General features: G+C 37.6%; 1 protein-coding gene and 1 pseudogene across 2 annotated transcripts; both read left to right on the plus strand.

The window, feature by feature from the left end:
- Window positions 1-29,869: 29,869 nt before the first annotated feature.
- On the plus strand, window positions 29,870-31,680 carry LOC107793266 (sugar transport protein 12-like). Its single transcript, XM_075232817.1, has one exon. The coding sequence runs from the start codon at window positions 29,971-29,973 to the stop codon at window positions 31,549-31,551; it is 1,581 nt and encodes a 526-aa protein (XP_075088918.1). The 5' UTR covers window positions 29,870-29,970; the 3' UTR covers window positions 31,552-31,680.
- Window positions 31,681-32,392: 712 nt separating this feature from the next.
- On the plus strand, window positions 32,393-34,167 carry LOC107801234 (zeatin O-glucosyltransferase-like; annotated as a pseudogene). Its single transcript, XR_012700051.1, has one exon. The product of XR_012700051.1 is annotated as a zeatin O-glucosyltransferase-like (transcript).
- The last annotated feature ends 37,922 nt before the right edge of the window (window positions 34,168-72,089 follow it).

The raw sequence follows: 72,089 nt of genomic DNA on the forward strand, positions 1-72,089 counted from the left end.
GCTTTGGAGGTTGACTACATATCCTTGGCTATAAAGGAATCAGGTCGGTGTAGTTCTGGAAGGATGATGGAGTGATGAGTTCGAGAGTCAAGTGAGGTTCTGTCGAGGCTCCAGTTCGCGGTCCTGTTATTACATCAAAATCAAATGAAAAAGACTAACTAAACCTATTAGCTACGAGTTACAAGATTCCTATCTATAAATCTTCTGAAGCTTGATCTTGGGTCTTGGCTGGTTCTTCCTGCAGACTCTGATCTGAATCTTGATGCTCGTTAGCTGCGAACGCTGGTTCATTTTTCTTCAGCTCTTCGGATCAAGGCGGGACATGCAAAGCTTGTGAGTTCAATCATATCTTGGGCAGTCCGCATCTTTTCTCCGCTTCTGCACTTAGAGTTCAACTTCTTTTCTTGTTTTTTTTTCTTTTATTTGGGTTGAGACTTCTCCTTTTGGTCATCTCAAACCTTGTGCCTCACGATAAAAACCTATTCAGGCACCAAAGCAAACAAACAAACGAAATTTTTCTGTCCCAATTTTCACTAGGAATATTTCGTGAGTTATTGTAATAAAATCTAAACTATTTCTTTATGGAAAGCAATTAAAGTCGGGATTGGGTATCCTTGAGAAAAAGAGATTAGGGAGTGAAGACCCTATATCTAAAATGCAATCAAATGGGGATTGGAGGCCCTAAGTTGGGAAGATTACCAGGTTATGCTAGAAAAATGACCGGGTTATGCCGGAAAGGTCCTCAGGTTATGCTGGGAAAGTCATCGGGTTATGCCGGAAAAGAAAAAAAAGGTCCTCGTGTTATGCCGGGGAAGGTCCTCGGGTTATGCCGGGGAGGTCCACGGGTTATGCCAAGAAAGTCATCAGGTTATACCGGAAAAGAAAAAGGTCATCGGGTTATGGGGGGTCCACGGGTTATGCCGGAAAAGATGGGTTATGCCCGAAAAGAAAAAGGTCCTCGCGTTATGCTGGGGGAGTGGGGGGTCCACGGGTTATGCCAGGAATGTCATCGTATTATGCCGGAAAAGGTCCTCGTATTATGCCGGGGAGGTCCACGGGTTATGCCGGAAAAGTCATCGAGTTATGCCGGAAAAGAAAAAGGTCCTCGGGTTTTGCCGGAGAGGTCCACGGGTTATGCCGAGAAAGTCATCGGGTTATGCCTGAAAAGAAAAAGGTCCTTGGGTTATGCCGGATAAGTCATCGGGTTATGCTGGAAAAGAAAAGGGTCCTCGGGCTATGCCGGGGAGGTCCACGGGTTACGCCGGAAAAGTCATTGGGTTATACCGGAAAAGAAAAAGGTCCTCTGGTTATGCCGAGGAGGTCCACGAGTTATGTTGGGAAAGCCATCGGGTTATGCCGGAAAAGAAAAAGGTCCTCGGGTTATGCTGGGGAGGTCCACGGGTTATGCCGGGAAAGTCATCAAGTTATGCCGGAAAAGAAAAAGGTCATCGGGTTATGCCGGGGAGGTCCACGGATTATGCTGGGAAAGTCATTGGGTTATGCCAGAAAAGAAAAAGGTCCTCGGGTTATGCTGGGGAGGTCAACGGGTTATGTCAGGGATCAACTAGAGAGTGGAACCTTATAATGGAAAAGACTACCAGGTTATGCTGGCAGCGACTAGGGAATGGGATCCTACGTTGGGAAAACACAACTAGAGATTGGGGACCCTAGGATACCATGATTTTGAATTTTTCTTCTTCTTTTCTTTTTTCTTTCTTCTTCTATTTTTTTAACTTCATTTTTCATTTTATTTAGGAGAATGAATGAAGAGTTTAAACGGACATCCCTTTTCGGGTCAACTTTTGCTGCGGAACCGTTTTGGTTTCTGCGTGCCTTGCTTTTAATGCACCTGCTTCTTGCAAAGTTGTTTTGGACTGCACCTGTTTCATGTTTTCAAATCAAAGAATAATTTGTTAGTTTGAAACGGTGGTTGGTTTTGTGACCTTGATTGTATTGATCACTTGATCTCGGCCCAACTCTTTTGATGAAAATCTCCATTACTTGTTGGCTTTTAGTAGATCGGTTTCTTTTCTAAACCCAGGGATCTTGACTTTCCAAAATTCTGCGTGACGGTTAACCCGTGTGTGGCTTTGGTCTTTTCATCTTATTTTGCCTTTATGGGCACTTCACTTTGGATTTCTTTCCTTTTTCAGAAGCTTTTCAATTTCAAACATCAGCAGCCATGGCCGGTCGAGGTTGACTTGATGCCCCCGACGAGGCTGGGTGCCTTTTTGCATATTAGCTTGTATCAAATGAGAACCCTGTAAATCAGTCTTACCATCATTATTTTGTCTTAGTTTCGGAACAGAGTTAGACCAAAGGGATTCAAAGAAAAAAAATAATGGAATGGAGAATGAGTTTAAACAAGATGTGTCCTTTTTGGGGAAAGGAAAGAAGGACTTATCTGGAGTACATGCGGACTTCAATGTACATGACATGCCTTTTGGGCGGGATGCCTGATCCGTGTAAACTATCTGACTATCAGAAATTCATCACAACTTTTTCCTTAAAATTGAGAAACATTGCCAGGACTCTGTCGACGTCGATGGTTGTAAGGATCCTTTTTCGATCAAGGATGCCCTTTGCGGGTTTTCACGAGCTGACCTCTCTCATTTCTCTTCTCACCATCGCCTTATAGTGCTCTTTGCGAGTTTTCACTAACAAGACTCTCTCATTTCAATTTCTCTGCTTACTGTCGCCTCACGGTGCCCGTGTGGTTTTCACCAATAAGACTCTCATTTCATTTCTCTGCTTACCATCGCCTTATGGTGCCCATGTGGGTTTTCACCAATAAGACTCTCATTTTATTTCTCTCATTTTGTTGTATCAGATCCAAGTAACTCTATCCTCCCATTTTGAACCTCTTTGCCGATTGATCAGAAGGACTAGAACAAGGTTTTGGGGTAAAAAGGATTTGGATTAAGTTACAACTTTGGAACCTTTCGGGTGAAACCATCGCCGAACCATTATAACATCTGCCCCAGTTTCACTTTTGGGGGAATTTGAATTTTTATTTTGGTGTGACTGAATCCCAGAGAGAGACTGCCTACGTATCTTTTCGGAATCAAGTCGAACATAGTTCGGGAAACTTTGTTTTTGATTTCTTTTGTTTTTCTTTTTTATTTTGTTTTCCCTTTCTTTTTCCTTTCCCTTTCCTCACTTCTTTTTTTTTCATTTTTCATTTCATTTCTTTGTCTTTTCTTCCCTTTTTGTATCTTTGTTTTCTTCTCTTTTTTTTCATTTTCTTTTTCATTTTTTATTTCATTTCTTTTTATTTTTAATAACACTTTTAGGTTCCAAAGAGGGTAATCAAAGAAAAATAACCGTCTCAAAGGGTTTGCAAAGGGTCGATAATGTTTGGATAATGAGAATAAAAGTTTTCTTCATCCCAATCGGAGAACATTAATACTATAAAGGATCCAATATAGTACCTCTGACTGCATTTATATTGATAGTTGTTTCAGGGACGTTTCCTTTGATGTTTCCCAAATACAACGCTCTCTTTTGGCAGTACTCTTGTTGCAATGTATGGACCTTTCCAAATTGGAGCCAATTTCCTTCAGCTGTTCCAACTCTTCGTTTTATTTCCTTAAACTTTATCTTCATTGCGATCTAATCCTTGATTCATTATTTCATAGTCTGGCAGCGTTTTAGGATATGGGCATGAAGTCCGCAAGCACGTCATGTCATTGAAATCTGCATTTAACAGAACTGAAAAGAGAATAAGAAAAGTGAAATTAAGAAAAGAGACATTCTTGGACAATAAAATATTAATTTTATTTGATTTTTGATTTTTTGATTTTGATTGATTTTTTATTATTATTTTTTTCAATTTTTGAAGATAGAAGGGTTTACATCGGAAAGTAAGACAATAAAGTAAAACATCTGGATCACGCCCTGAGATAATCCGGACGCAGAAAGGATAGCAAGACTGGTTACTAAGACTCCCGTCTGATGGGGAACTTTCATGCTTGGCGACCATTTTTTGGCTTTTCTTCTGGCTGGGCAATGGCTGCAATGGCCTTCAATGCCGGATCAAATTCTTCATCTTCATAAATCATTCCGACTATTAGCCCGCTGTTGTGGGCAGGCAACAGATTGTTCATCACATCAGGAGCTTCTTCATCCCGAAAAACAATTCTTTCAGCTTCAATCAAATCTTCAACTGCCCTTTTGAGGGTCCAACAGTCCTCTGTACTGTGTCTCACTGCTCCAGAGTGGTATTCATATCTAGCATTAACTTGGTGCGACGGGGACTCGGGGTTTCGCCGGTTCGGGGGCCACTGGCTACAATAGATTTATAGCCCGTTTGGCCAAGCTGCCAAAATCAGCTTATTTTGAGAAGTGCTTTTCTCAAAAGTACTTTTGGTGAGAAGCAGTTTGTGTTTGGCTAATTAGTTTGAAAAGCACTTCTGAGCATCAATTAGTGTTTGGCCAAGCTTTAAAAAACTGCTTCTAAGTGTATTTTTCTCAAAAGTACTTCTCAAAAAAGTGCTTTTGGAGAAAAACTACTTTTTTCTACTTCTCCAAAACTGCTTTTGCTTCTCCTCAAAAGCACTTTTTTCCTTGCAAAAGCTTCGCCAAACACCTCAATTTTTGGCCAAAAGTGCTTTTGGCCAAAAATAAGTTTGGTCAAACAGGCTATTAGCCTGTTTAGCTTTTGGAACAAGCTTGAATACGATTCACCAATAGGGGTGAATTGATTCTTTCTGAAAGTCTCTCTTGGGCGAGGATTGTATTGTGGATCATTTGGTTGAGGATTATCTGGAGTTTAGGATGGGCATTTCTGGGAGGTGGAGCTCGATTTTGTCGATAATGTTGTGGCCGCGGGTAAGGTTGCGCGTTCATCACCGCATAGAGAGGCGGTGCCACGGTATAAGTAGCATTTTGAAGGGAATAATAGTGTTGAGGGACATCATGAAACATATATGATTGACTGAATGAACTGTGGGCCCCTCTCGAGCTTGAAACCATCATGGATCCCTCTTCACTCCCATTTCTGTTCATCAAACCATCTGAACCATTCTGAGCAATCTGTGATGTGGCTTTAAAAGCATCATGACTCAAGAGTCGACTTGTTTTTAAACCGTTTTTAACCATTTCTCCAATTTTGATAGCCTCAGCGAATGGCTTACCCATAGCGGACATCATGTTCTGGAAGTAGTCTGCCTCTTAGGCCTGTAGAAAGACCGTGACCATTTCAATTTTGTCCATTGGAGGCTTTACCCTGGCAGCTTGTTCATGCCATTTGATAGCATATTCGTGGAAGCTTTCCGCCATTTTCTTTTTCCAATTGGACAAAGAATTTCTGTCGGGGGCGATGTCCATATTATACTGGAACTGGCGGACAAAATCTCGGGTCATATCGCCCCACACATGCCAATGAGTAATTTCTTGATTTGTATACCACTCAGAAGCAATTCCGATGAGGTTTTCCCCAAAATAGGCTATTAGCAGCTCCTCTTTTCCACCGGCACCCCTCAGCTGGTTACAATATCGTTTCAGATGAGCGACCAGGTCTCCGTGCCTGTCGTACTTTTCAAATTTTGGCATCTTGAAGCCAGCCAACAAGTGGACATGGGGAAACATACAGAGGTCAGAGTATGAGACACTCTTTTGTCCACTCAGACCTTGCATGTTTTTCAGGCTTTGTTCTAGACTCTTCATCTTCCGAGCCATTTCCTCTTGCTCGGGATTTTTAACAACCTTTTCTTGCTCCACCGAGAGATCAAATTGCGGAGGTTGAGTGAAAGAGTATGGGGTCACATATGATATTTCCGGCTGAAGCTGTGGACCCTAAAAGGTGAACATTGGAGGCTCAACATACGGCCGTGGTAAAGTTGGTTGTGCTCTGGTGCAAACTGGTGCTGTAGAGAACAATATTGGAGGTGCCTAGGAAACTAGTACCTGGGGGCGAACCACAGAAGGCATGCCAGGAACATTGGACAGCATTGGAGGGTGCCCACATGGGATGATCGGGTTGGGCACAGGGGTGTTGGTAACCTCACCTGACCTGGAGATCAACTCAGGGAATCCAGGGATTGCACTTGGCGGTTCTCTACCATTAGACCAAGCATCCCACATTTCTAATATGCGGAGACGCAACATCTTATTCTCTTCAACAACTGCTGATTCTAGCTGCAGAATAGCCGATGGCAGGCTATCCTCAGGACTGGTGATTGGTATATTGCGTGCGAAAGCCATCTATGCCTTTGGATCTTTTGAAGGAGGGGAGACTAGACTACCAACAAAACCAACCACCAAAACCTGGCTAGTTTGAACATCCAACAACCTTGTTAGTTTTGAGACACTTAACAGATAGGAAATCGCACGTTTGGATGCAATGCACCTAACAGTTAAACACTTCTACCATGTGTTTGAACAGTTGCATATTTGATCTCAGCCTTAACTAACCCTTTCAGTATGTACCTCTTTTCTTTTATTTCTGCCTCTCCTTAATCACTCTTGATTTTTTCATCTCGTTTTTGCCGCTCTTTTATTATTGGCACTCTGTTTTTCTCTTTTGTTTGTCACTTTTTTTATTTCTTGTCGCTCCTTTTTCTTTCTTTCTTTCTTTCTTTTTCACTCTTTTCTTTTTCTCTTTTTTTCACTCAGATTTTCTTTTTCTCTTTTTTTCAGTTTACTTTTTCACTCAGTTTGTTTTATGGCTATGATCGAATCCGATGGGGATTGTCTGCGTATTATGATGCCGCACGAATCAGATCTTGCGTAGTTCGGGAAGATTGGGAATGGAATAAATAAACTAACTCTTTTTTTTATAATACTCAGACCATGAAAGCTTTGAGGCAAAAGAAAAACATTTTTTCAGTTCTTTATTTTGTCTTTGTTTTTTGAATTTTCGAAATAAATGCTTTAAAAGAAGAAAGGAAATATTTTTTGGATTTTTGATTTTGACTCTTTTTTTTATTATTTTTTTAAAGAAAGACTGCTAAAAATTCTTTTTCTTTTGATTTGAACTTTGGGAATTTCAAAAGTAAAAGGAAGATATTTTTATTTGAACTTTCATTTGTTTTCTCTTATTCTAAAGAAGAAAGAATTTTTTTTTTTTTGAATTTTGGATGTTGCCTCTTACTTTTCAAAAGAGGGACTTTTAAGAAAAAAAAATTTAAATTTTAAATTTACAAAAGTACTTCTAAAGAAAAACAAAATATTTTTGGACTTAAATTTTTTAATTTTTATGACATTTACAAAAGAAAAACTTTTCAAGAAAGGAAAAGAATACTTCAAAATAAAGGAAACCCGCATTTTTAATTTTGATTTTTTGATTTTTTTTTATTTTTTTTTCGTATGAAAGACTTCAGAAAGAAGAAAATTATTTTTTTGAGTTTAAAAATCTTTTTTTTTTTTGAATTTTCTAAGGCCATGCTTCTAAAGAAGTAATTAAAAAAATATTTTTGGATTTTTTAAAAATTGGGGGCCTACGTATCTCATATCCGGCGAGAATCAGACCCGCGTAATTCGGTCAGTTTTGACGGAACAAGGGAAATGTGGCACTTGAAAATTTTGGCTAATTTTGAAATGACTTTTCTTTTTCTTTTTTCTTCAGATTTTCGGCAGAGTTTCCGAATTTTCAAATACCTACCTCTCTCTTCTTTTTTTTATTTTCTCTTTTTTTTTCTTTTTTGATTTTCTTTCTCTATTCTAGAAGACGGTCAACATGCAAGCCGAATCAAACAAATGCGCAAGTAGTACGTAAAATGCATCAGGATGGTCTTTTGATTTCGGGTACACCTGTCCTAGACGGACCCAACCCCTGTGTTGAGTCCCCAAAGTCAAATGCGCGTGATGCAAACAAGCGTTCCTACTAGGGATCCGGCATGAGGCTATGTTATACTAGGTTTAAAAACCTGGGTGTATTGTTCTAGACCTGGCTTACCCGAGCAGACAGCTCGAGCCGGGGAGGGGGGCAGCGTACCGGGAATACAGAAGCTTCACCGGCTTTGCAACTTGTCTGAACCTCATTCTAAAATTGGGATATGACTCAAACAGAAAAGAAGTTACACGAAGTGCACACTTCCCAGATGATTTAGATGACTTGGAGAGAAGAGGGTTTCGTAACAATTTATACATAGTCCAATCAATATCAAAGCGGTAAAAAACGACATTTAGCACATAGGCTCAACATGTAAAAATCAGATAAAAACAAGCCAACTATAACAGTTATTCTAAGCTCGAATTCTTGAACCCTGAACCAAAAGTTCAGGGTTATGATCCCTAGGAGAGTCGCCAAAGCTGTCACACTTCCTTTTTTACCATCCCAGGGGGATATAAGAGAGTTTTTTCAATTAAAGTGACATTAATCGAAATGGAATTATTTTATTTGATTTTATAGAGTCACCACTTGGAAAAATTTATTTGGTGTCCCAAGTCACCAGTTTACTTTTAAAATCGCAAATCGAGGAAATTTGACTTTATTTAAAGTTTGCGAACCAAAAATTCTAGATAAGGAATTCTGTTAACCCGGGAGAAGGTGTTAGGCATTCCCGGGCTCCGTGGTTCGAACACGGTCGCTTAAACTATTAAAATTGGCCTAATTATCTGATTTATTACATGTTTTAAACCTATTGTGCATTTTATTCCTTTTACCGCTTTTAATTAATTATTTAACCATTTTTAGGATTTATGGAATTATTTCTTGAACAAGTTACAATTGTCGTACACTTGTTTGTTTTGGAACACACCGCGGACCACGCTACATGAAATGCACCCATGATTCATGACATGTTTATTTTATTAATATTCGAAGTTGTTATGATCGGGTTACATGAAATGCACACCCGAATTTAGGAATTAGATATCATGACCATGCCACGGGAACCGTACCCATGGCCACAATAATTTATTTAATCGCGCCTAAAGCAAGCTACGATGTTCAAGAACTATTTTTCCTATTTGTGAAATTATTGTGAAGGTTCATGGTTATGGAATGAACGTGGAGAAAGAGTAATACTTTAGCTAATAAGACTTGATTCAGTTATACACAAATCCATATCCAAGAATAAGATAAAAACTACAATTAATTCTTAGAGCTATGTGATGCAACCCATTTTAACCTTGCTCCAGGCGTGACTATCCTTAAGTCTCAAATATTGTGTAGAAACAAACTAATATCACTAATCCAAATAACCATATCCACTTCAATAGAGAAAAAAGAAATGATCCTCAAACAGAAACGTAAAAATGCCCAAGCTTATCCTAAGCATACTCAATTGTAGTGTTCAACATTTAAAAATTTAACAAATCCAGAAAAAGGAGCAATCATGAATTCCATATTATCAAACGAAATGTAATTTACACATTGTTTACCAATAAATATCAAAGCAGCATGATTAAGGTATAACCCAAAAGAATCCAAGCAACACCTCAACGTTCTTAACAAATATGAAAACAAAATTCAAAAGGGTTTCAACAAGTAACTTCAACATAATAAAAGCAAACAAGGAATTTAACCATTAGCAAAGTAGATTATAAGGCAAAAATCGGACCTCTTGTACAAATGAACGGGGGTTGGAACTACAAGCTTAGCAATTTGGTAATTCTGGATCGGAGCTTTCGTCGATAACTACGAACAGAGCAGACAGTTGGACACCTCAACGGCAACCTCGAACGAAAAACTTTTCCGGCCACCTCGTCCAGCAAAATCTATGTATGTCTATCTCTTTTTATTTTCAAAAAATGGAGATCTATCCCAATGTGAAGAGGGGAAGCACTGGAATTTTAAGAATGAAGGAGGCGCTGGAATTTTTAGGATTAGATTCTCTGCTCTTTTCCTTTCCTTTCTTGTGTGTCTCTCTTTTCTCTATGTAAGCGTGTGTGAGTGTTTGGGGTGTAGGGTCTAGGTGTATTCCTTGATTTTAGGAGTTAGCATTATTTTATAGGGATAGGAATTAGGTTAGGTCAAATGGAGAATGGGTATGAGCTCAATATTTTGGGCTTGAAGGGATTTGGGTTATGAATTTGGGCTAATTAACTTTCGGATATGAAGACTAAATCAAAATCTTTTTTTCATTTTTCTTTTTCTTTGATTTTAAAATCTAATAAAATCCTAAATCAATCTAATTTGTAAGAAAATTAAAATTGTTTATCTATTAAAACAACTAATTAACTTAAAACTAAATAAAAACAACTACTTTCTAAAGACTAAAAGCTAAATATGTAAAAATGATCATTTTTGTGATTTTTCTTAATAAAATTAATTCCTACATGCAAATTGGACCTAAGATGACATGAAATTAAAACGTGACATTTTTTATCATTTTTCTATGATTTTAAAATATTAAAAATGCATGAAATGCAACTAAATAAAGAAAAACTTCTAAAATCCCTTAAAAATTATTTTTGATTTATTTTTAGGAGTTATTTTCATGTAGGACAAAAATTAGATGCTCACAATATGCTAAGTTTTCGAAGTGTGAGTTTTGGTTGAGTTCGGTTGCATTCTTGCGTCATGTTGTATCAGCAGAGGGTATTCACATGGATCCTAAGAAGATTGCAGCAGTCAAGTATTGGTCTAGACCCACATCAGCTATATAGATCTGGAGCTTCTTGGGTTAGGCGGGCTATAACCGTCAGTTTGTGGAGGAGTTTTCATCTATTGCAGCCCCGATGACCAGGTTGACCCAGAAGGGCGCCTAGTTCAGGTGGTCGGACGAGTGTGAGGCGAGCTTTTAGAAGCTCAAGATAGTTTTGACTAGGATGCCAGTGTTGGTTTTGCCCACAGGTTCAGGGCCATATACAGTATATTGTGATGCATCACGTATTGGACTTGGTATGGTGTTGATGCAGAATGGCAAGGTTATTGCATATGCTTCGCGATAGTTGAAGATCCACAAGAAGAATTATCCAGTTCATAATTTGGAGTTAGCATCCATTATTCACGCGCTGAAGATTTGGAGGCATTATTTATATGGCGTGTCGTATGAGGTGTTCACGGACCACAAGAGTTTGCAATACTTATTCAAGCAGAATGAACTAAATTTGAGGCAGGGGAGGTGGTTGGAGCTGTTGAAAGACTATGATATCACCATCTTATACCATCCGGGGAAGGCCAATGTAGTGGCTAATGCTTTTAGTAGGAAGTCAACCAGTATGGAAAGCCTTGTGTATATTCCGGTCGGTGAGAGGCTGCTTGCTTTGGATGTTCAGGCTTTAGCCAACCAGTTCGTAAGGTTGGATGTTTCTCAGCCCAGCCGTATTCTAACTTGCATAGTCGATCGTTCTTCATTATTTGAGAGTTTCCGAGATCGGCAGTATGATTACCCTCATTTGCTTGTCCTTAGGGACACAATGTGGCACGGAGGTGCCAAATATGCTACAATTGAAGATGATGGAGTTTTGAGGATGCAAGGTCGTATTTGTGTTCCTAATATGGATGGGCTTCATGAGTTGATTCTTGAGGAGGCCTATAGTTCCCGGTATTCTATTCATCGGGGCGCCGCTAAGATGTATCAAGATTTGCGGTAGCATTATTGGTGGAGGAGGATGAAGAAGGACATTGTTGTCTATGTAGCTCGGTGTTTGAATTGTCAGTAGGTAAAATACGAGCATCAGAGACCTGGTGGTTTATTTTAGAAGATTGAGATTCCTGAGTAGAAGTGGGAGCAGATCACTATAGACTTTGTTGTTGGACTCCCACGGACTCAGAGGAAGTTCGATGCAGTATGGGTAATTGTTGATAAGCTGACCAAGTCAGCGCATTTCATTCCTATGGCAGTTTCCTATTCCTCAGAGCAGTTGGCTGAGATCTATATCCGGGAGATTGTTCGTCTTCATGGTGTGCCCCTGTCTATCATTTCTGATCCGGGTATGCAATTTATCTCGCATTTCTGAAGGGCAGTACAGCGCGAGTTGGGTATGCGGGTCGAGTTGAGCACATCATTTCATCCTCAGACGGATGGACAGTCCGAGCATACTATTTAGATTTTGGAGGATATGCTCTAAGCATGTGTTATTGACTTTGGAGGTTTTTGGGATCAGTTCTTGCCATTAGCAGAGTTTGCCTACAACAACAGCTACCAGTCGAGCATTCAGATGGCTCCCTATGAGGCATTATATGGTAGGCGGTGTCATTTTCCGGTTGGGTGGTTTGAGTCTGGAGAGGCTTGGTTGTTGTGTACAAATTTAGTTCAGGATGCCTTGGACAAGGTTAAGATCATTCAGGATAGGCTCTGTACAGCTCAGTCCAGGCAAAAGAGTTATGCCGATCGTAAGGTTCGTGATGTGGCATTCGTGGTCAGAGAGTGGGTGTTGCTCCGGGTGTAGCCCATGAAAGGCGTGATGAGATTTTGGAAGAAGGGCAAGCTAAGCCCGAGGTTTATTGGTCCTTTTGAGATTCTTGATCGAATGAGAGAGGTGGCTTAAAGACTTGCATTGTCGCCGAGTGTATCAATTGTGCACCTAATGTTTCATGTGTCCATACTTCGGAAGTATCACGGCGATCCATCCCACGTGTTAGACTTCAGCACTGTCCAGTTAGACAAGGATCTGACCTATGAGGAGGAGACGATGGCCATTCTGGATCGGCAGGTTCATCAGTTGAGATCGAAGAAGTTCCTTTCTGTTCATGTTCAGTAGAGAGGTCAGTCTGCCAAGGCAGCTATCTAGGAGTCCGAGTCCGATATGCGGAGCCGATATCCCCATCTTTTCCCCGACTCAGGTACTTCTTTTCTATGTTCGTTCGAGGACGAACGGTTGTTTTAGAGGCGGAGGATATGATGACCCAAAAGGTCATCACTTGATTTACAAGTCAATTTTGTGTTCTAAGGCCTTAAACCCTTCTTTTATCTTATCTCGATTTGTGTGCGGGGTCCGGGAGTATATCCGGAATCCTTTTATGTGAAAATTTGATAAAAATGCTAATTTTGCCTTTAAAATTAAATTTAGGTTGTCTTCGACCAATGTTTTGGGTAAACGGATCCGAACCCGTAATTTGACGGCCCCGGATAATCCATAGAAAAATATGGGACTTGGGCGTATGCCCAGAATTGAATTCCGAGGTGCCAAGCCCGAGAAATGAATTTTTGAAGAAAAATGTTTAACTGAAATTATAAGAGTTTTTGGAAATTTAAATGTGTTTGAATTTGATGGTATCGGGCCTGTATTTTGGTTTCAAAGGCCGGTAAAGGTCTTACATGGTATTTAAGTTGTGCCTGTACAATTTGGTAAGAAATGGACTTCATATGACGTGAATCGGACCCTCGGTTGTGAAATTTGAAACTTAAGAGTTCTTGAGATTTTTCTTTGATTTTGATGCTAAACTTGAAGTTCAAGGTGTTATTTTGGTGGTTTGATCGCACGAGTAAGTCTATAAGATATTTTTAGGGTTGTGTGCATGTTTGGTTTGGAGCCCCGAGGGCTCGGGTGAGTTTCGGATAGGCCATGGGATGTTTTTACACTTAGGAAAGTTGCAGGTTTTGCTGCTTCTGGTGCACAGACATTTTGTGCTTCGCGGTAGCGAAGCCATTCTCGCTATCGCGAAAGGGAAACAGGGCTGGGGAGGATTTTACCCTATGCGAACGCGAGACTCAGGTCGCGAATGCAGAGTATTTGGGGGTTTGCTCTACGCGAAGGCAACCGGTCAATCGCAAACGCGTAGCTTTAGGATGGGCTGGTCAGGTAACCTAGGGAGAACTACGCGAATGCGACCCCTTTATCGCGAACGTGAAGGCAGGGCTGGGCTAAGCCTTCGCGAATGCGAAGATTCTCCCGCGATCGTGTAAGTCCACAACTGGTAGCTCTTCGCGAACGTGACAGTGCTCACGCGACGAACAATGTCGCCCAGAACTTAAAACAATAGCAAAATTGGGAATTAGCCCACATTTTCATATTTTCAAAACTAGAGAGCATTAAGGCGATTTTCAAAAAGCAAGTTCTTCCCCAAAGTATTGGTATATGATTATAAACCTTTTTCTTTCGATTTCCCTTTGCATTTCATCAATCTTCATCCAAAAATCTAGGGTTTTTATGGTAGAAATTGGGAATTTGTGTAGAGTTGGGACCTTTTGAATAATTGGGATTTAGACCTCGTTTTGGGGTCGGATTTCGAAACTAATACATATTCGGGCTCGTGGGTGAATGGATGATCGGGTTTTGGTCCGAACCTCGAGTTTTGACCAAGCGGGCCTGGGATCAATTTTTAACTTTTTGGGAAAAATGATAGAAAACCTATAATTAAGCATTGGATATGAAATGCTTTAGCATTTATTAATGTTGTTAAATTATTTTGGGTTAGATACAAGTAAATTGGAGGGAAATTCTAAAGAAAAAGGGGTGTTTTAGGCTTGAGTTGGTCGTGGAAGTTCGAGGTAAGTGTTTGGTCTAACCTTAGCTTGAGGGAATAGGTATTGCGCCTTATTTGCTATGTGCTAGTGTAGTGTATGACGTATAGGTGTGGTGACGAGTATTTATACATTGGTGTCAAGCATTGGCTCCCGTGAGTCCTAAACTGTGATCCTTGTGTTTCTTAACAAGTACTACAAATGCCTAAATTGTTGATTATCCATGTTGAGCAACACTTATGATTATCTTCTTGGTATTTATTTATTTTTGAGCATTGGCTCCGGTTGAGGTTCATTTATGAAGTTAATTGTTGGTACAAGTTTGGTTATAGTTGATTCCCTTGTGGGGATATATTTAATTTCTATTGTTGATTCCCTTGTCGGGATATATTAAATTCTTATTGTTGATTTCCTTGTCGGATGTATTTAATTCTTATTGGTGATTCCCTTGCCGGGATGTTGTTGTTGTTATTGTTTGGGTGAGGAAAGAGAGATAAAGCACGAAGGGTGATGCCGTGCACATTCATACTTGTGCATTTGGTGAGGAAAGAGTGATAAAGCACGAAGGGTGATGTTGTGCACATTTACATTGATACTTATGCATATGGTGAGGAAGAGAGATAAAGCACGAATGGTGATGCCGTGCACATTTTTACTATTCACATGGTGATGAAGAGAGATATAGCACGAAGGGTGATGTCGTGCACATTTTCATTATTGATTGCATTGGTGAGGCTTGAGAGTAAAAGTACGAAGGGTGATGCCGTGCACTTATTGCCTGTTTTTTTATGATTTCTTGTTGTTATTGGTTCAAGTGCCTTAATTATCTTATTCCATTATTACTATGATTCTTTATGTTGGTATTTCTCCCCATAGCATGTTACCCCTCCCCCGTTACTTTTAAATTACCTCTATTACTGTTATTCTGCTAGATACTATTAAATTGCAGGTGATTTGTTTGTTGTGTCCTAGCCTCGTCACTACTTCGCTGAGGTTAGGCTCAACACTTACTCAGTACATGGAGTCGATTGTAATGAACTACACTCTATACTCTTTTGTGCAGATCCCGGTACTGGAGCATACAGACCTTAGCTAGGGGTTGCTGCCTTCAGTCCATCAGGAGACCCGAGATAGTCCTGCAGGCGTCCGCAGGCCTTGGCGTCCCCTTCCTATCTAGTTTCTTCTGTTCTTTTCTATTTCATAGACAGTCATGTACTTTCTTGTTTAGAACCTATTTGTAGTTTTTCTTAGATAGTTCGTGAGATTGTGACACCAGTTCTGGGTGGTTTATGTTTATGGATTCGTATTGGTGTTAGCTTAAATATTAAATTTCGTTCTTCCGCATTATTATTTCCGCTGTTTATAATATGGTAACTTGAAATTGTTAAGAGATTAAAAATAAAAAGGGTAAATTAATCGGAACAGTTGGTTTGCCTAGCTTTCACTAGTAGGTGCCATTATGACTCTCGACGGTGAAAAATCTGGGTCGTGATAGTACTTGCTTCTTTATTTGTTTACGCTTTCTTTATTAAATTTTTCACTTCTCATTTACTTAATAAATAAAAATCAACTACTTTGAAATTATTAAAAAGAATAAATACATGGTTAGTTCACCTTTAGCTTGCCTAGCGGCGACGTTGGACGCCATCACGGTCTATAAAAGAAATTGGGTCGTGATAAACCCAGTAAAGAAGAGATGGACAAAGTATTAGATGATGGCAAAGGATTTTGCGACAAAGTGTGCGTAAGTAGGAGGTAGGGGTGGAAGCAGAGAAGATTATGATGATGTTGAAGTCCAAGAAATTTAACACTTAAGAGAGGTTTAAGCTTTTATTGGAATGGTTTGTCCATTTAATCTTGCTTGCAAGGGATAACACAACGTGCGTCTATAAGAAGTACATTTGTATGGCTGACAATTTGAAAGTTTTCATGAAATATCCATGGGGAAAAGAGTGTTTTCAGATTACAATTAAGTACTTGAAGAAGGACATGTTGATAGTTTACTAATCATATGTGAGCAAGATTAAGGAAAGCAAAATCTCTGGTAAAAAGTCTAAATCGACTAGTTATGCCATGTACGACTTCCCATGGGCATTCATGGTAAGTAGTAAAAGACCTTCTAATAAATTCTAGGTAGTTGAGTATAATTATTTTATTTGCAACAGACTAAAATTAATATTCTTTTTTCATATTAAATGTAGGCTTGGACATACAGAGCAATTTCGCTATTTGATTGTGATACCGAGAAATTAAAAGTCGTACCGATACTACTACCAAGGATGTTGAGATGACACAATAAGAAAGTGACATTTGACCCTGATTGGAATCCCTTTAAGTAGAGAGTTGATAATCCAGGTGTGGTAAGTTAGGGAGTGGAATAACACTTTCCAGTAGATTTGACTCAATCAGAGTAGGAGATTATCATAGATCTCTATCGATTTTGTTAGTACTTCTTGTCTATTGACTTCTATCCATGATATATTTTAGGAGATGCACCCTTACCTTATTCCTACCTTTTTCCTACTTTATTGCTACATGAAAATATTTGGTACCATATGACGATGAGGTAGCAGATCCTTTAATTGACAAGTTAGCGATTGATTTAGAATGGGTGATTGCCATTAAGAAGGCACATGGTGCAGTGAGCTTATAGATTAATGATGAAGTAGAGTTTGCTGATGACGACCCTTTAGGTGAAAATATTCTTGGTTCACCACTAGTTTGTGGTATTCTGATAAAGATATTGGTAGATGAGGACCATGCAGTATGTGCGATGCTCAGCCAAGTGATATAGATGTGCGTGAAGATTTGAAGGTTGTGAATGACAAATTAGATGAGGTGTTGAAGATCCTGGGCGAGTTGCAAAATCATAATAAAAGCTCTTCTAAACTATCTGGATCACCTTGGTATAGGATGACAAGATTGCAATGCATATTGAGGAAGGTCCAATTTTTGCAAGTAAGATGAAGAAGTTGAAACAGATAAAGAACAAGAAACCGAAGGTAGATGTACTCAAACCAGTTGCGAAGGAAGATAAGAAACTATTCAATGAATATTTTGACAAAAAAGAGAAGTTTTCTAAAAACTTTTTGACTGGCATCTATAATTGAAAGTATTTTGAATAGTTGTACAGTGCTAACCCGTCTGTAATCAATTTCGTAAGTCCCTTAATCATTGTTTATATTTCTTTTTTAGTAGCTCTATATTTAACGTATAATTTTTATAGTATTTAGCATATGGAGGAATCATTGGCGCTGATACTGGTACGAAACATAAAATATCCATACCTTTATGTATGCAGTCATGTTGTTAAGGATGTCGCATTATGCAACAACATATGCACTGCATGGGATACGATAAATGAGAGAGCTAGTAAAAAGACGGGAAGGATTTGGACTTTTATGAGAATGTTGATCCTTGACAAGACTTGTTGCCTTACACCCTTAATGTTATATCCTCGAGGAAGTAAATATGTGGCTGTTGAGTGGTGCTACGCTAAAGTGTTATACCGTGTGTAGAAAATTAATAACATGTATTTTGTGCATGTTGTTTTTCACTTGGCAGAGGGTTTGATTCGAATTTACAATTGCAGTCTCTTGTATGATGATGGTAAATTAGAAGAACTTGTCCAACCCCTCGAACACAGGATGCCTAGGATTTTGATGAAAACTGGCCAGTTTACAGACTTAGGCCAAGATGTGCTTATGAAAAAATGATTTTTTCGGCAAAGGTAAATTCAATGTGTCATTCATTCGTTTTACTCAATTTTTTGGTTTGTTTAGTAACTAATTGTGTTTTTTATTATTATAGTGAAATCAATGGAGTATATGTAGTGAAGTTTATTGACTTCCTACTAACTGGTACGCTGATAGTGTAACTTAATGACAAGCAAATGGATTTATTCAGGGGAAAAGTTTTTGCAGTAAATATCTTCAGGGAGGGGAATGATGGACCCTTCCTAATTTTATTAGTGTAATTGCATAGGTCATGGGAAATTATTTTTTTGGGTGAACTAGTTATAACTTGTGATATTTGCATCAACCTTTATAAGATGAAACTACTTTTTTGTCGATTAACCGTTGTTGTTGTTATTTTTTGTTTCGATGTACTTCCTTTTTGTATTACAATAAGCTAGAGGTTGCATATTAGACAATGTGTCTAGTAATAAATTAGCTACTTGATTGCATAATAGACAATTGGTCCATTAATAAACTAGTTATTTGGTTGAGTAATAGACTCAAAGTCGCGTCTAATAACTTCATCAAATATCACATTACATCGGTAGAACATTACATGATCTAGAATACTTCCAACAAAGGAAACTTAGAATAATTAAACTATTCCTATCAACAACAAACTAATATTGCTTCTCATTTCATCATCCAAGCTTCCACGAATCCGACAACGATGCTCAAAAGCATAATCCATTTATTCAGTCTTATTTCTTTTGTCTTAACCATCCCCCCAACATAATTGTAATGATCCGACGATCGTTTTTCTTTCTAGAAACCCGTTTTCCTAAATAAAACTTCTTGTAGGTACTTGTACTATATTATAACTTGCGGGGATGGTTAATTTAATATTTGGAAGAGTTCGGGTTGAAATCGGAACATTTGGTTCCTTAAGGTTGGCTAAAAAGGGCTAAATTTGACTTCGATTAATATTTTTAGCAAACGACCTCAGATTTAGGATTTGATGGTTCCAATAGGTTTGTATGATAATTTCAGACTTGGGCGTGCATTCGGATCGAGTTTTGGATAACCCGAGAGCGCTTTAGCGGCTAGTAGTGAAAGTTGGTTCTTTGAAGGTTTTTGAAGTTCTTTAAATTTGGTTTAGAGTGGGTTTTGGTGATATCGAGGTCCAAATGGGAGTCCGAGACCGGTAATAGTTCCGTAATATCATTTAAAACTCACGCAAAGTTTGGTATCATTCAGAGTAGTATAAGTACGTTTCGGCGCATTGGGAGTAAATTGAAGAACTTGAAGTTCATAATTGTGATTCAATTGGTTTGGGGTGTGATTCTTAGTTTTAATATTGTTTTGTGCATCCGAGAGTCCGAGCAAGTCCATTTTATGATTTTAAACTTGTTGGTATATTTGGACGGGGCCTCAGGGGGCCCGGGTGTTAATCGGACGAGGCTCGGACCAAGTTTGGACTTGGGAAGCAACAATTGAAGCATCAGGTTTCTGGTGTAATCGCACCTGCGGAGGGCTAGGCGCAGGTGCAAGCTCGCAGAAGCGAGCCAAAGGGCGCAGAAGTGTCCTAGCGTAGGCATCCCAAAAGTCATAGGTGCGGACGAGGAGGGCGCAGGTGCAGACGAGGAGGGCGCAGGTGAGCGATCGTAGAAGCGGGAGAAAGCGCAGGTACAACTCGTCTGCCACAAGAGCGCCATCGCAGAAGCGAGCCATTTTTCCACAAATGTATATTTAGGCCAGCCAAGGGAGGACCGCATCTAGGATGATATTTCTGCAGATGCAGAGCCACAGAAGCGGCCAAACCTCCGCAGGTGCGAAAATCGTAGAAGGCAGTATCCCATTTAATGCGGGACTTAGTCATCTGTGGCTCATTTATTCCATTATTGGGCGATTCTTAGAGCTCTTAGAGAGGGGATTTTATCTAACACTTTGAGGTAAGTATTTTCTACCAATTGTGAGTTAAATACATCGTTTATGGGTAGATTATTACATGTAAATTAGTGAAAATTACGGGTTTAGGTGAAAACTTAGGGTTTTGATTAAAATAAGATTTAACCACGACATTTGTTATGGAACTTAGTAAAAATTATATATTTGAGTTCATGAGGTAATGAGTAACAACTTTCTTCCAAAATTTTCGAAATCCGGGCATTTGGGCCTAAGGTGAATTTTTGGGATTCTTCAAATAAGATTGGGAAATCACTTTGATAGTTAGGATATGAACTTTTGACCATGTATTGACTATTTTATATAATATTTTACTAGTATCGAGTCGTTTGGCACCAAATTGAGGGTTTGAACACAATCATGAATCGGAAAGTAGGCTTTGAGACGAGGTAAGTCTCTTTTCTAACCTTGTAAGAGGGAATTAACCCCATAGGTGAATTTAATAAATATGTGCTTCTATTTGTGGGGGATACGTATGCACGAGGTGACGAGAGTCCGTACATATATACTAGTTATGCTTATATCCGAGTAGTATTTGGATTACATCATGCTTTGTTGACACTATTATTTGGTTATGCTTATTAATTGTCTTGAATAGAGCGGAGGTTGACGATTTCAAGATTTTAAAAGTTACTAGTTGAATTTGTTATTTTTGAAAGGATGGAGGGATATTATGATAACTTGAATACTCTATGTTCAACCACGTCGCAAGTATATTCCGCCAGCGGGGTAAACTTCCACTACTCTCATAGGAACAGGTTGTTCGCCTCGGTAGGTTAATAGATGCATCTATGGTTCATGTCGTTCGACCCTCGGCAGCGCACACAGTTATGAATATGTATATTTGGATCGGGTCGTACGTCCTCGGCATAATTCATGCGTGATAACAAAACTGGAAGCCCCTATTATATTTGATATTGTTTTATTGGCTTGAACGATTAATGGTTAAATGAGGGAAATGATTTAGTACTTACTAATGGTGAAAGGATTGTTTATTTATTTCTTGCTCCGAGTTCTATTATCATTTAATTATATCATGTATAATTAGAATTTCATATTATTATATTGTTGGCACATAGTAGGTGTCGAAGTCGACCCTTCGTCACTACTTTTTCGAGGTTAGACTATATACTTACTGGGTACATGTTGTTTATGTACTCACGCTACACTTCTGCACTTAATGTGCGGGATCTAAGGCAGGTGCATCTGGATATTAGTCTGGCGCGCATACTTGATTACCACTTCAAGACTTCGCGGTGAGCTGCCTTCCGAGCCAGTCTGCAGCAACCGGAGTTTCCTTTTGCTTATTTCCTGTGTATTTTTGTTTCAGACAGTAGAGTAGCATTTTTTGTACATTCTACTAGTTGCTCATACACTTGTGGCACCAGGTCTTGGCACACACGTAGACTTGTGGTTTTGGTTTATTTCTATGGTTATGATTGCATTTAGTTGCTTTCGTTTTATTTATCTTAAATCTGTTATTTCTTAAATCTTTTAAATTAAAGAAAATTTAATTACTTGGAAATCTGTTAAAAGGAGAAATCACGTAGTTAGTTCACTGTCGGCTTGCCTAGTGGTGGCGCTGGGAGCCATCACGCCTATAATAGAATTGGATCGCGACAATAATCATCTACAGGAATTTGCCTTACTTCCAATTCAATCATTCCATCATCATCATCTTCTACCTGAACATCCATTGCTAAAATATTTTCAAGTTCTACTACCTTCGTTTGCAGAACTATTTTTTCACGTTTAAGAGCATCATTTACATATTTCAAACTACTAATAAGGCCAACAATTCTTGGATCTAGCAGATCATCGTCTCATTCCCAAGATTGACATCTTTTACTATATCCAATGAAATCGGAAAAAAAATTATCAATAAACTTGAAACTTTAAAATTAAAAAAGGATGAAATTGTTAAATTTATCTTACCTTAGGTTTCGAACATTTTGAGAATCGCCGCAGTGAGAGTTCTTTCTCGGCCCAAATAACACACTCGATCCTTGAATCATCTTCTTCAACTATTTGACCAATGCTTTTTCAGAAGTAAAAATTAAACTTGAAATGTGAGTAATTTTGGTGTTTAGATAGCCCATGGTAATTTTATAGGGGTCAAAAAAAGATTTGGTTGGGGATATGCCACGTGGATATATTTTAATTAATTAACAATATGTGTTGTCTTCCGTCAACCACTAATCGTCAATAAACCCTTTAAATGGTCTATTATCCCTGAACTCTAACCCTTATCATTCAACCTAAATGATCAATAGACATCCTTAATGGCCGAGTGCCAACTTTAGGTTGCGTTCTCCACTTCTATTGTGGTCGATGATAAATATATGGTCCTCAATAAGCCTATTTAATGGGGGTTTTGGATTTTTTTTTTTTTAAAAAAAAAAATTTGGAAATATCATATTTATATAGATTGGAATAAAACTGTAATAATTAAAACATTGGGGATAAAGTTTGAACTTTCCCTTTTACTTTATAATTAACCCAAATCCCATTTAAACACTAATTAAGCAAGAAGGTCAATCCTAAAATAATCAAAACTTGAAGGTCAATTTGCAACTCAAGTTTTAAAAGGGTCAAGTGTCTAAGAGGAAATAAATTTAATTATTTTTCAAATTACACACGAAATAAAATTATTTTTTTCATTAACTGAACCTTTGTGATACATTAATTTGTTTCCATACGAAGAATATTGAGGATGAAAGAAATCAAAAAATATATTGAACTCGGCTATAGTTAGTATTAAGAATCAAATTAGTAAAATGCAAAGTGAAATCAGTAAGAATGAAATAGAAGAAGACAAAATATATTTTAAATGAGTTGCTATTAATTTTTTTTACTTTTTAATTTTTTCCAACAAATGACAGTTCTCTATATTTTTTATAAATTAAGTTATTTGTTGTAATTATTAGGAACTCAATTTTGATCATTTTGTATTGTCACTAATCAATCTTTTTATGCGCCAAAGGGCAACAACTTCATTTCCAAATTTCTAAAGGACCAAAGTATTAACTTTCAATTTGTGTTATCTAACAACATTTTGAAGAATCCTAGATAAATATATTTTGTGGTACTTGTTTGTTTAGTATTATATTACAAACAAAAATAACAACAATTTGTATGAGTATTTTCACAAAAGTTCTCAGAATTCACAACTAGGCATCTGGTAACTTTTGTGGTACAAAATTCCTTTATTCTACTTCGCGGCAGTTGAAGATTCATGAGAAGAACTATCCGGTTCATGATTTGGAGTTAGCAGCCATTGTTCACGCGTTAAAGATTTGGAGGCATTATCTGTATGGCGTGGCATGTGAGGTGTTCACGGATCACAACAATCTGCACTATTTGTTCAAGCAGAAGGAGTTAAATTTGAGGCAGAGAAGGTGGTTGGAGCTATTAAAGGACTATGATATCACCATCTTATATCACCCGGGAAAGGCCAATGTGGTGGCCAATGCTTTGAGTAAGAAGTCAGCTAGTATGGGCAGTCTCGCGTATATTTCTGTCGGTGAGAGACCACTTGCTTTGGATGTTCAGGCTTTAGCCAATCAATTCGTGAGGTTGGATGTTGCTGAGCCCAGTCGTGTGTTAGCTTGCACAGTCGCTCGTTCTTCATTATTGGAGCGTATCCGAGATCGGCAGTATGATGATCCTCATATGTGTGTCCTTAGGGACACAGTGCAGCATGGAGGTGCCAAGCAAGTTACTTTAGGAGATGATGGAGTTTTGAGGCTGCATTGTCGAGATTGTGTGCCTAATGTGGATGGTCTTTGGGAGTTGATTTTAGAGGAGGCCCATAGTTCCCGATACTCTATTCATTCGGGCGCCGTGAAGATGTGTTAGGATTTGCGGCAACATTATTGGTGGAGGAGGATGAAGAAGGATATTGTTGCATATGTGGCTCGGTGTTTGAATTGTCAGCAGGTTAAGTACGAGCATCAGAGACCTGGTGGTCTATTCCAGAAGATTGAGATTCCTGAGTGGAAGTGGGAGAGTATCACTATGGACTTCGTTGTTGGACTCCCACGGACTCAGAGGAAGTTCGATGCGGTGTGGGTTATTGTTGATAGGCTGACCAAGTCAGCACACTTCATTCCTGTGGCAGTCTCCTATTCTTCTGAGAGGCTAGCTGAGATCTATGTCCGGGAGATTATTCGTCTTCATGGTATGCCCGTGTCTATCATATCTTATCGAGGTACATAGTTTACCTCGCAGTTCTGGAGACCAGTTCAATGTGAGTTGGGCACGCAGGTTATGTTGAGCACAACATTTCATCCTCAGACGGATAGGCAGTCCGAGTGCACTATTCAGATTTTGGAGGATATGCTCCGAGCTTGTGTCATTGACTTTGGAGGCTCGTGGGATCAGTTTTTGCCTTTAGCGGAGTTTGCCTACAACAACAGCTACAGTCGAGATATCTAGATGGCTCCTTATGAGGCGTTGTATGGTAGGCGGTGTCAGTCGCCGGTTGGATGGTTTGAGCCGAGAGAGGCTCGGTTGTTGGGTACGGATCTGGTGCAGGATGTCTTGGACAAGGTCAGAATCATTCAGAATAAGTTTCGTACAGCCAGTCCAAGTAAAAGAGTTATGCCGACCGTAAGGTTCGTGATTCGGCATTCATGGTCGGTGAGTGAGTATTACATTGGGTGTCGCCTATGAAGGGCGTGATGAGATTTGGAAAGAAGGACAAGCTTAGCCCTAGGTTCATTGGCCCATTTGAAATTCTTGATTGAGTAGGAGAGGTGGTTTACAGACTTGCGTTGCCGTCGAGTTTATCAGCCGTGCATCCAGTGTTTCACGTGTCCATGCTTCGGAAGTATCACGGCGATCCATCCCATGTGTTGGACTTTAGCACTATCCAGTTGGACTAGGACTTGTCATATAAGGAGGAGCCGGTAGCAATTCTAGACCGGCAAGTTCGTCAATTGAGATCGAAGAGTTTCCCTTCTGTTCGTGTTTAGTGGAGAGGTCAGCCTGCTGAGGCATCGACCTGGGAGTCTGAGTCTGATATGCGGAGCCGTTATCCCCATCTTTTTTCTGAATCAGGTACTTCCTTCTTATGTCCGTTCGAGGACGAACGGTTGTTTTAGAGGTGGAGAATGTGATGTCAGTAAACTCAGTGTCCCGAGGCCTTAAAACCTATCTTTTTACCTCACCTTAACTTGCGTGTGTGGTCCAGACCTACATCCGGAAAGCCTTCTATGTGAAAATATAAGAAACAAAAATTTCTAGAGTTAAAATTTGATTATGGTTTACTTTTGTCAATATTTTGAGAAAACGGACCCAGATCCGTGTTCCGACAATCCTAGGAGGTCCGCAGTAAAATATGGGACTTGGGCGTACGCCCGGAAATGAATTCCGAGGTCCAAAGCCTTAGAAATCAATTTTTTGAAAGAAATTATTTTACTGAATTATCTAAGAAATGAAGAAAAGAATTAATGTTTGAAACCATTGGTATCGGGCCCATATTTTGGTTCCGGGGCCCGATACAAATATTTCATAGCATTTAAAATATAACTCTAAAATTTGGTGAAAACGGAGTTTATTTGACGTGAGTTGGACTTCCGGTTGAAGTGTTATGAACTTTGAGTGTTCTTGATGAAAATGTTTAGTTTTGAGGTTTAATTCATAGTTTTACATGTTATTTTGATGATGTGATCGCACGAGTAGGTCCATATGATGTTTTGAGTTAGTACGCATGTTTAGTTTGAAGTCCCGAGGGCTCGGGTGAGTTTCGGGTAGGTTCCGGAATGTTTTAGGCTTAAAACATAGCTATTGCAGGTTTAGAGAAGTTGCAGATCTCTAAACCCGCCAGTGCAGTCCACAATGATTTTGTGCTACCAAGGAGGGGCCTTTTGTGGCTGCAAAGGATTTTGTGCGGTCCGCGGTGGAGGGACTTTGCGGCCACACTCGATTTTGTGCGGGCCGCGGTGAGGAAGAATCCACAGGTTTACTGGTCTGACTTCAGAAGCCTATATCTTTTGATCTACAAGGAATGTTGAAATGATTCAAAAACAAAAGTTGTAGCTCTTTGTGTTTAGTTTCCAGAAAGGTAAAGAAATCACAATTTGGAGATCTATAGAGAAAGTTATAGCCAAAATACTAAATTATGTCACATCAGTCAACATTCTCCGCGAGCTCCGCTGCCGCAATCATTTTTCCGCGGAGAGGGTCTGGGAGGGGTATATTTAAACGGGACTTTCAGTTATTTTTTACTTTTCAAAACCCTAAAAACATAGGAGACTATTTTTCAAACAACCTTTCTTCTCCAAAACATTAGTAAGTGATTTCTAACTTATTTTCTTTACTCATTAACTTGTTTTTACAAGATTTCATCCTAGAATCTAGGGTTTTCATGGTGGAATTGGGAATTTTGGGTAAAACCTAAGAATATTAAAATTTGGGGATTTAGACCTCAAATTGAGGTCGAATTCCAAAATCAATTATATATCCGGGGTCGGGGGTGAATGGGTAATCAGATTTTGGTCCGAATTTCGGGTTTGGACCAAGCGGGTCCGGGGTTAATTTTTGACTTTTTGGGAAAAACTTTAGAAAACTTATTTCCATGCATTAGAATTGATTCATTTAGTATTTATTAATATAATTAAGTAACTTGTGGCTAGATACGAGCGAGTTGGTGGTGGAATCAAGAGGTAAAGCGATAGTTGAGGCTTGAGTTGTGTCTGTGGCATCGAGGTAAGTGTTTGGTCTAACCTTAGCTTGAGGGATTAGGATTTGTGTCCTATTTGCTATGTGTTATTTGTTGAGTACGACGTATAGGCATGGTGACGAGTATTTATACGTTGGTGTCAAGCATGCTCGTGAGTCTTATGCTATGATTAATGTAATTCCGTTTGTATTGTTCATGCCTAATGTGATGATTGCTATTGTTGAGTAAGGTTTGTGGAAATAATATTGATATTTGAACATTGAAGAGCGTTGGTTCAAGTTGTAAAGTGATTTGTGGAAGTATAACTGGCAATTAAACTTTATAAAGCATTGGCTCAAATTGTGAATCGAGTTGTAGAGTAAATGTGAAAAAGAGAAGAAGATTATGGTGTTATTCCCTTGCCGAGACGTTGTTGCTTTTATTATTGTTCCCTTGCCGGGATGTTGTTGCTTTGATATTGTTCCCTTGCCGGGATTTTATTATGATTCATTTATTTCCTTGCCTTATTGGTTGTGTTTGTTGTTTAGGTGAGGAAGAGTGTAAAGCACGAAGGGTAATGTCGTGTATTATTTTGGTGAGAGAGCGTTAAAGCATGAAGAGTGATGTCGTGTAATGTGAGGAAGAGTGTAAAGCACGAAGGGTGATGTCGTGCCGCACGATGTACCATTCCGTGCCGATTATATTTATTTTATGGTGAGGATGAGAGTAAAAGCACGAAGGGTGATGTCGTGCAGTTTATGTTTATTTTATGGTGAGGATGAGAGTAAAAACACGAACGGTGATGCCGTGCAGTTTATATTTATTTTATGGTGAGGATGAGTGTAAAAGCACGAAGGGTGATGTCGTGCACTTGTTTGATTTCTGATCTTCGTGATGTCGTGCACTTGTTTGATTTCTGATTCTTGTTGATAATTGAGTTATGGTGTACCTTATATTTACCCGCTATCTTTCTGTTATCATTTGATGTTTCCCCATAGCATGTTTCCCCCTCCCATCATTAACTGTACATACCTGCTACTATCTTTCCGTTGTATATGAAACAACTACACAAGTTTATTTGGTAGTCTGGTCCTAGCCTCGCCACTACTTCCCCGAGGTTAAGCTAGGCACTTACCAGCACATATGGTCGGTTGTGCTTATACTACACTTAGCACTGTGTGCAGATCCCGGAGCAGCAGCATTCGGACCTTAGCTTGGGTGGTTGCCTTCAGTCCAGTTGGAGATTCCGAGGTAGTTCTGCAGGCGTCCGCAAGCCTTGGCGTCTTCTCCTATCCTTTTAATCTATTTCTTCTCATATTTCAGAGACAGTATTGTAATAAATCTTTCAGACTTTTATTTGTAGTATTCCTAGACAGTCTGTGAAATTGTGACACCAGTCTTGGGTAGTTCTTATATGGATTGGTATTGGCATCTTTCTTAAGTTATTAAAACTTGAAATTTAGTCTTCCGCTTATTAAATTATGTTGTTTATTAATTGTTGGTTCTTAGTTGTTAACGGATTTAAAGTGAAAATAAGGTAAATAATTTAGTTGGTTGGCTTGCCTAGCTTTCACTAGTAGGCGCCATCACAACTTCCGAGGGTGGGAAAAACCGGATCATGACAGGAATAATTTTTTCTTAAAAATTATAATTTCACAATGAAAAAGTATATATGTATCTTGATTATGTGAATTGTGCAATTAAGTTTCAATACAAATTACATGCTATATTTAGTGATTAATTATATGTTAAAATCGTATTGTTTCCTATATCATAGTTCTCACCACTACAAATAACTCATCGAATATATATGATGTATAATGATGCTGGAAATAGTCTGATTTTACATCACTTTTCAATTTGAAATGGGTGAAAATCATTTACATTCCCCAAATTTACTTTAAAAATCAAACTCACCATCCAACTTTGAATAATTATCATTCTACTCCTCATATCAAAGGTGACTTCTAAAATGCCAATTTTACCCTCTACAATTTTTTCTCTTATTTTTTTTCTGATGATATTTTTTAATTTTTCATTTATGGTATCGACTTACCTATAGATATATTAAAAAAGCTTTTATCGAAACCAAAAAAAGTGAGAAGTGCTAGTCAAACATATAAGTCAATGATGTTCAATAGTGAAATAAATGAGAAAATAAAAATTATAATTAATAATTTACTCGTCTTAGTAATATTATTAATAGCAATCAAAACTCAATTTATTTACAAAATTGAGAATAAAAGAGAGTGAAAATTTTATAAATTATACAATGCAGGTAATAAAAAAATAATGGGTGTAAAATAGAGGTAAATTTTATAATAAATTTGCAAAGATTATCTACTTACACTTAACATGAACTTAAATTATAATTTAGAAAAAAATCTAGTAATAACAATGAAAACTCAAAAATTTATATACACATAGAGTATAATAAAAATAGTGGAACTTAAATCTCTCTCTCTCACACACACTGACATACATTATATGCATTTTAATATACATAATATTAAAATAATAATAATAATAATAATAATAATAATAATAAAGTAACAATATATTTTGTAACAAATTCATAATATAATTATTTTATTTATAATGTTACTGAACATAGATTAAATTATATAATATTATAATATTTTTAACTTATGAATAAATACCTGCATTAAAAAATATCGAAATAATATAGAAAAAAAGTATTGAATACATGGAGAGTTGAAAATGTCAAGGGCAAAGTAGATATTGCGTAGGATGAAAGGATGAAAATGATAATTTTCAACATTGGAGGATGAGTTTGATTCTTAGAGTAAACTTGGGGAATGTAAATAATTTTCACCTATTTGAAATAGGAAAAACAATAATTCCTTCCATAATAGTAATTCCATTATGAGATTGTAAATTTTAATTTTAAAGACATACTCTAAATGTATGTACTCAAATTTGATCAGAACACTTACAAAGGTAAATCAAAGTGGGCAGCGCGCGTCTTACATGTAATAATCATGTTTGAAGTCTAATGTAATTCTAAATCTCGCATGACTTGTCCTTTTTAATTTGTTTAGAATTCTAATTTCCTTTTAAAAATATACTTTCTTTATACGTTAAATATCCATAATTAACATAACACGGATATTATTTCAAAATCTACCACATTACATAGGACATGAAAAGGAAGACATAATCCTACTAAATTTAGAAGTGTATAAGCGGGGTAAAGTAATGCAGTGCTACAAAAGAAGAATAAAAGGTTATAAACCTATTCGATCTCGGTTTTTGACTTCTAGCTATATATACCCCTCTCTTTCCACGCCTAAGGACACCATCTTAATAATCTTCCTTTCTTTAATTAATAGTAATCTATATCTTCATGGCTGGTGGAAACTTTATAAGTGCCGCCGGCGGTGGCGGAGACAATCCAGATGAGTACCCAGGGAAGCTAACAGTGTACGTAGCCATGACTTGTATCATGGCAGCCATGGGAGGCTTGATCTTTGGCTACGACATTGGAATTTCAGGTGGAGTTACTTCCATGGATCCTTTTCTCAAACGCTTCTTCATGTCTGTTTACCAAAAAGAGGCTTTGAACACCTCGACCAACCAGTACTGTAAGTTCGACAGCCAGTTGTTGACCCTTTTCACGTCTTCTCTTTACGTGGCTGCCCTGTTTGCGTCCATTGTTGCTTCTCATGTTAGTAAAAAACGTGGCAGAAAGGTTACTATGGCCCTTGGAGGTCTCTTTTTCTTGATAGGCGCCATCCTCAACGCTGCTGCTATCCATATTAGCATGCTCATCTTAGGTCGTATTCTTTTGGGGATTGGTGTCGGATTTGCTAATCAATCTGTCCCTATTTATTTGTCAGAAGTTGCTCCCTACAAATACAGAGGGACTTTCAACGTGTTATTCCAAATGGCCATCACCATTGGGATTCTGATAGCGAATTTGGTCAACTTTGGAACTAGCAAAATCTCTGGCGGTTGGGGTTGGAGGGTTAGCTTAGGAGGTGCAGCCGTGCCAGCACTAGTCATCCTGGTTTCCTCGATGTTTCTCTCTGATAGTCCGAGTTCGTTGATAGACAGAGGAAAGAAAGAGGAGGCAGAACAATTGTTGAAAAAGATCAGAGGAGTTGATAACGTAAATGCTGAATTTAATGACCTTGTTATGGCGAGTGAAGCATCCAAGAAAGTAGAAAGGCCATGGAATAATCTTTTATTCGTCCGAAAGTATAGACCGCAGTTGGTTTTGTCACTTCTGATTCCATCGTTACAGCAGCTTACGGGAATTAACGTGGTCATGTTCTATGCTCCAGTACTTTTCCAAACATTAGGATTTAAGAGTAACGCTTCGCTTATGTCAGCTGCTATCACTGGCGGTGTCAACGTGGGTGCAACTTTTATTTCAGTATTTTGTACGGATAAGTTTGGGAGGAGAATACTCTTCTTCTGGGGTGGCATCTTCATGTGTATATTCCAAACAGCAGTGGCAGCTCTTATTGGGGCAAAATTCGGAACAACAGGGAATGCAACAGATTTGCCACTTTGGTTTGCAGCTTTAGTGGTTGTCTGCATCTGTGTATTCGTGGCTAACTTTGCGTATTCATGGGGTCCTTTAGGATGGTTGGTTCCGAGTGAGATTTCTCCATTGGAAGTTCGATCTGCAGCACAATGTGTTACGGTCTCCATGAACATGTTTTTCACATTCGGAGTAGCACAAATATTCTTGAAGATGCTATGTGGGATGAAGTTTGGTCTATTTATCTTCTTTGCGGCGTTTGTGTTAATAATGACTGTGTTTGTCTACTTGTACGTGCCGGAAACAAAGAATATACCAATTGAAGAGATGTCTCAAGTTTGGAGAGAGCATTGGTACTGGAAGAAGTTCGTGGCCGATGATGATGCAGAACCAAAGCCGCTAGGGAATGGCTTTAAGCCTGCAAAGGAGATAGTCTAAAGTATAGGATAGGATAGGCAGACAGATGAAAATAGTTCATCGTATAGTTTACTGTTTTCTCTCTTTATATACTCCATCTGTTTTCTTTTTCTAATGTTTTGGAGTTTTTGGGTGTTCTTAGACTTTGTTATTTTTCCATAGTAGTACTGTTTTCTTTTCTCGATTCAATATATTCTTGTTTTCAGTAACAATTATTTCTTATGATATGCTACAGTACGTAGTACTTTTTATAGATAGTAGAAGTAGACTCAGAAGTGCACCTTAGCAAAAGGCACTCTTGGCCCCAAAACTGTACTCAGCCAGCTTAAAGCTAGGAATTTGAGGGAAAACGCTAATAAGTCTGTCTCAAAGGTGTGCAAAAAAGGGGAAACATAAAAAAGAAAACAAAGCGAATTGTCTATTAGGCTCACAACCTTTTAGGTATAATACGACTATGCTTGTTAAATGTTCAATTTGCAGTCCGAGTCTAGAGCTCTTCTCGAGTTGTCACAGTTTTGTCTAGATCTTCTCGAGTTGTCATGAGAATTATGTCATCCAACAATTATAAGTAACTCAATTAGATGTTTTTCACTTCATTAAAAGGCATGGACAAATAACATCATTCATGTACTTTCACTTATAAATATTCACAAATGCCTAATCCATACAATAATCTTTGTGGAGTTAATTTTATTCAGAATCGGCTGTTTAAGGCTTTAAGCGACATACTTCAGGCATTTTAGCTAATGCAGAGTGTGTGTGTCTATATTTATATATATCGTCTGGTTAAGCAAACTTAATCAGGCCAATGAACTTCAACTACTGAATAGTCAAAAAAGAAATATCTTCAGTAGAGTCTCTTGTTTTTATTTCCTTATATGACATCATGTTTATCACGAGAGCGGGCACTTGCATTTTGGCTCAATGCATAATATTATAACAATGCAGAAGTTTGGTATACATTAAATTAAATGAAAAGGATGTCCTTTAATTAAGTTTGGTATATAAGACAAGGTATTTCCCATCGTTAAGCCAAAGCTTCATTTCTCCTGTCTTTCTTCTTTTGTTCCAATGGCTACCAATGAAGTGATTGTGGCCATGATTCCATTTCTTGAATATAGCCGTCTCAACCAGTTCTTCGTTCTTGCTCGTTTCATCGCCTATCATAATATACCAGTACACTTCCTCAGCCTTGCTGATCAAAACCAAGATTTGAAATCAAGGCCTACGACATTCATTTCAATGACCTTTTGGTACCTTCTTCTCCTTCAGAAACAGAAGATATCGAAAGTGCTGGAGCTGGTGTGCCTTCGATTGCTGTGTTGATACACAAACTCGAAGATCCCATTTGTAAAATATGCCTTGAACTCTCCACCAATGCAAAAAGATTGGTCATAATTCATGACAATGCAATGAAGCATTCTATGGGGGATGTGTCGAGTCTTATATTTTCCACTCCGATTCAGCTTTTACCAGATACTCTTTGCTCCGACTATGTCTTGATCACATTGTTGTTGATGATGATCATGACCAAATGGACCTCATAAGGCATTGTTCGTTAAAATGGCACATGAATGGACGCGAAACTCTGGAGAATTCATGAACTCCTATAGAAGAGTGGAAGGCAAGTACCTTGATTTATTACTTGCCAATAATGAAAAAGACAAGAAGCCGTTGTGGGCTATTGGTCCACTTCATATGCTGCTAGAATCACACGAATCTAGTGAGAGAAATCATCATGAATGCCTAGAATTTCTCGACAAGCAAGATGTTAATTCAGCAATATTCGTATCATTTGGAACAAACACTAAGTTCTCACAAGAGCAGATCAATGAGCTCGCGCTTGGTTTAGAATTAATAGAGCAAACATATATTTATTTGGGTACTAAGAGAGGCAGATAAAAAGATGGGCGTGGAGAAATTTGAAGAGAAAGATGGAAATAAGATTGAATTACCGGAAGGGTTTGAAGAGAGAGTGGAAGGAAGAGGAATGGTGGTGAGAAATTGGGTACCCCAATTGGAAATCTTGGGACATCCGTCTACGGGTGGACTTTTGAGCGATTGTGAGTGGAATTCTTGTTTGAAGAGCATCAGCAAGGGAGTTCCAATAGCAGCTTGGCCAAACAATGCAGACCAGCCCTATAATGCTGATTTTGTAACGAGTTGTGTGAGGAGTTGGGCTCGTAAAGAAGAATTGGTGACAGCAACTGCAGTCGAGAAAGCTGTCAAGACTTTGATGGGAACGCCAGAAGGGGAAGAGATGAGGCAAAGGGTGGTGGAGTTGCGCAATAAGATCAATAACTCTGTTAGCCTGCAAGCGAGGAAATGGAATCTTTCATTACCAGATAATTGCGTTGGATTGAAGAAAACAAGAAAAATGCCAAATCTTGGGTAGTCTATAAACCCAATGCAAGTACGTAGTAGATTATTTCTTCCCTGTAGATTTATGTGGAGGGCGATGCTTCCTCTATTGTAGACTTAGTGATGTTAGGTTCAATGTCTTGTCTGTCCTTTTGTGTCGTCCAATAAAACAATGTCTGTTGCTGGCTAAACAGACATACATGTCTAGTGCTGCTGTTCTATTATATATATCTGGAGATAACTGATTCCATAGTCGCCTGACGTTTGCTTGGCTCCATACCTGCAAGTCAAAAGCTCTAATAAGTTGTTTATGTTTTTGAACCCAAAACAAGCTACATCAGGATAGCTCTCTATACCCTAACCATAAAAAACTACTATTCCTATGACTCCATAAGGTAAAAGAATTCTAAACTAATTCGAATTAGTGAGGAAACGGTAGCATTTGTGATAGAAAGGAAAGAATCATATAGATTTTTCAGTAAACTTGACCTTGAAAAGTGCTTAATTTGCTGTTTTCTGGCATTCCACTTTGAGAAAACTGGTTTCAAATGACCTTCAATAGCGGAGTTATTTGGTTGAACTCAACATATCGAGGGATCTCTTAGTTTGACTTCCCAGATTTGCATATATAGTACATCTTTAAAAGCTAGTAGGAGTAGTAGTATATAACAACAGGAGTTTGGTAGTTGGTATACATTAAATGTAAAGGAACGATGGCAGCTGAACATATGAGACAAGTACGACATATTTTAAGCCCTATGCTCACAGTACGTTACATTTCTAATGAGTCTTTCTCCTTTTGTGCCAATGGCTACCAACTCAACAGGCAATGAAATGATTGTGGCCATGGTTCCACTTCCTGAATATAGCTGCTATCTCACTCAGCTCGCTCTATATTATAGCTCGCTTTTCGCCTCCCAGAATATACCAGTGCACTTCCTCTGCCTTGCTGATCGTAACAAATATTTGAGGTTGCGCGTTCAAAGTGATCTCAAAGCCTCCAACACTCATTTTAATGACCTTTTCTTACCTTATTCTCCGGCAGAAACACAAGTTACTGCCTTCAATTGCAGTGTTGATACCTTATAAAGTGAACCAATCTAAATGGTATTATTCTTTGGATGTTAGTATTCTTGTATTTTATTGAGTTTTCTATTATCTTCTTCGGTAGTGACTAGTGATTCACTACCAGAAAATGCAAAATATCCGATCACCCGAACGGTATCGAAAAATTAACTTTTCCACGGATTTCCGATCCACCCAAACGCTCACAAATCGATCGAAAAAGTGACCGATAAAGATCGGTCAAAAATGATAGTAATAAAATGGAACGAATATGTTTTTTCAATTTTTCGAGTCACTTGTAATAATATATAATTAAAACGATTAACTAGAATTCATATTTTTCGACAAGATCGATCGCAATATTAAAAAAAAAAAAACTGAAATTCATAGTTCTGACCGTTTTGGTCGAAAAATTAAGAAAAAATCAAAATTCATAATTTCCGACCCGCATCGGTTAATATCTGGGAATTTTCAGGTCATATTTTCGACCATGAAATTCTAAGCAAATTTTAGCAGAATTCTGCTGTATTTTTAGCTACACCGCGTACAAAATAAAACAGTCAACCATTATAAAACCGTCAACAAGTCTAAACACTTCATAAATTATCATATTTAAGTCTAAAAGTCTTAACCAAATAACACGCTCGGGGTAGCGCTTAGGCTACAATATGCCTTTATTTGATTGGTAGGTTTCATGTTGCGATGTTCCTCCTATTTGTACCTCTTGATGAGCTATTTGTGCCGTATTTGAGGTTACGTTGAGGCTATTCTCCTGATTGAACCTGATAATTGCTACTTTCGTGATGAAATTACCGGATTGAGCTATAATAACACACTTTGCACATGCATACACCTTAGCATGTCATTTATACCGGTCAAGGAGTATGAAACTTGATATTGATTGTTCATGTAAATGTATTCATGTATACCTGCTTTATATGTGATGTGATCTGGACTAGTAGCCTGTGACAAGGGGTGTTCATGATTCGTTTTGGATCGATTTTTCCCTCAAGTAAGTCGGTTTTAAAATATTGGAACCAAAACAAACCAATTAAGTCGATTTTTTATCGATTCGGTTTTTGTTGGTTTATGTCGGTTTTTAGATTTTTTCGGTTATTTATCGGATTTTTCTTAAATATGAGATATACACTACCAAACATATATTCCGGCGACTACATTTTTAATGTAACACTATCAACCCAATTTCTCTTTGAGAAATCTATCATTTACCAAGATATATTGATGATAATTGAATCAAATAGTGATGAATAATTTAAGTACTCAATTAAAATCGATTATTTTTAACATAAAATAAATTCTTGTACTTAGCAAAAGAAAACTACCAATGAAATTAAAATGTAAAGACAAAGAAATAGATTATTATAATAGCAAACACTAAACTAAAAATACAAACGACTAATATGTACCATAAAATTTTAGAAACTTTACATGAAAATATAAATATATAGGTGTAATAACAAATTTAAATAACTACTTCTATAGCCGTTTTGGTTTGATTTTTTCCGTTATTTTTTTATTAAAACCAAATCAAATTTGATCGGTTTTTAAAATTCAAAACCAAAACCAAACCAAACCTAAAAGGTATCGGTTTTTTTGGTCGGTTTTGATTCGGTTTTCGGTTTGGTTCGGTTTTTCGGGTTTTTATGAACATCCCTACTTGTGACCACGCCGAGCGAATTATGATATTGAACATGTGACCATGCCAGACGGATTGTGATTATTGGCATGTGGGTTATGCGTGCTGTTGATATTATTGGTACGTGATTTGTTCGTGCGGCATGTGACTTTTTCGTGCGGATCTAGATATTAATATTATTGGCACGTGAGTTGTCTGTGCGGCGGTTGATATTATTAGCATGTGAGTTGTCTGTACATCACGTGATTTGTCCGTGCAGCGTGTGGATTTGGATCCATCCCCCTAGGGTCACCCTCCCATGTTTCTTCTTAATGGTGTACACCCGGTTATTAGGGAAATATTGATCAGTGGTGTGGTACAATTATGAAAATTTTGAGGAAAAGCTGGCCAGTGTTTGATTTGGTTATTGCATTTCATCTTTATTTGCAATTTTTCCCGTTAATTTACCTTATTAAATTGTATATCATATTTATATGCTAAACTGTTGACTTAGCAGAGTATGTTAAGAAATTATTCTAGAATTTAATCACATACATAGAGCCATCGCAGTGAAAATTAATCAAAGAACGTACCTTCAATCATAGTTGTTCAAGCGTTCTAGGGATCATCGCCTTCGTAAAACTTTGATAGAAAATCTAGGAGTCTTCTAGCCTGTGTCTATCGTAAGATGCCAGACTAATAGAGTCATAGGCATATTGATAGGTAGGCTAGGGACTCTTAGGCAAATACTTTAGCCCTAGAGACTTCTCCATTTATAATAATTGCCCTAGAGACTCCTAATAAAAATTGTTTCTTTCCATCAAAGAAACTACGATATATGCATAACTACAGAATATTATCTGATATATTATTTCATTTAGGAGACAAAGTAAATAATTTATTACCTTATATGTGGACTATACTAGAAGTCTCTAGAAGAGACGGTAAATTTCTAACATTCTTTCACTTTCCCCACATATTAAAATCAGATAATCCTTATGAGATAAACATATAATATGGCCATAGACTTTATCACTCAACTAAAGGTTATGAAACAATCACTTTAACTAGAATATATTATTACATGAATCATGGTGGTCATGCTTTTAAACAAACACTTCCTTCCATGTATTACAATGCACAATACATTTTAACAAAGTGTCTAACAACTTTATGAATGAACTTAATATAAGTCATTCAGAGTCTAACTTTGTTGATCCAATGATCACAAATAATACTTGAGAAATCAAAAGTGTGCACTGTCATGTATATCAAAATAAACATAATGTCTAGACAAGCTGTTAGAGAGCAAAGCAAAACTAAATTGAGCTACTAAGCCCCATATGAGTTACATGATCCTTAAAAATATTAGCCGGCGGACCTTTAGTCATAGGATCAGCAATCATCAAAGTAGTACTAACATGCTCAAAGTTCACATATTGCTTCTTCACATAGTCTCTAACCATCAAGTACTTTATGTCAATGTGCTTGCTTCGGCTGCCACTTTTATTGTTCTTAAAGAAGAATATTATAGCTGAATTGTCACATAAGATTCTCAATGGCCTTGAAATGGAATCGACAATCCTAAGGCCGAAAATAAAATTTTTCAACCATAACGCCTGTGATGTAGCTTCATTGCATGCTATAAATTCAGCTTCCATTGTAGATATTGCAATAATGGTCTGCTTGACACTTCTCCAAGACACATCACCTCCAACAAGAAGAAAAATGTATCCTGAAGTAGATTTACCAGTGTTTTTTCATCCACCCAAATCAAAGTCTGAATATCCAATCACCTACAATGAGTCAGAGTATTTGTGTGTGAGCTTAAAATCCTTGGTTCTTTGCAAATATCTCAAAATTACCCGTTTTTCAATGGTCAAGACCAAGGTTACTTTGATATCTGCCAAGTATTCCTACTCCAAAAGCAATATCAGGTCTAGTACAGACATGTGCATACATAAGGCTCCCCACAAGCTAAGCATAGGGAATGTCTTTCATTTGTCTCACTTATCTTAAGGTATATACACAGATCAATGATGTTCTCTGTAAATCCAAATGAAGAAACAATATTATGAAATTTAATATACCATTGGCGGGAAGCCTGTTTTAGCCTATAAATGGATTTAACTAGCAAACAAGGTGACTATTGTCCTTATTACAAAATCTTCAGGCTGACGCATGTATACCTCCTCTTCAAAATCTCCATTCAGGAAAGTTGTTTTCACATCCATTTGATGTAACTCTAAATCAAAATGAGCTACTAATGTCATGCTTATTCTCAATGAATCCTTCTTTGATACTGAAGAGAAGGTTTCATGGTAATCAATGCCTTCCATTTGAGTAAAACCCTTGGCTACAAGTCTGACTTTATATCGTTCGATATTACCAGATGAGTCTCTTTTAGTTTTAAAGACCCACTTGGAACCTATAGTAGAGGATCCCTTTGGTAATTCGGCGAGATCCCAGACTTTGTTCTTAGTCATAGATTCTAACTCTTCTTTCATGGCATCACACCAAAGTGTGGAGTTTTCTCCACTCATGTCTTATAAAAACGAGCATGGGTCATCTTTTAGCCCAATATCATAATCAGATTCCTGGAGATATAAAACATAGTCACTAGAAATTGTTGGTTTACGAACTCTTGAGGATTTTCTCACTCCCACTGGTTCAGGCACTTCTTCAGTGGGTTTAGGTAAAGCGCGTTGATCTTCATGTAGCTCCTCAAGTGGTGGTGGATCTTGAACTTATTGTTGTTCAGATAATTCATGAGAATTTTTCTGAGCAACATTCAAGTTCCCAATAAATAAAGTTACCACATGTAGTTCCCTTATTTCTTCCAATTCCACCCTTTGAGTCAAACCACTCCCACTCTCTTCATGTTCCTCAAGAAATTTAGTGTTTCTAGCCTCAGCAATTTTAGGATAATGAGAAGGACAATAAAACCTAAATCCTTTAGAATTAACCGCATAGCCTATAAAATAACCGCTTATTGTTCTTTCATCCAACTTCTTTAGTTGTGGGTTATAAACCCTCACTTCAGTTAGACATCCCCAAATGTGTAAATGATTTAAACTAGGCTTTCATCCTTTCCATAACTCAAAAGGTGTCTTGGGGACAGCTTTTGATGGAACCCTATTTAAAATATACATGTGAACACCTAATTTTTGACCATATTTAGATTTTTCACTACTTTTTAGTATGTAAATATTTTAAAATTACTATACATATTTTAACCTTTATTTCACTTATTTTAGTAGGTTTATTTGATAAAATTAAAATCATACAAAAAGAGTTGCATCTTTAGAGTTGTAGTTTTTATTTTTATTTTTCTCTTGCAAAGGAAGGAAAAGTTTCAACATATATATATATATATATATATATATATATATATATATATATATATATATATATATGTTGTAGTTTTTAAGTTAGATGTTTTTAACAAATAAATATTATTTAGTTTAGGTAGTAATTTTGCCTTATTATATTAAGTTAGTAGGAATATTAATTTTATCTTTTATTCATTAACCATTTTAAGAGAAAAGCAAAACAAAGATGAAGAAAATAAAATGAATTTTTTTACGCCAACTCATGGCAGATAAAAGTTTGGTAACAAACTTCTTATTTCAAAAAGATTCTCTTGTCTTACCAGCACAATTTTGAACGCACATGCACATGTCTAACAATTTTTCTTTCTCTTTCATGCCATTCCCCACTCCCATTTAAGACCTTTCCCCAGATAAGACCTAAGAAAAAGAAAAAAAATAATGTCTTTTACAAGATAGGACCCCACCCCCCACAATGGGACAACAAAGAAAACATAATAGAGAGTGGTGCGTGACAGATGAAAAAAACAAAATAGGGTGTTTTTCTCCAAATTGACAATATACACACATTATTTATGGAAGAGAGGGAGGAGAACCCCGGAGAACTTGATCTTCTTCATGAGGTGAGCGCCGCAACACAGACGACCCCCTTCCCTACCGGATTTCTTGGTCTTCAGCCATACACAAACGACCCCGTCCCCCTAATTATCGTCTTCCCCGACCCACCCCACTATCGTTCTCTTCTTCTTTTTCAGCAACAACTAGCGCCTAGCAACGCCATCGATGACCACCCTTCATCTCACCATCGTCGCTGAACCTCCTCCACACCCTAAGCCAGTGACGCCCCACAACCACAACACAAAACCAGTCGCCACCCCTCATCGAACCAGCGTTGTCGCGAAACAGCCATCCTCCATAGCCGCTGAACTTCTCGAACAACTCTAGACCCCTAAGCCACCGGCCAGCCTGAACCTGCCGGAAAACAGCCGCAACATCCAACAACCAGACCCCACCACCCATTTTTGTCGACCTTGACCCGCCGGACCTTCTGCCAACAACGCCATAACCGACGAGCTTCACCTTTACACACACAGTCACGCACATGAACGGAGTGAGGGAATGAGCGGAAGGCAGCTGAAGTTTGGAGTCGTTTATGAGTTCTAGTCGTGAGGAAGTTGTTGTACGTTGGTTCCGGTCTATGGTTATCGCTGTCCATTTTTTCCGTCGAGATCAAGCTGTTTAAACTCGATGTTACTGTAAACGTGAGTATTCTTTTTACATTTTCGTTTGGATCAGTTTTGTTTTCTAGCTTTAACATCTTGCCTTTGTAAAATTTAGTAGTTGTAATATATTTGTTATCTTTTAATTTTATATTGTTATGTCTTGATTGTTTATTACTAGATTATTAGTTGTTTTGTCATTTTCGAATAAACAATTTTGCAGCAGAAGCACTATTATTTGTTGGGTTTCGTCATGTTAAGGTTTTTATCAATTATGACTGATTTCACGCGGTTTAAGTGTTATGCATTAGGTTCAGTTGTTCAGTACATGTGAGAGTTTCTATAAAATGTAGGCTCTAGAATTACCTTAAAAATAAAAGTTAGTTAGGTGTTGTATCCGCTGAGAGTGAAGCTGGTGGTACCTTGGTTTCAATTAGCTAGACTTGAGTGCTAAATAAAATCTCAAATGCATGGCCCTCATCTAATTAACACGTGAATCCTTAGAATTCGAGGCGTGTCATTTAGTTGAATTTCCATGGCCCTCGCAAATTTAAAGACGCGTAGTTGCTTTAGGCGTGCTATTTAATAATTTACCTTCCTAAACTCGGGTGCGCATTTATGTAACTCAAATCTAAATCTCAACGTTAGATAAAATATATTGTGGATCGCGGGTGCATTTATGTAGCGTGACTTACGACGTGTTTTAAATAACTTTGAATTTTTTCCGAAATATTAAAAGCCACTAAAATAATAGTACCCTTTTGCTTTTGCTTTAACTTTAACTTTAGCTTTAGCTTTAGTTTAAACAAATGTACAGCATTGGCCGATTGTTCTTTTGGAGTATATTTAAGTTTGTTGTCATTTGGTTGAAGCTCATGAATCAAAGTTTGGTTTTTAAATTAACTTTAGGTGCTACTGTTTTGAACTCATCATTGGATGTATATTAAATTGAGGTGATAAGAAATTTATCTTCCTTATTTTCATTTAGCATAGTATTTAGCGTATTGGATTACTTATTTTTAGTATTTAATGTGTTAAGTTGTACGGTGTCTTACATGTAAATTAGCAGCTCATAGTTCTTAGCTTATTATTTGCTATTAGTTGATTGTGCAGTAGTGAGAAAGTTGGAGATCAACTGGTGTGCCATTATTTATTTTTTTGCCACAATTCCCTATTATTCTTGTTTGAAGTTCGTGTATCAAGTTTCAGTGACTCAACTCTGTTTTGCTTGGTGATGCTCGTTATTGGTTTCTTGGCACACATTTTGTATGGAAATTCGAGGTGTGCTATGACAAACAAAAGTCTTAAATGCACGACCCTTGTTTAATTAACTTGTTTATTTTTTAGAAATCAAGGCGCGCGATTTAGCGAATTTTTCATGGCACTCGCAAAGTTGCAAATTCGTAATTGTTTTAGGCGCTTTAGTTTAATAATATTACATTCTTAAATTCGGGTGCGCATTTATGTGACCCAAATCCAAATCTCAACGATGTTAAAAAATGAATAAAAGCGGTTTAAGTTAAAATTTGCACATAGGTTTAAACATGTACTAAAATCAGATAATATGCCAATTATAACAGTTGAGCGACCGTGCTAGAACCACGGAACTCGGGAATGCCTAACACCTTTTCTCGGGTTAACAGAATTCCTTACCCGGATTTCTGTGTTCGCAGACTGTAATATAGAGCCAACCTTTTCCTCGACTCGGGATTTGAACCGGTGACTTGGGACACCATAATTATCCCAAGTGGCGACTCTGAATGATTTTAAATAAATAAATCCCGTTTCGATTGTCACTTTAAGTTGGAAAAACTCTCTTATACCCTTACGGAGGTGTAATGAAAAAGAAGGTGTGACAGCTTTGGCGACTCTGCTGGGGAAAAGAACCCAGAACCTCTGGTTCAGGGTTCAGAATTCGAGCTTAGATGAATTGTTATATTTGGCTTTATTTATTATCTGATTTTATTACATGTTTGGGCCTATTGTGCTAATTGTTGCTTTTACCGCTTTGATATATCTGAACTGTATATATAAACTGCTACGAAACCCCTCTCTTCTTTCTCCTGAGGAGTGCACGCTGGTCGTGACTTCTTTATGTTAGAGTCAAATCCCAAATAGAACGAGGTTAGGACAAGTTGCAAAGCCGGATGATCTTTTGGTTACCGGTACGCAGCCCCCCCCCCCCTCAGCTCGAGCTGTCCGCTCGGGTAAGCCAAGTCTAGAACAATAAACCCTGGTTTTTAAACCTAGAATAACTCAGACTCATGCCGGATCCCTAGTAGGAACACTTGTTTGCATCATGTGCACTTGACTTAGGGGACTCAACACAGGGGTTGGGTCCGTCTAGGACAGGTATACCCGAAATAAAAGACCATCCTGATGCATCTTACTTTCTACTTGTTGCATTTATTTAAGGGTAAAAGGGTCATTTGGCGGACCAATATTAGTTGAGGGCAAATGAAAAAAAAATTAAAAAAAATAAGAAAAAGAGAGGGTGAAGTGTGAAGATGAAGCAAGTGGGGCCCAGTTATAATTTTCTTTCACATTTTTTCAAGCAAAAAATTGAAAATGAAAAAATTCAAAGAAAAAAGATTTTGCACTTTTTCATCATTTTTCGTAAATTAGAAAAATAAAAAAAGGGGAAAAAGAAAATCAATAAAAAAAAAGAGTTTACATGTTTCATCATTTTTTGAACAAAAAAAAGAGAGAAAGAAAAGAAAAAAAAATATTTTCTCTAAATTAGTTGTTATTTTTATTTCTCGCCCGTATCCAATCTGCCCGAACTACGCGAACCTAATTCTCGTCTCTCGGGGCGGGATACGTAGGCAACCCACATAGGGTCCGGTCTTCTTAGTAAATCTTAGGTTCTTGGCTTTGCGGGGTCTTAGCCAAATTTTGCATTTCTAGCCATCTTTTGGCCAAATAAGCCATTTTGCAAAAATAGCCTAAATCATGTCATGCATGTTTCCAACAGGAAAGGGTTTTGTCTCACATAGCGTTCTAGGCCTTTAACCTATTTGGTTTTAATTTTCTCATACAGGTGTGGATTTATTTACCGAAGTTTGAACATGACAGATACTTCAGGATCACTGCATTTAGGAGCTGCTCGAGGAGCCATTTTATGTTTTTGAGTCAATTGTTTTTGTTTTATTTTTCTAGTCTCGTATAGTAGTATTTAGTCTTTTAGGTGATGTTAGAGTTTGTATTGTCTAGTTAAGTTTGTATAGTCTTTTGTTATTGTGTTTCTTATTTTGCATTTGGAAATGTGTTACAAGTAAAAATCCAAAAAAAAAAAGAAGAGATGTTGCATTTTATATTTCGTTATAAATTTTCTTTAGAATACTAATTCTAGAAATGAAAAAAAAAAATTTAGTACTTCTTTAAAAGCTTTCTTTAAGGTGTTAATTCCAAAATCCAAAAAGATTTTCTTTTGAGGTGTTTCTTTGGGAAATTAGTGAAAAATGACAAAAAAATGCTTTTATTTTTATTAGAACTTTAGGACATTGTACATATAAGAAAAAGAAAACAACAATACTTTTTCTTTGGTTTATTTTCGGAGTTTCTTCCTTAGGTAATCAAAATTCAAATCCAAAAACAGTTTTTTTATCTTTTTCATTTCTTGTTTCGAAGTCTTTTCTTCAGGATATCAAGTGAAAATTCAAAATATTTCTCTTTGGTCTGGCCTTAAGATTTCATTCTTAAAAAAGAAAAAGAATATTTTTTCTCTTGTAGGGATTTTCCTTAATAATTTCCCATAGAGTATTTATTTAAAAAAAATTATATGTGCTCATTAAGCTTGAGTTTAGAATCGGTTATAGAGCATTCAGTCTACAAAATTCAAAAAAAAAAAGAGGATTTGCTTCTTTTATTTCTCTTTTCTCATCGGATTAGTCACTAAGGTAAAAAAAAAAGATGAAAATGAAAAGAAAACGTCAGTTTGTTCACTTTATTCTCGATCTTCCAGAACTACGCAAAGATCTGATTCATGCGGGGTCATGATACGTAGGCAACCTACATAGGGTTCGATCGAATCATTTTTTTATTATTACAAGAAAAAGAGAAAAACAAGGGAAAAAAAGAAGAAAAAAAAGGTGAAATTGTGGGATGTGAGATATGAGAGAAAGAAAAAAGTGATAATAAAAAAGAGGGGAAGGAAAACGAGCGAGCTAAGAAGTGCTAGAAAAACAAAGAAAAGAGAGGTTGAAATGAACAAAATGAGATGATGTCAGCTGATCTTTGTACCCTAGAAGTCATTTTAGAACCGATAACTGTGGCTAGCTGCATTGCACATAAAGTGAGATTATCTTATGTTAAATGCCCTAACGCTAACGTGATGGCTTCATTTTGTTATATTCATAGCAGAAGGGTGGTTGGTTTGTGGTTTTTAAAGTGGTAACTCTTCTCTACAACACAAAGTCAAAAGGCAATGGCAGACAACAACAGAACTGAGTTGGTTGATATCGGTGCCCGAAAGTAGTTGGTTGAACAGGACAATGGGTTGGTTGAAGAGGTAAAGATGTTGAGACAACACATGGCGGACATGTATCATGCCTGGATGACTGGGAAGGTACCACCCCTGCCACCACCTAGTCTCCTAGATGTCGTCCTTACCTAAGCTCCGAACACAATTCCAGATGATCCTCCATACTCTCCAGATCTACCCGCTTATCACAGATTTCCCAACCGTCCTAGTAGCTCCATCACTCATCCTCCAGTTACCTCTCCCAAAAATTACCCTCCTGTCACATCCACTATCCCCGACAATGAATACTCATTCAAAGCTCATGATGCTCAATATTACCCCTCATAGGTTGCCCACAAGGTTCCCAACTCATACAAGCAGGGTCCGCGGGATGGACCTCATGTTGTAAATGAAGAGTTCACAGGAAGAAAAGGACGAGATGGGATACCCAGGAGGTTAAAAGGCATAGAACAATCCTTAAAGAACAAACAAGGAAGGGGAGACCAGGGTAGCATGACTTACAAAGAACTGTTTGTGTCCCCTGACGTTCGCCTGCCCGCAGGGTTTCAAATGCCAAAGTTTAACTTGTATGATGGGTGTGGAGATCCGGTAGCCCATTTGAGGGATTATTGCAGTGAAATGAGAAGTGTGGGCGAGAAAGATGATTTGTTGATGGCACATTTCAGTGAGAGTCTGACTGGGGCAGCTTTGGAATGGCATAATCGTCAAGATGTTGGTAAGTGGCCTACATTGGGTGACATGGCTCAAGATTTTGTTCGGTTCTTTCAATACAGATCAAGTGTTACCCCAGACCGCTCCTCCCTATCTAAAATAGAAAAGAAGCCGGATGAAAGCTTTAGGGAGTTTGGGCTCAGATGGAGGGAGCAAGCTGCTCGAGTCAGTACCCCGATTGGTGAAGAAGAAATGGTTGAGCTTTTCTTACAAGCCTAGGATCCCACCTACTTCAGTCATTTGATCCCGGCCTTGGGAAAGCCTTTCAAAGATGTGTTAAAAATAGGGGAGCTAGTGGAAGAGGGAATCAAGTCAGGCAAAATCATGAGTTGTTTGAAAGACATTCAGAACACTCCAGTAAGCTTGGGTGGAAGAAAGAGAAACAGAAAAGATGATCCGATGGGCTTTCCCGATCAACACTTCCAGCATCAACATCGTCCCCGTGGATATCCTTGTGCGCTAGATGATCCTCCCCAATGCCAATTCTCTCAATGGAACTCCCAAAATCCTACATCACTTTCCCAGTACCCAGCTCCACAAAATGCCTATCCACCCCCACGAGCCTACCAAAAACTTCTTGGATCAGGGTTTTGGACCAATCAAGTATTTAAGAATGAGAGGTTGCTGAAAAAAGAAAGGGCTTTCACTCCATTGGGAATGTCATATGCCAGTTTGTTCCAAAAGTTGAAGCAATTGGACATGTTGAAGCCGACCCAGATAAAAATGCCAAACCCTCTTCCAAAGAAGTTTGATTTTTCTCAAAGGTGTGCCTATTGCTCAGATGCCCCGGGGCATGACATAGAGAAGTGATGGAATCTGAAGAATGCAATTCAGAAGCTTATTGATGCAGGCAACATTGTCGTACAAAATCCAGATGGAGCAGACACTAGCCAAAGTCCATCGCCTGTGCATAATGAGACGCATATAGCGAGTGTGGTTTATTCGGAAAAGGAATGTGAGAATTCTTCTGGGAGCCTTGGAGGTCCATGTGCTACTAAGCTTTCGACGCTATCGGGGGTTGATCTTAAGACGAGCCGGCAAAAGGAACCCAAAAGCAATTTGTTAAGAACAATGTGATGAAGACTTATGGAGGTCCTAGTATTGCTGATGCAGAATTCAGTGGCTAAGATACCATGCTTGGTAATTGGAAAGACGCTCCATTTCTTGGTCAGCCGGAGAGGAGCTTTTGGTGGTTTATTTTGTTGTCATTTCTGTTGTCTGGGTTATTGCAGGGTTGTAATCCGGACATCGTCTTGTGACTCAAATCCTTCTATCCTTTATTTTGCTTAGTTCGTTTAGTCATAATAGCCCATTTAGTGTTGTCTAGGTTTGTTCCAGATTTATAACCCCAGTTTAGTTTGTTTATTTTGTTGTCTAAACCCTTTCACCATCTATCTAATGCCATTTTCTGTTTTCTGTGATTTGTAGTCATTTTCGTTTAGTTCTCTTTTCTTTTCATAGTTCTTTTCCTGTTAACTCTAGTGACATGACATGCACGCGTAATTCTCAGCCTGGTTTTAAAAAGGTCAGTTTAGCCACGAAGCAATGAAACAATGTTGAAGATGTAGGGACATTTGAGGGAAATAAGTAAAGGAATTTCGAGATCATTTCAAGCCAAATTGTGTGAAACTAGGACGGACAGAACATAAAGAAACCCAATTGAAATGCATCATGCCGCATCGGATTGAAGCTAAAGGCAAGTTTGCCCAAATTGACGGGGCCGTTCGTGGTAATGAGAGTGAGAGTGTTTTCCAATGGTGCTTTGTATGTAACAGATGTAGAAGGCGAATGTGTGGATATGGTCATCAAGTCTGGCGCAATCAAAAGATGTTACGAATGTTTTCCTTGGATTGTTTAATTGTGTTGTTTGTACTTGGCATGTTTTGAAGATTGGAATGACAAATGCATTTTGTTCTGCTATCTAAACACCTTATCCTTCGTCACCCCTTTGAGCCTTGTTTATTTTCTTTCATACCCCTCTTTCGGAATCAGTAGCAAAGGTCAGAAACACAAGCGTGAAAGATAAGTAAAGGAAAAGGAGAAAAGAAAAGAACGAAAAGGGAGAGAAGAAAAATGAAAATAAAAAAAAGAAAAAAAATGAGAAAGAAAAGAATGAAAAGAAAAAAAAAACAACAAAAAGAGAAAAAGAAAGAAAAAAGAGAAAGGAGAAGAAAGAGAAAAGAAAAAAAAAACTCAACAAACAAAGTAATTTCTATGTCATGAACTACGTTCGACCTGATTCCTTTTAAGGATACGTAGGCAGCCTCACGGTTCGGTCTCATCAAAATAAAAATCCAAAAGTCCCCAAGCAAAGAAACTGGGGCAGAAGTGGTGGTTGTGGTAGGAAATCTGATTCCGAAAGTTGTAATTTTGAACTCATTCAAATTGTTTTGAGCCTTTGATATCCTTTCTTCCTAACCCTATCCAAAAGCCCATATTACTGTCCAAAGAAAGACCTTCTGATCAGTTTTCGAGAGATGCCAAGTCAAGGAAGTGGAGTATTCATATCAAGGGCAACACTCTGGTCCAAGCAGGAAATATTGAAAATGAGAGAGTCTTATTGGTGAAAACCCTCACGGGCACCGTAAGGCGACGGGAGATGAGAGAAATAAAAAATGAGAGAGTCTTATTGGTGAAAACATTCGCGGGCACCTTGAGGCGACAGTGAGTTGAGAGAAAGAACAAATGAGAGAGGCTTGATGGTGAAAACTCTCCGGGCACTACAAGTCGAATAAGGATTGTGAATCAGATTGGATAATCGGAGCATTGAAGCCCAGTTTCACGGTTTAAAGGTACAACAAGAGTTGAACATCAGACTTGATCAACAGAATAGGCTACAGGTGCATGTCATGGTCATTAGAGTTGGTATCCACTTCTGATAGGTTTCTACTTTGTAGTTTTCTTATTAGGAGTCATATCTTTCCTTTGTCCTTTACTCTGTTCCTTTTGTCTTGATTACTTCCTCCTCCTGAGTCTGTTTGGTCAAAATAAGTGAGAAATGACTTCAAAATTTGCCACCAGCTTCCTAATCGCACAAAACGGGATCTGGCCAGCAGCAAAGTGGCATAAGTTAGGAAAGAACGACAAGCGCACTGAGTTGGTAGCAATCAACATGATTTGAGGTCCATGAGGAATACAAAGGTTTGGTATATTTCAATTCGTGAATAGTGCAACAGATAGAGGATGTTGGGTGAACGAGTCAAAGGTATTCTCTGCGATGAGATCAACAAAGAAAGTGGTTAACCAGTGACAAGCGAGGTCTTCCAAGCAGAAATCAAAGTTATCGTGACGAGTGAGGGAACAATAGACTTCAAAGCCAAGGCCAGTGATTTAAGTCAGGAAAAAATAGCACGCGCACTAAGTGGATGGCAATTAACGTGCTTTGGAATTCATGAGAAACACAAAGGTGCAGTACATGTCAACACAAGAGCACGATGCAATAGATGGAGGGTGTTAGGTGGACGGATCAAAGGTATTTTCGATAAAACACAAAGGTTGGTAAATGTCAGTTCATGAGCAATGCAACAGATAGAGGGAATTGGGTCTGAACGGAGAAGGGGTATTTTCTGTGATAAGGACGACAGAGAAAATGGTTAGTCCATAAACAAGCAAGGTCCTCGAGTGGAAATCAGTTATCATGGGAAGTGAAGGAGCAACCGCCCTCAAAGTCAAGGCCACAAACCAACCACCGCATTTTAAACTGACAAGACTTTTCTTTGATTTGACACAGGGGCAGAAAATTTCGTTTGTTTCGGAGAAACCCCCCGCAAGGAAAAGCAAGCACCAGACAGGTTTGACCATAAACTCTCAGGACCTTCCTGGAAAATGTGGCTTAGTTTAGAATTCAAAACAATCATGAGTAGTATAATCTAGCATAAATGTACCACAAAGGAATATAAGTTGGTTTCAAAGTTTGCATATTTAAGATAGGATTCAATTAGGAGTTTTCAGGACCCTCCTGTAAAATGGGACCTAGTTTAAAAATCGAAACAATCATAAGTAGCATAAATGAACCCCAAGGAATATAAGTCGGTTTCAAAGTTTGCATGTTTAAGATAGGATATAGTTAGGAGTTTTCAGGACCCTCCTGGATAATGGGATATAGCTTTAGTACTTTCTTAGATAACAAGACTTAGCATAAGACGTACCTTTAGTAGATATAACTTAGCTTTAAATTTGTCATTTGACTTTTGAGTTTCATGACCTTCCTGGATAATGGGGAGTAGTTTAAGACCCTCTTAGATAACAAGATTTAGCAGAAGTCACACCTTTAGAAGATATAACTTAGATTTAAAATTGTCATTTAATTAAGAGTTGTTAGGACCCCCCTAGATAAGGGGACCTAGATTTCAAATTCTTAGTAATATTTGGTAATATGATTCAGTTTAACACTCGCATATGTGCCCAACTACCAAACTGGGCCAGAAAAATTTTCTTTGTTTTTGTCTATTTTGATGAAGTCAGGAGCCCGCCTGGAGAGCAGGGAATACATTTCAAGTTCAGCAGTCAGGAGCCCGCCTGGAGAGCAGGGAATACATTTAAGTTCAGCAATCAGGAACCCGCCTGGAAAGTAGGGAATACATTTCAAGTCAGTAGCCAGGAGCCTGCCCGGAGAGCAGGGAATACATTCAAGTTCAGCAATCAGGAGCCCGCCTGGAGAGCAGGGAATACATTTCAAGTCAGCAATCAAGAGCCACCTGGAGAACAAGGGAGTACAATTCAAGTTTTAGCTTTCAAGTTCTTACTGATATTTGGTAATATGGTTCGTTTTACACTTACATATGTGCCCAGATACCCAAACTGGGGCAGAATTTTTTTTTTGTTTTGTCTATTTTGTTGAAGTTAGGAGCCCGCCTGGAGAGCAAGAAATACATCTCAAGTTCAGCAGTCAGGAGCCCGCCTGGAGAGCAGGGAATACATTTCAAGTTCAGCAATCAGGAGCCCGCCTGGAGAGCAGGGAATACATTCAAGTTCAGCAGTCAAGTGTCCACTTGGAGAAAAGGAAAGCATCTCAAAGTACAAGTCGAGTTCAGCAATCAGGTATCCACCTGATGAAAGGGAAAGCATCTCAAATTACAATTCAAGTCAGCAACAAAAGGAGCTCGCGGCAAAAATGCGAGTCAACAGTCCAAGGTGATCAACAGAAGTTAGTCACAATAAAGAAAAAAGAGAGAAAGGCAAGAAGTGAATCCAAATGCAGAAGTTGATGGAAGATGTGAACTGCTTAAGACATGGTGGATGTCACAAGCACAACATATCCGGTCTTGATCCAAAAAGCTGCAGAAGAATGAACTAGCGTTTACAGTTAACGAGCATCAAGATTCAGATCGGAGTCTACAGCAAGAACCAGCCAAGACTCAAGATCAAGCTTTAGAAGATTTATAGATAGGAATCTTGTAACTCGTAGCTGATAGGCTTAGTTAGTCTTTTTCATTTTTGATTTGATGTAATAACGGGACCGCGGATCAGAACCTCGACGTAACGGCACCTCACTTAACTCTCGAAATCATCACTCCATCACCTCATCCACTTTTGAACTACACTCGACCTGATTCCCTTATAACCCGGGATATGTAGGCTGTCCAAAACCAGGACTCGGTTGCACTTTTTCTTTTTATTTTCTTCCTCTTTTGAATAACGATATGGTCAAAAAAATTAGTCACATGGTTCACTTTATCTTTGTCCGAAAACTCTTCGTGTTTTTCGAACAAAGAGGGGCAACTGTGAACACCTAATTTTTGATCATATTTAGATATTTTACTACTTTTTAGTATGTAAATATTTTAAAATTACTCTACATATTTTAACCTTTATTTCACTTATTTTAGTAGGTTTATTTGATAAAATTAAAATCATACAAAAAGAGTTGCATCTTTAGAGTTGTAGTTTTTATTTTTATTTTTCTCTTGCAAAGGAAGGAAAAGTTTCAACATATATATATATATATAAAAGTTTCAACATATATATATATGTATTGTAGTTTTTAAGTTAGATGTTTTTAACAAATAAATATTATTTAGTTTAGGTAGTAATTTTGCCTTGTTATATTAAGTTAGTAGGAATATTAATTTTACTTTTTATTCATTAACCATTTTAAGAGAAAAGCAAAACAAAGATGAAGAAAATAAAATGAATTGTTTTACGCCAACTCATGGCAGATAAAAGTTTGATAACAAACTTCTTATTTCAAAAAGATTCTCTTGTCTTACCAGCACAATTTTGAACGCACATGCACATGTCTAACAATTTTCCTTTCTCTTTCATGTCATTCCCCACTCCCCATAAAATATTCCCCATTTAAGATCTTTTCCCAGATAAGACCTAAGAAAAAGAAAAAAAACAATGCCTTTTACAAGATAGGACCCCAGCCCCACAATGGGACAACAAAGAAAACATAATAGAGAGTGCTGCGTGACAGATGAAAAAAACAAAATAGGGTGTTTTTCTCCAAATTGACAATACACACACATTATTTATGGAAGAGAGGGAGGAGAACCCTGGAGAACTTGATCTTCTTCATGAGGTGAGCGCCGCAATACAGACGACCCCCCTCCCTACCGGATTTCTTGGTCTTCAGCCATACACAAACGACCCCGTCCCCCTGATCATCGTCTTCCCCAACCCACCCCACTATCGTTCTCTTCTTCTTTTTCAGCAACAGCCAGCGCCTAGCAACGCCATCAACGACCACCCTTCAGCTCACCATCGTCGCTGAACCTCCTCCACACCCTAAGCCAGTGACGCCCCACAACCACAACACAAAACCAGTCGCCACCCCTCATCGAACCAGCCCTGTCGCGAAATAGCCATCCTCCATAGCCGCTGAACTTCTCGAACAACTCTTGACCCCTAAGCCACCGGCCAGCCTGAACCTGCCGGAAAACAGCCGCAACACCCAACAACCAGACCCCACCACCCATTTTTGTCGACCTTGACCCGCCGGACCTTCTGCCAACAACGCCATAACCGACGAGCTTCACCTTTACACACACAGTCACGCACATGAACGGAGTGAGGGAACGAGCGGAAGGCAGCTGAAGTTTGGAGTCGTTTATGAGTTCTAGTCGTGAGGAAGTTGTTGTACGTTGGTTCCGGTCTATGGTTATCGCTGTCCATTTTTTCCGTCGAGCTCGAGCTGCTGAAACTCCATGTTGCTGTAAACGTGAGTATTCTTGTTACATTTTCGTTTGGATCAGTTTTGTTTTCTAGCTTTAACATCTTGCCTTTGTAAAATTTAGTAGTTGTAATATATTTGTTATCTTTTAATTTTATATTGTTATGTCTTGATTGTTTATTACTAGATTATTAGTTGTTTTGTCATTTTGGAATAAACAATTTTGCAGCAGAAGCACTATTATTTGTTGGGTTTCGTCATGTTAAGGTTTTTATCAATTATGACTGATTTCACGCGGTTTAAGTATTATGCATTAGGTTCAGTTGTTCAGTACATGTGAGAGTTTCTATAAAATGTAGGCTCTACAATTACCTTAAAAATAAAAGTTAGCTAGGTGATGTATCCGCTGAGAGTGAAGCTGGTGGTACCATGGTTTCAATTAGCTAGACTTGAGTGCTAAATAAAATCTCAAATGCATGGCCCTCATTTAATTAACACGTGAATCCTTAGAATTCGAGGCGTGTCATTTAGTTGAATTTTCATGGCCCTCGCAAATTTAAAGACGCGTAGTTGCTTTAGGCGTGCTATTTAATAATTTACCTTCCTAAACTCGGGTGCGCATTTATGTGACCCAAATCCAAATCTCAACGTTAGATAAAATATATTGTGGATCGCGGGTGCATTTATGTAGCGTGGCTTACGACGTGTTTTAAATAACTTTGAATTTTTTCCGAAATATTAAAAGTGACTAAAATAATAGTACCCTTTTGCTTTTGCTTTAACTTTAGCTTTTGCTTTAGCTTAAACAAATGTACAGCATGTGCCGATTGTTATATTTAAGTTTGTTGTCATTTGGTTGAAGCTCATGAATCAAAGTTTGGTTTTTAAATTAACTTTAGTTGCTACTGTTTTGAACTCATCATTGGATGTATATTAAATTGAGGTGATAAGAAATTTATCTTCCTTGTTTTCATTTAGCATAGTATTTAGCGTACTGGATTACTTATTTTCAGTATTTAATGTATTAAGTTGTACGGTATCTTACATGTAAATTAGCAGCTCATAGTTCTTAGCTTATTATTTGCTATTAGTTGATTGTGCAGTAGTGAGAAAATTGGAGATCAACTGATGTGCCATTATTTATTTTTTTCCCACAATTCCCTATTATTCTTGTTTGAAGTTCGTGTATCAAGTTTCAGTGACTCAACTCTGTTTTGCTTGGTGATACTCGTTATTGGTTTCTTGGCACACATTTTGTATGAAAATTCGAGGTGTGCCGTGACAAACAAAAGTCTTAAATGCACGGCCTTCGTTTAATTAACTTGTTTATTTTTTAGAAATCAAGGCGCGCGATTTAGCGAATTTTCCATGGCACTCGCAAAGTTGCAAATTCGTAATTGCTTTAGGCGCGTTAGTTTAATAATATTGGTGCGCATTTATGTGACCCAAATCCAAATCTCAACGATGTTATAATATGTCAAAATCACGGGTACATTTATGTGACGTGGTTCGAGACGTGTTTTAATAATGTTGCAATTTTCTTTAAAAAAATGAATAAAAGCGGTTTAAGTTAAAATTTGCACATAGGTTTAAACATGTACTAAAATCAGATAATATGCCAATTATAACAGTTGAGCGACCGTGCTAGAACCACGGAACTCGGGAATGCCTAACACCTTCTCCCGGGTTAACAGAATTCCTTACCCGAATTTCTGTGTTCGCAGACTGTAATATAGAGTCAACCTTTTCCTCGACTCAGTATTTTAACCGGTGACTTGGGACACCATAATTATCCCAAGTGGCGACTCTGAATGATTTTAAATAAATAAATCTCGTTTCGATTGTTACTTTAAGTTGGAAAAACTCCCTTAGACCCTTACGGGGGTGTAATGAAAAAAGAGGTGTGACAATACACAACAGTTTTTAAGGCTTCACTCCATAAGGATAAAGGTAAACTTGATCTGCTAATCATTTTTCTTACCATATCCATTAATGTCCGATTCCTTCTTTCTGCCACACCATTTTGTTGTGGTATTCCTAGAATGGTACACTAGGCAATTATACCTTCACTTTCAAGGAACTCAGCAAGTGGTCCCTTAACTTGTCCCTTAGTACATACTATAATATTCTTCACCCCTATTAGATCTTACAATTTTGATCAGAGCACCCATTTGTTTCTCTACTTTTGTTTTGTAAACTTTAAAAGCATCAAGTGCTTCTGATTTATTAAACAGAAAATAGAGATACATATATCTTGAATAGTCATCTCAAATGAGATAAAATATCTCTCGCTATTCAAGCAAGGGGTAGGAAAAGGTACACATATGTCTGTATGTATGATCTCAAGCAATTGAGAACTCCTTTTGGTACCTTTAGTTGATTTGTTGGTCTGCTTACCCTTTATGCAGTCCGCACAAGTCGCAAAGTCAGAAAAATCAAGAGCTTTTAGAGCTCTATCATTAACCAACCTTTTGACTCTATCAATAGAAATGTGTTTAAATCTCTTGTGCCAAAGACTTGATGAGTTCTCATTGATAATACATCGCTTACTGCCAATTTCTTTGTCATACAAAGTTAAAATATTGCATTCAAATGTGGGGTCTAGCTCAAGTTTATATAAATTTTTATTTAAATTTCCAAAACAAATAACTTTATTATCTTTCAAAAGTTTCACAGAAGGATAATGAAAATTCTAATCATATCCACTAATCGATAGTCTTGAAAGAGAAATTAAATTCCTAGAATATTCTAGAACATAAAAAGTATTTTCTAAATCTAAGTGAAAACCATCCTTCAAATGTGTCTATAAATCCACACGCCTTCTACATGTGAACGCGTCCTATTGCCAAAATAAATGTATAGTTCACTTCCTATCGACTTCCTCTGAGTTAGAAAGCCCTGCATGATTTTGGCAATGTGAATTGTAACACCGGAATCAATCCACCATGTATTATCAGAAACTTCAGTAAAATTAGATTCATAACATACAAAGGTAAAATTACCTTTCTTCTCAAGTCATTTCTTATATTTCAGGTAATCCTTCTTCCAGTGTCCCTTCTTCTTACAGAAACGACAAACATCTTTGTCAAAGATGCTTTTCTTCTTCACGGAACACTTTTGCCCTTTTTTTCATTTCTCTTATCATGAGTCACCATATTAATACTTTCAGGTGTCTCATGCTTCAACCTCTCTTCTTCTTGAACACACATGGTCAAAAGTTTATTGATTGACTATTTATCCTTATGTGTGGTGTAAGAGATCTTAAACGGACCATATTCCGCAGGAAGGGAGTTAAGATGAAATGCACAAGAAATGGTTCTGACATATCCACCTCAAGGGACTTGAGTTTAGCAGCAATGTCGCTCATCTCCATAATGTGCTCACGTACTGTAGGACTTTTGTCGAAAGTCATACTTGAGAGACTCTTCATAAGGGTGTTGGCCAATGCCTTGTCAGAGCTTACGAATTGTTCATCAGTTGCTTCATGTAAGCTTTGACCTTACCGCTATTAGGGATAGAACCCCTAATGTTTTGGCTTATGTGGGCTTATATGAGCATTAAACTTAAGCGATTAGATCGCTCCCACCGCTCATAATTAGCCTTCGCCACTGGCGTACTTGATTTCGTGGGAATAGGTGGTTCTTTCACACAGAGTGTCGGGTCCAAATCCGAGCACCCTAGAGTGAGAAGGATTTTCTCCTTCCATTCAGCATAATTGTCACCAGAAAGCATTGGAATTCAAGCATTCTCATTAAAAATAGCGGCAGAAAAAGCTGTAAAGACTGCAAAACAAGGATATACATACATAAGCTATAAAGTACAACCCATCAAAAGGTGGATCGAGTAAAATACCGATTCTTAGTAAATTTTAGACCTTCCTGTGGGCAGTGGTTGCAACTCATGCATAGAATTTACTAACTTTATTAGAATAGTAAACCAAAACACATAGAAATTAATCTGTACATGTGGGCATATAAGATAATTTCAACTTAAAGGTTTACTATCTCATTTTAATTAATCTCGCCAAAAATGATTACCTCCCTATAGGGTCGGGTTACCATTTTAATAAGATAATCGGACTAAATAGATGTCATTACAATTTTAATTTTAATCACTAAACTTTATGTGATTGAACAACTTAATTTTTTTTATATCAAGTACTAAAGATACCGTGGCCACTCCTAAGTACATCACGTAAAAGAAAACTCAAATATGACATTTCAAAATAATCAACTTAACGAAGATGTTGATTAGTTTCAAAGCAGGCACATAAAATATAAGCACAATGCCACTGTTCCAAAAACCAAGTCTTAATTCTTATAATTAATCTAAATATTATAAGAATATCCTTGAATAGTAGCAAATCTATTCACAAGAAAACAAACACGTCCAAAAGTGACACGTTTGCTCTGAGTACTCAATTGGATAAATGTTTTCATTCACGTCTAAGTATACAACTAGCAAACAATGATCATGATGAGTCTGAACTAAACATGATTCATGTCATCATGTGTCTAAAAAAGTATTACTTCCACTATTATTATTTTCTAGGGACACAGCATGACCCATAAAGGAAATTAATTGATTCCACATAGCAAAGTAAGAATACACTTTTTAAAAAAAAGTTCAAGACTTTTCTGACCAAACATGTTCGATTGCTTAAATGCTAAATGAACTTACAGCATAAATAAATAAAAGTATATTTTCAGATCTTGCTGTAATTCCCAATCAATAGATCAAGAAGAACGAAAAGGTCCAAAACATTGGTTGACTCCCATATTCAATTACATAGTCTCGGTCTAGAATGATTAAATAAATAGATGAATCTAAACCAATGGAACATTAAAACTGCAATACCAAAATTTATTCCAGTATTGCAAACAGGTAGGAGACAATATCATAGAGATGCGAAGAGTATGAGCAAACAAGGTAAAATAGTGAAACATATCACCAATCGTATATACTATTTCTATCATGCTTTTATATGATACACTCAGTCAAATTAATCGGAGAGCCCAGAGAAGACCCAGAAGAACAACTAGATTAGTCATACGAGAATTTAAATCACCATATATTGAGACAAGAATTTTTCCGAACACTGAACAAATTAGTTAAAGGGAGGCTCTAATACCACAATGTAGAACTTAATCACATACATAGAGCCATCGCAGCGGAAATTAATCAAGGAACGTACGTTCAGTCATAGTTGTTCAAGCGTTGCAGGGAACCGCCTTCGTAAAACTTTGACAGAAAATCTAGGAGTCTTCTAGCATGTGTCTATCGTGGGATGCCAGACTGATGGAGGCACAAGCGTATTGGCAGGTAAGCTAAGGACTCTTAGGCAAATACTTTATCCCTAGGGACTTCTCCATAAATTATAATTGCCCTAGGAACTCTTAATAAAAATTGTTTATTTCCATCAAAGAAATTACCATATATGCATGACTACAGAATATTATCTAATATATTATTTCCTTTGGGAGACAAAGTAAATAATGTATTACCTTATATGTGGGCCACACTAGAAGTCTCTAGAAGAGACGGTAAATTTCTAACAATTATGTGCACCAAGGTAGTTCATTTTGAGATTTATGACTTGCCCGTATTATTGTTATGTACTTGTCAAATTGATGAACTGTTCATTTGATTAACAGGTATTATTTGTAATTCTTAGTTCTATTACCTCGCCGAGGTTAGTTATGATACTTGCTGACTAAACGGGGTCGGTTGTACTCATACATACTATGCACTTCATTATGAAGATCCAGGTGTCAGACCGAGTTGTTGGTAGCTGCGATCATTTTGGAGAGACGAGGTAGAGTGATTGTAGGCTATAATCTTGTGTTTTAGTCGGTAATTGCATTCTAATTCACTGCACTTGTGTTGAGCTTTAATTAGTAGTATTTTTAACTTATTTTGTGTTTTATGCCATGTAAAAGTGATTCCGAGTTAAGTAGATGTTGTGCAATTAATTCGAGCTATTTGAAGCTTTGAAGTTCGAGTAGAAGCCCAAGCAATTAAGCCAGGATCATGTTCGAAAATCGCTAATGTATGAAAAAAAAATGAGCAAAATGTTCAAAGGCAAAAACTATGGCGGAGGCAAGCTGTGCCTTTGGAAATAAATACATTGATTATATTTGAGGTGAAGTCCTTAGAAAAGTTACTTTATTCCTACCACATGATCTAATAAAATGGTTGCTTAGTCTTCGTTATTGGAGACAGATGAAAGAGGCAGCAAAAGAATTGAGTGGGCGACGCTACATGCGTCGCATTAACACAAAACAGCAACAAACATTTAATCTGCAAGGGCTCTGTACTTCCCCATTACTGCTACAAAATGCAAAGCCGCGCTGCATAGGGCGGCGCGAGGTGCGGCGCGGCAGTGCAAAATATGGCCAGAAATGATTAATGGAATTGTTGCTGGAATTCCTCACAAGTGCGACGAGGGGCTATAATGACTCAACCGGTTGTTTTAAGCATTTGCACTTCGCTCGGTTGTTTGAGGGCATGAGTAGCTCCGTATGATATATTATGACTTATGTGAATCGTCAGTTTTGATTTTCAGGTTACTCGGAATTTATTTGGAAGAATGATTCTCAGCTAGAAGCTTTAAATTTGAAAGGTTTGATCAAGTTTTGACTTTTTAGTATTTGACCTTGGATTGGATTTCTGATGGTTCCGTTAGCTCCGTTGGGTGATTTTGGACTTAGGAGCGTGTCTGGATCGTGATTTGGAGGTCCGTAGTGGAATTTGGATTGAAATGGCGAAAGTTGGAATTTTGGATAGTTTGACCGGGAGTGGATTTTTTGATATCGGGACCGGATTCCAATTCCGAAAGTTGGAGCAGGTACGTAGTGTCAAATATGACTTGTGTGCAAAATTTGAGGCCAATCGGACGTGATTTGATAGGTTTCGGCATCGATTGTGAAAGTTGAGGTTTCAAAGTTGAATGATTTCTAATTGAGGTGTGATTCGTCGTTTTGATGTTATTATATGTGTTTTGAGGCCCCAAGTAGGTCTGTGTTATGTTATGTGACGTGTTGGTATGTTTGGACGGGGTCCCGAGGGTCTCGGGCGTGTTTCGGATTGATTTCGGATCATTTTCTTCAATGTTGCTATTGCTGGTTCTGGTGTGATCGCACCTGCGGTTGGTAGGTGCGGTGGTCGCACGAGCGAAAATAGTGCTTGGTGAGGAAGACCACAGAAGCAGAGATTTAGGCGCATATGCGGATGCGTAGGTGCGAAGTGATGGAACGCAGGAGCGAGGTTTTCGCAGGTGCGGATGGTGGCTCGCACCTGCGATGTCGCAGGAGCGGGTATGTTGTCCGTAGGTGCGAGGGTCGAGTCCTCAGTTGATTACGCAGAAGCGGAGGTTATGTCGCAGAAGCGGCTAATGTGTCCGCAGATGCAGAAGTGCTGGACAGAATGTTAAATACAAGGGTTCGCGATTTTGGCTTCATTTTAACATTTCCAAGCTCGGATTGAGGCGATTTTTGGAGCAATTCTTACCAAATGAATTGGGGTAAGTATTTTCTACTCAGTTTTGGTTATATTTCATGAATCTATCTTCGATTTTAGCAGTTGATTGATGAATTTTAAAGAAGAAATTGGGAATTTTGGCCTAAAGTTTCATAATATAAATTTTTGAGTTTTGAACACTGATTAGGAGTCAAATTTGAGTGAATCTAGTATGGTTGGACTCGTAATTGATTGGGTTGTCGGATTTTGTGAGTCTTGTCGAGTTTCGAGGCATGGGTCCGGGTGTGATTTTTGGTCGGATTTGGAATTTTATGTAGAATTCGATCTTTATCATTGTAATTCTTTCCTTGGGATTTATCTGATGTATTTGAGTTGCTTTTTGCTAGTTTTGAGCCGTTCGGAGGTCACCACACGCGTGATGGCATTCTTGGTGCGTCGCTTGGCTTGCTTGGCGTTTGGAATCGGCTTGTTTGAGATAAGTAATTCTTCTAAACTTAGTGTTGAGGGTATGAAACCTTGAATTATGTGTTATGTGATTGGTATTGAGGTGACACACATACTAGGTGACGGGCGTGTGAGCGCGCACCCTATGAATTGTGACTAGATCTGTTGTTCCATGGCACTGTATAATGGTCCTATTTTGTTGATATCTGTGTTTTCACCATGCGATTAAGTAATTAAGCTGTCAAATCATGCTAAATATCATGTCTAAGCTTTATGATGATATTGTTAGGACCCATAGAGGTCGTTTCTTGCTTCCATCTAACTGATTTCATTGATATTTCGTACTCAGTCATATTCATGCATTCATATCATATCTCAGTCTCTGTGTTGTTTATTGATACATCATATCATTGTTGTCGGGCTAGTTTCATGACATTGTGAGCCCATGAGTGAGACTGGAGAGTTTGATGACTGAGTGAGGTCGAGGACCTGATTGTGAGATATTGAGACTATGGCCTATGAGTTGATGGTGCAGCACGTGAGTTATCCGTGTGGATTCCGATCTTGATATTATAGAACGTGAGTTGTTCGTGTAGCACGTGAGTTGTCCATGCAGATTCTGATCTTGATACTATGGAAAGTGAGTTGTCCGTGCGGATTATAGCGCTTGGGCTGTATGAGCCCCTCCGGAGTCTGCACACCCCCAGTGAGTACAGTTGACTATGTATATGTTTATGGATCGGGTTGCACGCCGCAACGAGTATTGTACAGTGATGAGTGATTGCATGTACTGAGCATTGAGCACGGTAAGAGATAACGTGAGATAGTGAGTTGAGTACTCTGAGAGTGTGAGTACATGAGTTCATCACTGAGAGGTATTTCATTTGACATACGTACTTGAGATATATGCATAGAGATGCATTTCCTTTGTTGTTTGGTTTCAGTGACATTCATGATTTTACCTGTATCTTGACATGTAGGCATAGAGATGTACTTTCCTCATGCCTTTTGGAAATGAAACATTTATCCGATGAAAGTTTTTGGGAAAAATTACAGTTTTCAAACTTACTCATATGTTTGACGATTTCAGTAAAGGATTTGAGTTTTCAATGATATACTTGAAAAATGGAACTATTTTTTTCAGAAAAACTATGAAAAGGCTGAGCATCTTATCCCTGAGCTACTTCCTTATTTACTTTCTTTATATTGTTATGAACTGCTATTGATTATTGGGGTTGGACCCGACCTATGTTCCAGCTCGTCACTACTTTCAACCTAAGGTTAGATTTGTTACTTATTGAGTATATGGGGTCGGATGTGCTCATACTACACTTCCTGCACATTGCGTGCAGATTTCGGATGCAGATATTGATGTGCCGGTGGGAGCTGAATTTGAAGGTGTACCAGCATCCCTGTTGTAGCTGCCTCTTGTTCATGATAGCCTTAGTTTTGTAAAATTCTGTTTATGTACTTTTCAAACAGAAGATGTATTTTATTCATATCAGCTTTGTAAACTCTATTCTTAGAAGCTCATGATTTGTACTACCAGTCCTTGGAAAATGTATAAGAATTAGATAATTCCTTTGTTCAATTGTTTTATTACGTTAACTGGAAATGATAATTGCTAATTGGCTTACCTAGCGGGTTGGGTTAGGTACCATCGCGACTAGTAGATTTCAGGTTGTGATAGGGACGCGGCGCGGTAGCACAAAAATGTTAGAGTAACTTTCCATTTCCGCTAAAAAGGCTAATTTAGTCTGGGGTTTATTGGGGGATGGCTTAAATACACGAGAAAATACCATTTTCAGGAGTTTTGACACAATTTCGACCTAAGGAGGCTAAAGAGGAGTTGAAATAATACAAGCACACAGATTTCATTATTCCTTCCTCACTCAAGATCCGGATTTGGATTGAATTTATGTTTTCCTATACTTTAGTTACATTTGTGAAGAACTTCTCCATGTCTATGGAGTAGATCCTTTTTGGTTTTGATGGATTTGGTGTATTGATGATTGTTTGTAGATTATAACTCTATTTATGTATTTGAATCGTTTTGGAAGATTTAATTGTTGCATCTATATTTACTTGTTCTTGTAATCGAAAGAGGCATAACTTGTGATATCTTTACATTATATTTGTGGTTGAGTTCATAGATTCTTATAAGTAATCGAAAGAGGATAGTTAAATCGTTAATTAAACCTAATTAGGAAAATAATCGAAAGAGGTTTTCTTAAAGACCGATCTACTTCGCATTCTTGCATATCTTCACAGTGCTTAAATTGGTTCATCTCGTGAGGTTAAGACATAATCGAGAGAGGAATTTTTGCTGAATGTTTGAACTGAAAATAGAGTGAATTCGATAGAATCACTTGAACATTGGGAGTGAATTATCTAGAGTTAGATCCCGAACAATTATCTTGCACTTATTCCATTAAAACCCCATCCTCTCCCACCGATAACCTTAATTGCTTATTCCTTGTTTCGATAGTCACTAGTCAATAGTTGTAGATTTTAGATTCTTAGTTAGTTTTTATTATTAATATATACATCTCAACTATTGATCCTCCTGAATAGCAATCAAGCTAAAAACCACGAGAATACTGTTTAAATCCAATCCATGTGGACACGATATTATACTATACTATTTTGACTAGCGAGCACAATTTAAGTGTGTGTTTTATGCTCGTCAAATTTTGGTGTTGTTACCGGGGATTGAAAATTAATGGTGTTTGAAATAGTTTGTAGTGCTAATTCAGGAATTACCTTTTATTTTATTTTTATTTTTTGTTTGGTTAACTTCTCTACAAGATTTCTTTTGTTGAAGAAATTTCTAAGAGTATATTATTGATATTGAATTCTAAATGATGTGAAGATGGAGTAAAACCATCCTAAGAAAATGGTTGAAGAGTTAGCAGCCGAATATTATCAGCAGTGTGCTATGTGTTTTAAATGCGGTGAAAATTATCTATGGGTTGATTGTCAAGCAGAGGTATTCTTCCTATGGTTCATCTTTTGAACACTCTCACTTTGTCTCTAGTCCGCACAGGTATGAGGATTCATAGGGGCACAATTCTGACTATGGTTAGGACGAATACCCTTATTATGATTAGAATGACAGCGAAGTGAGACAACCACCTCAGAGGAGAATGGCAGTTTAGAAAAACTTATGTATAAGTTCATAAATAGGGTGGAAGAGAGATTTACACAAGATGATGAAGCCACTAACAACCTAACAATGCAAGTGAATCAATTAATATGTACACTTTCAGAAAGGTCATTGCATTGATGGTGAATACATGGAGGAGATGCCCTGTGAGAATGAGCCTACCCGAGATGATGAACATCTACAGAGAGAGTTTTTCACTCTGCAAGAGGACTCTGTTTCAACTGAGATGATTGAAGATGAGGTTTTGGTTGATTGTGCATCAATAAAAGAAGAGTTCAAATCTCCATCCTCCTATTCACATTTATAATTTTTAATAAAAGAGGATGAGGAACAAATGGTCTTGGACATACCAGAGGAATACTCAGATGACTTTTCTTCTTCATTTTCTTACTCTAACCTTGATCATGTGGATTTTATTTTTAGGGATATACAGGAATATGCATGGATTGATCTTGTAAATGAATGTAGAAACAAGTTAAAGATGATCCTACAAGAACATTCCACCGCACAAAATGAGGCCAAAAAAGAAAGAAAAGAGCGGGTCTTTCAAAATTCCTTAAAGGACTTTGGCCTTATGAGCTCCATAAAGAATCCCGAGGAGCAAAAATGAAAAATGAATTCAGAATTAGGGGTGGAGTTCACAAGTTCTCGGAAACGGAAAAAGTCCAAGGGAGTTTTCTTTACCTCTTGCTTTTTATTTGTGTGCCGTGGGGACATGCTATAATTTAAAGTATAGGGTGGAGGATGTAAATATGTGTTTTTTTCCGTTTATTGTGTTTTGTTTTCGTTTCTTTTGATTGAAATTTTTATAAGTAAAAAAATGTTTTCCTTATGTAGTGTAATAAATTCCTCTTAAAAAATTTTGTGTTGCGGTTCTTTTCCAAAGGTTTTGTTTGAACCAGGTATAGTTAGAATTTGATAAATTTTCAAAAACCACTATGTTTTAGTGGCTATTAGCTAGTTGTAGCTACCATTTACCATATTACTTCTTATAGCTATGTTTTTAGGTTTTTTAGAGTGTATTCTATGTATTTAAGCTACTGTACTCATGTATACAGTAGCATTTCTAGGCGTGAAATGGGAGATTACAGCTAGACAGATTTTTATATTCGACTGTATTCACAGCATGAAATAGGGGATTACATCTAGATAGATTATTGTATTCGACTATATTCACGATATGTATTTGTGAATGCAGTAACGTAAATAGCACAAATCATGGTCTATTCAGCTGTTTTTAAATGGAAAGTGAATCAATTAACATAATAGATTCCTAATATAACTCAACAAACTCAATTATAACATACAAAATTTGTATTTACAGTTATAAAAAAGATTCTCAACCGAAAAACACCCCAAAAATATAGAAATCTTCAGAGAAAATATGCTGAATATTTTTCTTAGCTGATAATACAACAAAAACAGAGCAATTTGAATACATATATACATCTGAATACATAAATTATATTAATTAAAAAAATATATGAATACATTCATGGAATACAACGAGACAGTAAATACAATAAAATACATGGAATACAACGAGATATATTGAAATACAATGAAAAAAAGACAATGAATACAATGAAACACATGGAAATACATCGAGATACATTGAAATATATTAATAGAAAATTCAAGTTGCTCAGCCCCAAACTCTGTCGTCTTTGTTTAAGAATAACCCTAATGTCGTCTCATCGAGAAGGCTGCAATTCTGACTCGAAATGCCATTGTTCCTGTTATCATATTCTTTACAATTGAATTTGAATGGCGCTTGTGAATTGGACAGAACCCTAGAACGACGAAGAGAAGAGGAAGATAGAGATTTATATAGAGTTTTGTTTCTAAATTCCAGATTGGTAATATAATCTGAAGAGAAGAGGAAGACGCAGAACCCTAGAACCCTCATGTTTCGATCCGAGCAGCAAACAATTTTCTGGCATTATAATACTTTCCTCAATTTTTCTCTCTCATTCTTGGGAGAATTGTAGTTGTATTCATGGAGAAAGACTGGAGTTGAGAGAGAGAGGGTGGAGAAAAATTTGAAAGAATGAGAGAGAAAAATAATACAATACGTATTTTATGGCTTAAGAGAAGAAGGTGACCATAAATAAATATTTGGCTATAAAAATCAAAAGGTAGCTATGGAATATAATTTTTTAAAAGGATATTTATTTAAAATAAATAAGGTATCAACCTTTGCTATAAGAGGTAAAAATTTCTTTAAATTGTTTTTAAGAGTAGGAAATCTTGTGCTGTGATTTGAAATGGAAGCAATATCTCTTGATTGTATTATGCCTTGAGAATAGTAAATGTTTTAGTTGTGACGTTTAGGCTCAGTTTTTTACTGTTGTATAAGTACTTTAAGTTATATGATCTTAACTTTGCTTAACTGTTTTGACTAGAGTATCTCGATGAGACCGATCCTGAGTGAGTTATGTGCCATGTGTGTGTGAGGTTTTGTGTATTATGCGCATTGCATTTGATGTCTAGAACTTGCCCCGTATGTTTGCAAAGCGAAATAGTAATTTTATTCGTTCTTAGAAGTGATATAGGCATTTTTTTTGTTGAGTCAGTTATATATTGACCTACCTAATTAATATGTATCGTAGTTAACCCCTTTGAGCATGTAATCCTATTTCTTTGGCAACCAAATTACAAGTTTTACCCATTTGTTTGAATTGACCATCTATTTGAACCTTTTTACCTCTCGCGATCACTTGAATTTGTTATGAACTTTGTAAAAGTTAAAGTGTGGGGTGTTAGTTTGGATTTTGAGTAGAACTATTAAAATAAGGAGAAAGGTGCATTATTTTGAAAAAGTAAGAGCCACTTGAGCTGAAAAAAGAAAATGAAAAAAATATTCACTGATAGTGGTAACTCTTAATGCATTTGTGCTTTAAAAAGTTGGGAGTTGACGCATACTGATGTGAATATGGAGTTATGGTTTAATAAAAGTATGGAGTTTTAAATGGTTAAATTGGATGTATTAAAGTGCTTAGGGAGGTGTAGTCACGATTATATCCAAATATATCCTACCCATCCCACAGCTTACATTACAACCAAATAAAGTTCTACTTGATCCTTAATTGAATGAGCTCAATTAGTAGAGTAGTACATTATGGCCAAGCTTATGGTACGTCTTTTGTGTCACATGAATGTCACTTCTGAGAGTGAGTGAATTCTTCTTTCTATCTTGAGTTCTTAATTATTCTTAAACTTTATTATATGTGGAACTACTCTCTATTATTATGTGAGGCACTTGATTCACGAAGGAAAGGTGGTTCCGTTGACCTATGTGTTAGAGTTAGTGAGCAGGTTGTGAAAAATGCGTGGTGCTTTTGAGTCAAATCTTGAGGCGAGGATGTTACAGTATTGTGCTTAATCTGTTTTGATTATTCTTGGTGTTATGAGTTAGGAGAGTTGTTTAAAAAGGTCGTGTCTACGTGAAGTGTAGTTTGATTGCTAGAGGACGAACAATGGTTAAGTGTGGGGTGTTGATGGTAGGCTATAATCTCGTGTTTTAGTCGATAATTGCACTTTACTTGTGTTGAGCTTTAATTAGTAGTGTTTTGAACTTATTTTGTGTTTTACACCATGTAGGAGTGAATTTCGAGTTAAGTAGATGTTGTGGAGCTAATTCGAGCTATTTAGAATTTTGAAGTCTAAGTAGAAACCCAAGCAATTAAGCCGAGATCACGTTTAGGATCGATTATGTATGAAAAAAATGAGCAAAATGTTCAAAGGCCAAAACTGTGGCGGAGGCAAGTCGTGCCTTTGGAAAGAAATACAATTGATTATATTTGAGGTGAATTTCTTAGAAACGTTACTTTATTCCTACCACATGATCTAATAAACTGGATGCTTAGTCTTCATTATTGGAGACAAATGAAAGAGGCAGCAAAAGAACTGAGTGGGCGACGCTGCATGCGTCGCATTGTGCAGCGCGACAACACAAAACAGCAGCAAACGTTTAATCTGCAAGGGCTCTGTACTTCCCCATTACTGCGACAAAATGCACATCCGTGAGGCACGGCGCAGTAGTGCAAAATATGGCCAGAAATGATTTTTGGAATTGTTCTAGAATCCCTCACAAGCGTGCCCCATGGCGCGGCGCAGGGTAGTAGCACAAAAATGTTAGAATGACTTCACATTTCCTCTAAAAAGGGTAATTTCGTCCGGGGTTTATTGGGGATGGCTTAAATACACAGAAAATACCATTTTCGGGACTTTTGACACAATTTCGATCTAAGGAGGCTAAGGAAGAGTTGGAAGAACACAAGCACAAGGATTTCATTATTCCTTCCTCACTCAAGATCCGGGTTTGGATTGAATTTATGTTTTCTTATACTTTAGTTACATTTGTGAAGAACTTCTCCATGTCTATGGAGTATTTCCTTTTGGGTTTTGATGGATTTGGTGTATTGATGATTGTTTGTGGATTATAACTCTATTTTTATGTATTTGAATCGTTTTGGAAGATTTAATTATTGCATCTATATTCACTTGTTTTTGTAATCGAAAGAGGCATAACTTGTGATATCTTTGCATTATATTTATGGTTGAGTTCATAGATTCTCTAAGTAATCGAAAGATGCTAGTTGAAATCGTTGATTAAACCTAATTAGGAAAATAATTGAAAGAGGATTTCCTAAAGACCGATCTGCTACGCATTCTTGCATATCTTCATAATGCTTAAATTGGTTTATCTCGTGAGGTTAAGACTTAATCGAGAGAGGAGTTTTTGCTGAACATTTGAACTAATAATAGAGTGAATTCGAGAGACTCACTTGGACATTAGAAGTGAATTATCTAGAGTCAGATCCCGAACAATTATTTTGCAGTTATTCCGTCAAAACCCTATCCTCTCCCACTGATAACCTTAATTGCGTATTCTTTATTTTGATTGTCATTAGTCAATAGTTGTAGATTTAGATTCTTAGTTAATTTTTATTATTAATCATATAAATCTCAATTGTTGATCCTCCTGAATAGCAGTCAAGCTAGAAATTACGAGAATACTGTTTAAATCCAATCTCTGTGGACACGATATTATATTATACTATATTATCTTTGACTAGCGAGCATAATTTAAGTGTGTGTTTTACGCTCGTCATAGAGTTGCATCCCAACCTAAGTCTTGGCATCTCTTTTTCCTTTTGTACTGTTATTTATATTCAGATAATATCATTATTCTGTGTTTCAGACTTGCACTTTTGATTAGAGCTCATGATATTGTATTACCAATTCTGGGGAGTTATTGTATTTTGACGCAGTTAGTCATGTTATTGATATTAGACTCGCGCTATTTCCTTGCTATTTATGTTATTACGTTTCATTGTTGTTATGTTGGTATGCTTAGCGAGTGAGTTAGGTATTGTTTAACCAAAAAATAAAATTTTAGTCAAAGCTAGAATTTAGAAGAACGCGGGTTACTGATAATCAAAAGAATATGTAGAAGAAAGTAATTTAGAGTAACCAGAGGGTAATCAGGAGAAAAATAATTGAATCAAAGTATATTCCGATTGTGTCTTGTGTTTACAAGTGACCAGATACCTTCCTTTTATAGGTATCTTGAAGATATGCGTTTTCTCCAAATCATAATGAGGCTATTATGAATAATTAAAGACATTAAATGCTACGTTACACAATTATTGTAATCAATACAAATTCTCTAACGTATCCAGTATTTAATGCCTGTCGAATTTTGTATCTGCGCTCTTTATTATGGTCAGATCCATTCCTTTTGATAAATGATTTAAATAGGTATGGGGGGTGAATCCTTCAAATATCCTCCCGTGCCTCTTCCTTTGCCTTTGCTCGTTTCTACTGCTGCCCGTGCCTCTTGACTAGTTATAATTCTTTGACTATTTGACCAGTCCACGTGTCTCAACATGTCACTTGCATATATAAATGCAATTTTTCCCAATACAGATAGTCCCCCCACTTTCCATTTATTCATCAATTGAATATTTAGGAAGTGGATTTCATTAAAACGAGAATTTTTGTCACTATTAATGCTATGACAAAATTTACGCTTCAATTGTCACTTCCATTTAATATTTCGTACACGTATCAATTTTCCATTGGCTCTGCAGTTTTTGCAGCCTTTTTCAAGGTTTTTACGGTTCCACTATTAACGAAGTGCCAGTTATCATAATTATGGTCTTTCCACCTCCGCACTTTTACCTTTGGCGGTTGTTTATCGGTATAAATATAATTGTTTTTCCTTGTCTTTTATCACATAAAGCTTATTGAACACTTATTTCTCCAAATCTCTGTTGACTTCTTCCTTAGATCATTCCTCTTCGATATGTCTTCTCCAAGCCCTAACCCTGAGAGAGTTTTCATTACTGACTCCTTCCCCAATGCCCCTGTTAGGCACAGAAGGGGAGGTAGACTTCGTAGTTTAGGATCTACTCGAGGTGGTTCGTCTATGCCTTCTTCCGATTCTGGTCCTTCCTCTAGAACCAAAGGTTCCCTTTCTCACAAATCTTCTTCTAGGGGTAAAGATCATTCTGAACCTTTACGCGAACCTTTAGTAGATGAGATAGCCCCTTCAGAATTGTCTTTTTACTATGACAGAGAATCTCTTAGAAACCAGGTTTCTGCATTAGATTATGTTGATGTTTACCCTACTCAAATTACAGAGGTTTTGACTCATTTGGTTCATAAGGACTGTCATTGGAGTAATGATTTTCCCATTATTATCCCTAATCCAAATCAGAGAATTACTTTCTATTTAACTGGGTTCTCTTTTGTTTACACTTACCCTTTTACTTCAGGGTTTAGACCAGCAATTGACCCAGTCATTCTTGAATTTTGCCGTTTCTTCAATGTCTGCTTGGGTCAAATTGGCCTAATCATATGGAGGGATGTTGCCTGTTTAAGGCATTTAGCCACTAAAGCTGAAGCTCCTTTTACTTTCCCTCACTTGATTCATCTTTACTCACCTAGGCTTTTTCGTAATGGTGTTTTTACACTAGTAGCCAGGAGTAAGAGGGTTTTGGAGAGCCCTGAAGATGACAAGGATCGTGGCTGGTATGCCCGATTTGTTGCTGCCCCCACTGTTGGTTTAGTGGGTGAATATAATGTTCCCTTCCCTGAGAAGTGGAATTTTGCACGTAGGTCTTTTATCCCTCTCGTACCTTCTTCTTTCAAGTTTATCAGCTTTTCTAATTTTACCCCCCCTTTTTTTTTTAGCAACCATGGGACTTGTAGAGGATGTTCCCAATTTCCGTGATTGAGTAGATAAATTGCTGAAGATCACACTAATGGACGGTAGATCTTGGAAAACACTTTCTAACCGCTTTGGTTGGAAGGTAAAGACTCATGGTAAGAGTTCACATTTTGTTCTTTTTGTGCCTATATTCTCCTTTATTGTTTTAACTTTTATCCTTCTTTTTGTCAGGATTTGCTATTCGAGGGGTTACAGCTGAAGCAGTTGCAGCCTCTCGTGTCTCTTTGGGAACTCGTACTCCTTCGGGAACTCGTATCTCTTTAGAGGGAGCCCGAGAAATAGTCTTGGGTTCCTCTTCTACGAAAAGGAAG

The sequence above is a fragment of the Nicotiana tabacum genome, chromosome 16 (assembly GCF_000715075.1).
Source record: "Nicotiana tabacum cultivar K326 chromosome 16, ASM71507v2, whole genome shotgun sequence".
In the NCBI taxonomy this organism is placed as follows: domain Eukaryota; kingdom Viridiplantae; phylum Streptophyta; class Magnoliopsida; order Solanales; family Solanaceae; genus Nicotiana; species Nicotiana tabacum.

Excerpts from the sequence above, each read along its gene's own strand:
- LOC107793266 (XM_075232817.1), top strand. The coding sequence starts at position 29,971 with ATGGCTGGTGGAAACTTTATAAGTGCCGCCGGCGGTGGCGGAGACAAT.